General features: G+C 32.7%; 3 protein-coding genes and 1 non-coding gene across 6 annotated transcripts in view; 3 read left to right on the top strand and 1 right to left on the bottom strand.

The window, feature by feature from the left end:
- LOC137835258 (UDP-Glycosyltransferase superfamily protein) overlaps positions 1 to 4,906 on the top strand; it is an 8,643-nt gene extending 3,737 nt beyond the window's left edge. For all 3 annotated transcript variants that reach the window (XR_016520993.1, XM_068643685.1, XM_090302376.1), the window contains exons 7-8: positions 4,154 to 4,320; positions 4,408 to 4,906. Coding sequence is in view for 2 of the 3 variants with exons in the window: in XM_068643685.1 (XP_068499786.1) it covers positions 4,154 to 4,320; positions 4,408 to 4,701 (461 nt within the window). In the remaining variant the exon portion in view is untranslated. The remainder of the gene's footprint in view (positions 1 to 4,153; positions 4,321 to 4,407) is intronic.
- Positions 4,907 to 7,155: 2,249 nt separating this feature from the next.
- On the top strand, positions 7,156 to 9,362 carry LOC137835259 (pathogenesis-related family protein). The gene is made up of 4 exons (XM_068643686.1): positions 7,156 to 7,375; positions 7,457 to 7,589; positions 8,090 to 8,388; positions 8,943 to 9,362. Exons 1-4 carry the CDS (start codon positions 7,256 to 7,258, stop codon positions 9,093 to 9,095), a joined length of 705 nt encoding a protein of 234 aa, XP_068499787.1. The 5' UTR covers positions 7,156 to 7,255; the 3' UTR covers positions 9,096 to 9,362.
- Positions 9,363 to 19,379: 10,017 nt separating this feature from the next.
- TRNAE-CUC (transfer RNA glutamic acid (anticodon CUC)) lies at positions 19,380 to 19,452 on the top strand. The gene has a single exon. It is a non-coding gene; the product is annotated as a tRNA-Glu (tRNA).
- A 651-nt stretch (positions 19,453 to 20,103) lies between these two features.
- On the bottom strand, positions 20,104 to 23,987 carry RABA1B (RAB GTPase homolog A1B). Its single transcript, XM_068643687.2, has 2 exons — positions 23,548 to 23,987; positions 20,104 to 20,793 (listed from the first exon to the last, which is right to left on the bottom strand). Exons 1-2 carry the CDS (start codon positions 23,766 to 23,768, stop codon positions 20,361 to 20,363), a joined length of 654 nt encoding a protein of 217 aa, XP_068499788.1. The 5' UTR covers positions 23,769 to 23,987; the 3' UTR covers positions 20,104 to 20,360.
- Between the last annotated feature and the right edge of the window lie 48,102 nt (positions 23,988 to 72,089).

Below are 72,089 nucleotides of genomic sequence, written 5' to 3'. Positions count from 1 at the left end.
TTTAAACTTTGTCAAACTGGCACAGTCACTGAATATCAAAAGGTGTTTGAAAAACTATGCAATCGGGTTCTGGGCCTTACTCCTGAGATGATTCTAAATTGTTTCATCTTTGACTTCACACTCGAGATTCGAAGGGAAATGGGTGTTCTCCAATCCACGCCCCACCCCCCCCCCCCCCCCCCCCCCCCCCCCTAAAAAAACTTACCTCAACCCAACTCTAAGAGCGTAGAGCTACAATTGTGATGAAAAAAAAAATCTAGGTCACATGCACATCTAGTCATTTTCTCCTCTTGTTGAGTGATGACACCTCTCTAGAATACCCTACAAAAATTTCCTCAAACAGCTCCCTAACCCGAAGACAAACGACCCTACTCATCACCTCTCCTTCCAAGCCTTATGAGCCACACCTTCAGCCCATACTTTTAAATTTGAAGGCCACATTGCTCATCTTCCAATTACTATCCTAATAACACAGACAATTCACATAACATATTGCAACCCCATCTAGCCCTTCACCTCTTTCAACCAGTCATGGTTGGAAATGGAGACCAAATCCAATGTTCTTCCCTTTGTCCTAATGTTTTGGTTTCTATATGAACACGTGATTTCTCCACTCCCTTCTACCTCATTCCAATTGAGGGCGTTGATATGGTCCTTGGAATGGATTGGTTATGCTCTTTTGGATCTTTACAAGCTATTTTCTACCCTCACCTTTCCATCAACCACAATGGTTTCCCAATTACCTTCCACGATACCACCAAACTTCTCCACAAACATGCTTCACCCACCCATATTTGCACCTTTTACACAACAATGTCATAGCTTCTACTCATCTTCTTACCTTCCAACAAAACCCCTCTACTACCCATCCTCCCAACCCTACACACCACCCGGATATTCACACACCTAAACTCATACCACAGTTTTTGCCTTTCCCCATGGATTACCATCTCATCGACCTCATAATCAAGCTCATAAACAAATTATGACCTCCCTTATTCAGGAAATGCTAGAAGAAGGCATCATCCGCCCCAACATTCTAATAAAAAAAGATGGCACTTGGCGTTTTTGCGTGGACTGTAGAGCACTAAACGATATCATAGTGAAGAATTGATTCTATATTCCCACAATTGATGAGTTGTTGGATGAATTAACTGTTGCCAAAGGGTTTACTAAGCTAGATCTCCGCCCAGGGTACCACCAGATATGAGTAGACCAAGATAGCGGTTGGGACTATGTTTTTAGAACATTTGATAGGCATTTTGATTTTCTAGTTATTCCCTTCGGTCTCTCTAATGCGCCCTTCACCTTTCAAGCAGCCATGAATGACCTCTTAAGACCACATCTATGCCACTTTGCCCTAGTGCTTTTTTTGTGACATTCTCATCTATAGCCAATCTATGTCCGAACACATCCAACACCTGACTCTCATTCTCTCAATCTCCAATTGCTAGAAACCCACAAATTCATTATTAAGGAATCTAAATGTGTTTTTGCAACCATCTAGGTTTTTTATTTAGGCCATCTTATTCAAGAAAGCACTGTCACCTCATACCTAGACAAAATACAGGCCATTCTACTTTGGCCCAGGCCCATGTCCCTCACCACATTACGTGCATTTTTGGGCATCATGGGATTCTATAGAAAATTCATTTGCGGATATGCCAGTCACTCACAGATTTATTAAGATTACCAAAGTTTACAAGGAATACAACCGCTCATGAGGCCTTTTTACAATTAAAGGAAATCCTAACTATAGCCCCAATGTTGCATCTTCCGAATTTCTCCATGCCCTTTGTTGAGAAACGAATGCGTTGATTTTAGCCATTCGCACAGTGCTATCTCAACAAGGTCACCCTCTTGCTTTTTTTTAGCAAAAAGCTCTATCCAAATATGCAGACTAGCTTAGTTTATGTCCGAGAAATGCTAGCCATTACAAAAGCAGTTAAAAAATGGTGTCACTACCTCATTGGAGCACATTTCAAAATCATAATAGATCAATTGAGCTTAAAGGGATTACTTACCAATGCATGTTACATGCCAGACCGAGATACCAAGCTTTTAGGATACAGTTTCGAGATCGTTTATCGCTCTAACCGCCACAATCAAGTTGCGGATTTCCTATCTAGGCCACCACCCTCCCTTTTTTCGGTCCTCTCTTCACCGATTTCAACATAATCACAAAGTTACACAAATATTATGAATCAGAAGTGGAACAAGAGGTGCAACAACTAACTTACCTACCTGCCTCGGCATACAGTTTCCAGAAGGTCTTCTATACCATCGCCAACACCCTCTATTTTCCATCCACGGGTACTCTTCGTTCCACAATGCTACAAGAATTCCACGCCACACCATCAGCGGGTCACTTCGGTCTTAAAGCCACCATGGCACGGTTCGCAACGTCTTTCTTCTAGTCAGGAATGTACCGTGACACAACTACTCCAAACAGCGCCTACCCTGTCAGCAAAACAAGCCAAGCAATAAAAAATCTTTAGGATTACTCCAACCAATACCCACACCTGCCAAGCTTTGGGAGGAATTAACCACATTTAATCACACATTTATCTTCATCCTTTGGTCACACCGTCATGTGGGTAGTTTTTTATAGACTATCCAAATCTGCCCATTTCATCGCCCTTCCCATATCCTTCAATGGCACTCAATTAGCTAATCGATTTTCTGTTGAGATTTGCAGGCTACATGGAGTACCAAAATCCATCTTTTCTGATCAGGATCCTCAATTCCTCAATTCATTTTCGGAAAGAACTATTTTACCTATAAGGCACAAAATTAAAATTCAGCATAGCTTACCATCCACAAACCGATGACCAGAAAGTTATCAATTGGAGTTTGGAAGTCTACTTGAGATGTTTTACCAGTAACAACCAAAGAACATGGTACAAATTCTTGCATCATCTTACCACTCCCCATCAAAACTAATCCCTTTTAGGCTCTATACGGACGACCACCACCAACAATACTAGACTACGTTCCAGGAACAGCTACAGAGCCCAACCTCGACACGACGTTAGGCGTACGTACCTATACGCTCCATCAGTTGAAAGCTACCATTTTGAAGACCCAACAACAAATGACACAGCTAATCGATCTTGTCGCCACCACACCATCAACATCGACAACTGGGTTATGCTTCGTCGACAGACGTATCGTCAAACATCTCTTACAGCAAATCCCCACAACAAGCTTTCCAACTACCTTATTCCATAAAACATCATATCAGTGAGATTGCTTACAAACTCAACCTACCACCCTCCTCCTGAATCCACCCGATCTTCCACATATCCTTGCTTAAACCCTACCATGGCCCAAAAACACCCCCTCTTTCCATTATCCTCAAGAAATAGAAGCTCCCTCGTCCACCTTGCTTCCATTACCTACCCACACTCTTCAACCCGCTTCTAACATCAACGACTCATTAAATCGTAAAATCTTCCAACCTCAACTCAGCCACATACACATTCCCACTTAATAACGCCAGTTGTACCACAGCTCCCACCTAAACCCATGCTCTAGAACCTTCCTCCCACATCTCATACAAACAGACCCGAATTGCTTATTCCAAAAGACCCACCCCATGTACCAATTCCAATTACACAAACCCTTCCCACAACCCAAAACATATATTTGAAGTCCAACAATCTATTCCACTAGATGCACTCCCAAATGACCCAACCTACCGACTAGCCACAATCCTTGAGGACAGGGTTGTCCCTCAGGAGGAGGCAATTGATACCGGCTCTAGATCTTCAAGGCCCATTACGCAGAGTTTGCAAATTATATTTAGAAGTTGTAGCTGTCTGTCATCTCTGAGCAAAATCTTTCTGTTATATCTTTCTATTAGTAGAACAACTATTGTTCTATAAGGATTGGCTCATGATAATTCTAGGTTTGTATATGACCTTTCCATGTAATAAGAAAGGCATAGAGTAAACTTTTAAATATTTTCTTAGTTTGTTCATTCCTTCCTCCGCTACTATATTCCCTTATTTTATTTTAAATGTATTTTCTTGTTAAAACCGCAGAGTCTTAAGTTTGAACAAATCATACTTGAGTAATTTATTTCACTTTGAAGCATTTGTGCACATGCATGCAATTTGCGTAACAACCCTATTGTCATAATTGGTGCTAGGTGGCTTTGACAAACGGTTGAAGGAGAATGTGGAGTACATAGAAGAGCTTAAAGATTTAGCAGAAAAGAAAGGAGTCTCTAGTAAAATAAGATTCATCACTTCTTGCCCTACAGATGAAAGAAATGCACTTCTTTCGGAATGCCTGTGTGTTCTTTACACACCAAAGGTATATAAAACCATGCAAATTATTATTCATTATAACTGGTGGAAACTGAATTAAGAAATGAGATTTACAGAAAGATCTTTGATGCAGGATGAGCACTTTGGCATTGTTCCTCTGGAGGCCATGGCAGCCTATAAGCCTGTTATTGCATGCAATAGTGGTGGCCCTGTGGAGTCAATTAAGAATGGTGTAACGGGATTCCTTTGTGATCCTACACCACAAGAGTTTTCTTCAGCAATGGCTAAGCTCCTAAATGATCCTCAGGGGGCAGAAAAAATGGGCAGAGAAGCTAGGAGGCATGTTGATGAGTCATTCTCTACGAAGTCATTTGGCCAGTATCTAAATAGATACCTGGTTGACATTCATCGGGGAAAAGAGGATTGAGTTTAACATTGGACAGCATGGTTTTGCCCTTAAATTGTTAACTAGAATTGGTGACCATTCAACTTGCTGTTCAGATTTTAGTTTGGTTAGTTCACTTTTTGCATGTAAATCTGAATTGAATTACAGAGATGATTACATATTCTGCGGTTTGCACTGTTGGATATTCTGAAGTTTATAATGAATTTTCTTGTGCAAATGTACAAAATTCATTTGCTCTTTAATTTTTTTTTTAGGAAATAATGGGTAATTAATGCATATCAGATTTTCAAGATATCTTGAAAATAGTATTTTCAACTTTCTAGGTTAAATTTCATAGTATTCAAGAAAGATATAATTTCAAGATTTTAGAATGACCATCATTAAATATGTTCAATGGATCAATTATCAAGATTCATTGGTCATGGTTCTCATTAAATTAAGAAGAGATTTCCAATAACTTATTTATTTGTTAAGTCCAAAATAAGAAGATAGTGGCCACTTGGACACTCAGTAAATCATGTGGTGTATATAGGATATCATAGTTATAATTATGTATTAAAGGATTTAATGTGCCTTTCAATCAACAAAAATTCGAAAAATTCAGTTGATATAAAAGTATTTAAATTTAAATTGAAAGAGAAAGTAATAAATACACTTTTTAGGTAAGAAAAAAGTGTCATGATTTGATAACAATGTCTTATTACAATTAATTTCATTAATTTTTTTGCAATTAACGGTAACTTCAAATTGATTGTGTGTACCTCAACTACAGACATAAACTGACAAAATAATTGAAATAATTTCTTTTAATAAGTAATTAATAGAATTAAATATACGTTGAGTTTATTTTTGATAATTTAAATTTAAAATTATTTTTTAGTTTCTGTAATTTGAAAAACAAAATTACTTTAATCATTTTGTTGAAATGACTTCTTTTTAAATACCCTTGAAAGAAATGTTTTGAAATAAAATACGCATATCGTACCATTTTTTATAATAAAAATGCAAAACTAAAATAAATTATCATATAAAGGATTTGTAATGCATTAATCACCTAACTAAACTTTTTAACAACATTTGATAGAGGTATCAAACTTTTTCTAATATTATGTAAACTACTAAAGCTAATTATTTTGAAATTGAAAGGCTAAAAAATAATTTTTATCTAAAATTTAAGAAATAAAATAATATTTAAATAATTCAATTTTGGAGTTAAGTCAATCTCTTATTATGTTGAGATGTATGGAAAGAAAGCGAATAAAAAAAAGTTAATTTAAATAAAAAAGAAAGAAAAAATAGTTATTTTCTTTACTTTTTTTTGTCACTTTTTCTTCAATTAATCGGAAAAGAAAAAAAGCCCTTCCTTTCTCTCCTTTTTTTCTACCAGTCAAACATAATAATAGTAATAATAATAATATTGTTTTTGCTGCTATGTTATTGTTGCTGCTGCTCTGGCCTAATGTTTTATTATAGTTATTTTTGCTGCTGCTACTAGTGTTATTGGTGTTGCTGGCATGCTGTTTTATTATTGTTATTGCTGCTGCTGCTATTGGTGTTGATGCTGCTCTGGCCTGCTGCTAGAGTTATTGGTGGTGGTGGTGCTGCTAGTGTTATTGGTGCTGCTGCTGCTGCACTTGCTGCTGTTACTGGTGTTGGTGTTGCTGCTGCTGTTACTGGTGTTGGTGCTGCTGCTGCTGTATTCTTTTGTTTTCCTTTTTTGTATTTGTTTTATTAGACATTTTCTGTGAGATTCTTGTGTATGTTCAAGTGCACTCGTTCAAATATGTGACATTAAATTTTAAAAGATCATTAATAGGGCATAAAACAAATTGTTATAAATTTTGATTTAGTATATCAAAAAACATAATTATAAAACTTCTTCGTAATATAAAATTGATTATTGATATTTATTACTTTTTTTTAATATTTTAAAATATTTTATATTAAATTTGATGTGGGTTTCCTGCTTTTAAAGTGTACTTGAATTATAGACTCGTCAGAATTTATATATAATATTTTATTTAAAATACTCATATAATCAACGGTATATTAGCTAATAAAAAAGTATTTATGTATAAAAGTAAATATGAATAATTTTGTTTTTGTTATAAGAGATTAATATTATAAAATATATGCCAATTCAATTTGAGTTCTTAATTCTCTTTTAATAATTTCTTTGTTGTCCTACATAATGATAAATCCTAATTTGAGATCTCAAACTTATTTTTAGTGAATCATGGTTTATCTGTTAATTGCTTTCATAAACAACTTCTGTAAAAATTAAACTAATTTGCTCTAATGTTCTCAAATTCATTAATTAGTATAAACAGGAAAGGTGTGACGGGAATGGGATGTGGAAGCAATTAATTATGGAACCTCTAAAAGTTAAATTTATGTTTATAATTGGTCAGATAATCTTAAGATGCCAGAGAAAGTAATATATTTAATAAATACAAGGAAAGAAAACCTTATCTTATTGATTCAAAAGAGGCCATGAAAATGCCTATATAAGAACTCATGATGTAGTCTTATGATACAACTATAGCTGTTGGTTTTCTTGTCATATTAATTTGTCATGGCCAAAGACAGGTACAGATCTTTCTTGCATGATGAACCTGCAAACATCCAGTGGAGACATGGTGGCCCTCCCACTTATGATGCTGTGAACAAGCTTTTTGAACAAGGAAGAACCAAGGTGCAACAACCACCATACCCTCTTACCCATTTCCCCTCTCTCTCTGGAATATGTGTTCAATTTGTATTTGCATGTTTGCAGGAATGGCCAGAAGGATCATTGGAGGAGATAGTGCAAAATGCTATCAAGTCATGGGAGATGGAGCTCTCACACAAGATCCGTTTGCAGGATTTCAAGACAATAAACCCTGAGAAGTTCAAGCTATTTGTGAATGGTATGCACTTAAATATGTGTCAAATTTATTTCCTCTCCATCTTTTCCAATGTTAGGGGTTTTGATTTGATGGACAGATAGATAGATGGAGACTTTGCTTTAGCCCATTAATTATATTTTTTGTACTCTTTTGTAACACTATTTGATTAACTGCTATTCACATGATTAAAGGGGATGAATGAATGGATCAAAATTTCCTATGTATTTTTCACCTTGTACTTCTCATTAGACACCCTACTTCCATAATTCCACAATAAGGATCAAATTTTCCTCCATCCACAAACATGGATAATTAGTTAGTTCTGAAGCAAAAAGACATCTCCATGAGAAAGATCTTGTAACATCTTCATTTGTGTAAAAGTATTTTCTAGTAGGAGACAAGTTTTTCAATGGAATATGTGGTAATAAATGATAGTTGTATCACATAATTACATCAATCTTGTGCTGATTTTTCTGTTAGTAAATTAATTGTATGCTGTCTGCATAATGTTTCATTTGCAGGCAGGGAGGGATTATCTGGAGAGGAAACTCTGAAGCTGGGAAGTTATAATGCTTTGTTGCAAAGTTCTCTGCCAGAAGACCTGAAGCCTTACAAAGCTGATGAAGAGACTTTTGAATCATCTCATGAAGTCTTCAGATCAGCTTTTCCCAGAGGGTTTGCTTGGGAGGTGATAAAAGTTTATAGTGGACCTCCTGAAATTGCTTACAAATTTAGGCACTGGGGGTTCTTTGAAGGCCCTTATAAGGAATATGCCCCTACTGGGAAGATGGTCCAATTCTATGGCTTCGGAACTGTCAAGGTATTACTTTTACTATGTGTTTACATTCAGAAAATGGATTCTTGCCGTTAACTTACCATTGTCTGCTATCTCAAACCTTTTATAAAATATAACATGTTTCTATTTCAACATTAGAAATATAAAAAAACAAACGATGAAAACAAATGTTTCGAAGCAAAATAAATACCAGAATGTTCTGACAAAACTCTTTGGTAGGTTTAGAGAAAAACAAAAGTGTTCATGAACTAGTTTTCATTAGTTTTTAGGACAAAACTTAAATGAAACTAATGAATATTAAAATACACACAAAATTCTGATAGAACTACCGAATACTAAAGTAAATACAAAACTGCAATGAAACTACAAAATTCTAAAGAGAACAATACCTGTCAGCAAACTTAAGTTAAAACAAGTATGAAAACATTCAATCATTTGTGATAAAAACCAAAATTTCTGAGACAAACAAAATATCCCACCTAGTATTGACAGTTACTGATAGAATTATTTCAGTAATGGTCATAAAAAAACATTTTAATTAAGGGTTTATCACAATCATGACTCATGAATCTGCACAGGTGGATGACTCTTTGAAAGTTGAAGAGGTGGAAATTTATTATGACCCAGCTGAGATGCTCGGAGGCCTTATTTCAGGGAAGAACCCAAATCACCCCATGGAGGATGGCACCGAAGCTTCACCACCTTCCCAAGAATGTCCTTTCTCCAAATAGTTGCAATGATTTTAAGTGTAATGTCCATTGATTCAGATATACTTCTTGAATCAATTAATGTGGCAGCTGAGATTTGAAGAAAAATAATAGTACTTTCTGTGATGATGGTCCAGTGAATAAAATTGAAAAAATGTCAAAATGAATTAATTTTCCCCTTTGTTTGAAAGTTATGGCAAATCCATGTGCTATGTTGGAAAGTGATGTGTCTGTTTCACATTACTGATTTTAGAAGAAAATTTATAATATTTTCTATTATTTTTATGTGTACATTGCGGTAAATAAATTTGTGTATATATATGTGTGTAAATAATTAAAAATTAGGTAGAAAAAAAGTAACAATTGAAATGACAAAAAGAGTAATTAATATTGTCATGAATTTAAAAATAACAATTAAATAGAACAAACGATTTTAAAATATATGGTATTTAAAAAAAGAACAAAGGGCGAGTTTCAATCAGAAACCAAAGAAGCTAATGTGGCAGCATTATTGTTGTTGAATGAAAGCAATTGAAATTGTTATACAGTGTTACTAGTTACTTAGACTACACCTACTATTCAGCATAAATTTTATTTCTTTATTGGTGTTATGATTATTTTAACTGTCTTTATGACACCAGTTAATAATGTAAAAATGTTAAATAGAAAAGTAAAACATATGTTTTCTTCATATTACAAAAAAGCCATGCTTATTTTGAAACAATTAAAACATTTCATAGCAGACATTGAATAGTTTTTAACAACCACCGTTTTAGAAATTATGTTCTACAGAGGAACATCACTTTGTGGTTACAATGTAGGCATTTTTCTCATAAAATGAAATTTTTTACAATCAGAGGAACACTTTCTATCATAATCCGGAAATTAGTATTCTGTAATCACCAAATATATGAAAAAGAAGCCTTAGTCAATATTTAAGTGTAAGCAATGCATGAGTTGCATTAAATTAATGCTTTCAGAAAGCCAGGAATGTGAAAATGTGTATGTAGTGGAGTAATCTAAAACTCCTCTAAAGGCCAACACATGAAAATCTATTTACTAATTCTTCAGATACATTAATAATATAAAAATAATGTCCAGTTCCTGCAGTGATAGTAGTGACACAAGTGAAGGCTAGCAAGCCTTTCCAATGAGCCGCAGAAAAGTTGGGAGAATATTAGTACATACCTCATGCTCTCAATAACCAGCTTTGCATTTTGAAAAAACATTTTTCTACCACGAAATGCATTTGTTTTTGCTGGTTGACTCTAATGACAAGCTCTAGTTTCGTCTGTCTCTTTACGAGTCCTCCTATCTCTTGTTGTTCTGAAACGTAGTTCTGTTGAAACAGAGGGACCCCTACCTGTTGATTGTACTCCGACGATCAAGTCAGTACAAGGCTTATACGAATTTAAGAAGTAGTAAGTTTCAGTCTTAGAAACAACGTACCTTTACCTGGGGTCTCAAGCCCCTTTTATAGCTTACCTCTTGTAACAATTTTCTCTCACGAGAATCTAATCTCAACTGAAAGCATACTCAGGAGCAACCCATTCTATTTAGGTGCGCCTTCTCCAAAGGTGCTACAACATAACAGAATCTTATCTCCAAGGAGTGCATAAAATAATAACAAAACAACCACCTGCCAACAAGGTACCAACTCATGTGCCAACATCAGGGGAACATTCTGCTCACATGGGCACCCTACTCATTGTGCAACATTATCTTTCGCTATACATGCAACTTAACCATTACGTGCCCTAATACCCATGCATTTAGGTTAAAAGAAAACATTTACTTGACTTATACACCACATGTACTAAATGTACCCCTAGGTTCACAAATACCCTTTATTGGTAGCCTTATGCTTACCTATAAAAGTTTATTTCAATTATGCCAAGACATGTTTACTAACCAAATTGTGCCTAACCACATGGCCCAACAACCGAGTTGACCTGCCTACGCCATGCACCGAGATCCGACCCCCGAGCACTAAGCCACGAGCACTATGTCCTGTACAACATTCAATAAAACACTTGATACAAGCATAAATTAATAAATGTATTGCTTATCTATAAATAATACAAATAAAACTCACTCACAGGGTAACAAATGACTCGTATCATTCACACGAAATTTCACTAAAAAAAATTCAAAAAAAAGTTTACCAAATGTAGAAAAACTGAAGGAAGGAACCAATCAAACGCTGGCAAATGGCGTAACCACATGAAGCCACGTACCGCTCATATAAACACCCATTCCTCCCACTCTCTTCATTCCTCTTTTCCTAAACCCTAACCCTCTGCATTCCCTCCAAAAATCTCTCACGTTTCTCTCCTTTGTTATGCTTATGTTTCACAAATTTGGCAACTGCACCATCTGCTTTCATCTCTTACCACCACTGCAAATCTCTTCTTTTTGATATTTTTGACTTGGCGCAATTTTTGAATTTTGAAATTGCAACGCCATGGGTTTTTGAGTTTATATAGGTTTTGATAATCAAAGATCCATTCATTCTCATTTCTTCTTTTCATTTTCTGAAGAACGGGTTATTATTTATCATTTCTTTTCTACATTGCTTGCTTTTATTTTTTCTGCCGATTCTCTTCATCTGTTTGTTACGTTTTTTCGCAACATTAATTTTGATTTTTTTGGGTTTTTTTTTTATCAAAGTTCCTTACTTTGATCTTTTCTACCAATTATTTTCATCTCTTTATTGGTTTGTTTGCTCCATTGTTCTTGATATTGTTGTTTCTGTGTTTGTCACGTTTTTCGCAACATAAAAATGATTTTTTTTTGTTTTCTTATCAAAGTTGCTTGCTTTTGATGTTTTTGTTGACTCTCTTCATCTCTTTTATGCTTTCTTTGCCCCACTGATCTTAATATTATTGCTTTTTCTGTTTGTTACGTTTATTCGCAACATAAAAATGATTTATTTTGGGTTTTCTTATCAAAGTTTCTTGCTTTTGATGTTTCTGTTGATTCTCTTCATCTCTTTTACGGTTTCTGTGATCCATTGTTCTTGATATTGTTGCTTATGTGTTTGTTACGTTGTTTCACAACATAAAAATGATTTTTTTTTTGTTTTCTGATCAAAGTTGCTTGCTTTTGATGTTTCTATCGATTCTTTTCATCTCTTTTACGGTTTCTTTGCTCCACTGATCTTGATATTGTTGCTTCTTTGTTTGTTATGTTTTTTCGCAACATAAAAATGACTTATTTTGGGTTCTCTTACCAAAGTTTCTTACTTTTGATGTTTCTATTGATTCTCTTCATCTCTTTTACGGTTTCTTTGCTCCATTGTTCTTGATATTGTTGCTTTTGTGTTTATCACATTGTTTCACAACATAAAAATGTTTTTTTTTTGTTTTCTTATCAAAGTTGCTTGCTTTTGATGTTTCTGTCGATTCTCTTCGTCTCTTTTACGGTTTCTTTGCTTCACTATTCTTGATATTTTTGCTTCTCTGTTTGTTATGTTTTTTCGCAATTCAAATTTCAAATCTGAATTTAATTTTGATAAAGTTTGGAGCCTTTTTTTTTAGTATTTTTATGTGATAGATGTTCTTCATCCTGGAATATTGCTCTTTCTTCTTGGACTGCTCTTTCTTTTTTCTGTGCACACAAGATTGAAAAATGCAAATGTATATGGTTCTTCATCTGCTTTCTGAAGTATAACGTAAAATAACTGAAAACTTATTTTGATTTATTCTGTGCAGGCACGATTTGAAGATAAAAAGGTTTTTGCTACCATGTACTGCAACACAAATTACAGTCATGTTTGATTTGGAGATATGAAGATGTTCTCTAAAGTAGGGGTGACAAAGTGGGGTGGGTCGCGCAGGCTGGCCTGCGACCCGCTGATAAAACGTGGGGCGGGTTGCTTATTTCAACCCGTTGGCCTGCTTAGGCCCGCCCCGTATAACCCGCAGCCTGCGCATGCTAAGTGTGGGGCGGGACGGGTTGGCCCGCATAACTTTAAAATATAGAAATTCTTTTATGCACCTCCACATTTTCTTCATGTAGTCTCATATTTCACATTTCGAAAATTTTAATAACATCTTACTATGCATGTCTCGTGAAAATAATATTATGAGACCATTTATCTAATGTATCTAAATAAAAAAATTCAAATTTTTTATTCAAATAATTATTTTTTAAAAAAATATATCTTATGTAGGCTGACCCACAGACTCGCGGGCCAACCCTTATGCTGGGCGGGTTAGAAAAACCAACCTGCAGATTCTATGCGAGACAGGCCAACCCGACCTGCTTTTTTCGGGCCAAGTGCGGGACGGGCCAGCCCGCCATCTCTACTCTAAAGACATCAATATGTGGATTCAGTCATGTATGTTGCGCACATTAATGAAGTATTAGTATTATCTGAATTTGTAGCATGGATTGTAATTTGTGTTGGTAATAATATCATAATTGTTGTGAGTGCACATAAATTGTTGTATTAGTATCATGAAAAGTTGTAGGAAATTGTTAGCAAATGATGTAATTTTAATCTCAATAAACCTCTTCTGTACTCATATTAAGAAAATCTATAAAAATTGAAAGATTCATCATAGATCTTCTTAATGCAATTGTGTGTGATTCTCATTAAAATAGACTAATATGAAATTGAGAAATGATATAAGGATAAATACAAAAACTTAAATTATTTTATTTCCTACTTAAATAAAAATCTAAAATAAAAAAAATTATGAGTTTTTAAAATCCTAAATAAATATAAGTCCCAAAAAATTTAATTTCATTCTTAACAAAAATGTAAAATCAATAAAATTCTTAAATTATTTAATGTCATTCTTAAATAAAAATCCAAATTAATTAAATTTCAATGTTTTAAAAAAAATTTCTAAATAAATACAAATTCTAAATTATTTTATTTCCTACATAAATAATAAGTTATAAATAAATACAAATTCTTAAATTATTCAAAATTTTAAACAAATATAAATCCTAAATTACTTAATGTCATATTTATATAAAATATCTTAAATAAATAAAATTCTTAAATTATTTAAAATAATAATAAATACTAATTCTAAATTATTTAATTTCCCTCTTAAATGAAAATTAGAAATATTTTTTTCTAGAATATCCAAAATCCTAAATAAATACAAATTCTAACTTATTTTATGTCATATATAACTAAAATCTCAAATAAATAAAAATCCTCTCAAATAAATAAAAATCCTAAGTAAATACAAATCTGAAATTATTTTATTTCATAACTATATAGAAATATAAAATAAATAAAATTTATAATATTTTCAAAATCCCAAATAAATAAAAACCCAAACATTTGTAATATCATTTATAAATAAAAATAAAAAGTAATAAAAATCTTAAATTATTCAAAATTCTAAATATATCAATATCCTAAATTATTTAATGTCATTCTTGATAAAACTCTAAAATTAATAAAATTTCTCTATTTCCCAAAATCCTAAACAAATACAAATCCTAAATTGTTTTGTTTTCTACTTAAATAATAATTTAAAAGAAATAAAATTTCTAAATTTTTTAAAATCCTAAATAAATATGAAATCTAAATTATTGAATGTTCTACTTAAATAAAAATCTAAAATAAATCAAATTTCAAAATTATTCAAAATCCTAAATAAATACTTACCTAAATTATTTAATGTCATATTTAAATACAGATTTGAAATAAATGAAATTCATAAATTATTCAAAATCTTAAATAAATACAAATCTAAATAATATAAATTATTTAATGTCCTACTTAAACTAAAAAATTTCAATAAATAAAAATTTTAAATTATTCAAACTTTTAAATAAATATAAATCCTAAATTATTAAATGTTATACTTAAGTAAAAATGTGAAATAAAAAAAAAATTCTAAATTATTCAAAATCCTATATAAATACAAATTCTAACTTATTTTATGTAATACACTTAAATAAAAATCTCAAATAAATAAATTTTCTAAGTTTTTAAAAATCTTAAATTATTTTATGTCCTAAATAAATAAAAATCTAAAATAAATAAAATTTATAAGTTTTTCAAAATCCTAAATTAATAAGAATTCAAAAAAGGTTTAGGACCTTCTCAAATAAAAAATTAAAAGTTAAAAAAATTCCCAAAATTATTAATTTCATTCTTAAACAAAAATCTAAAATTAATAAAATTTCTAAGTTTTTAAAAATCCCAAATTATTGTATTTCCTACTTAAATAATAATATAAAATAAATAAAATTTCTAAAATTTTCAAAATCCTAAATAAATTCAAAAGCTAAATTATTTAATGTTTTACTTAAAAAAATCAGAAATAAATTAAATTCCTAAATTATTCAAAATTACTAAAAAATTGAAACCCTAAAAATTTAATATCATACGTAAATACAATTGTTAAATTATTCAAAATCTGAAATAAATACAATTTTAAAATATTTAATGTCCAACTTAAATAAAATCTGAAATAAAAAAATAAAAAAATTTAGAGCGGGATGGAAAGATTTTGATTATTCTTGAAAAATTTATTTATTTACTTGTATTATTTATGTTTATGCATTGTTTATATTAAGTGTAGTAAGTTTAATTTTCTTTTAATTATTAGTATATGGTGATGTTTATTTCTTATTATTAATAGTTGCCTTGTAATTTTTATATTTCTTTTCTTATTTACATGTACATTTATATTTATAATTATAAAAAATTATATTTATTATACAAAATAGTGAAATAAAATGTACAAAATAAATCAAAAAAATTTGAATGAGGATGAAATAATTTATGTATGTTAAATAACTTCAAAGAATGTGATAAAATTGTTTTTGAAAGAGAGGTTAACATACAAAATAATAAAATTTGAGTTATTCACCTTTTAGAATAATTGTTTATCGTTCCTTACTTTTCACAAAAAATTGTATTAATATGTTTAGTTTTTATTTATTTTCATATGCTGATGTTTATTTATTATATATTAATATCTGTTTGTAACTTTTTTATTTATTTTCTTATTTACATTTACATTTACATTTATTTATATATATATATATATATATATATAATTATATAAATTATATTTTTATACAAAATAGTGAAAGAAAACGCGTCAAATAAATAAAAAAAAACTTAGAACGAATGAAAGAATTTTAATTACTTCAAAAAAAGTGATAAGATTGATTTTGAAACCGAGGTTAACATACCAAATAATTAAATTTGAGTGATTCGAGATGAATAATTTTTTTACATAACTGTTTTACTTACTTTCCTCAAAATTTGTGTCAATTTGTTATTATATGGACAATTTAATTATTTATGTTATGCATTGTTTATATTAATTTTAGAATGTTTAGTTTTGTTATTTGTTCGCATATGCTGATATTTATTTATTATATATTAATATTTGTTTGTAAGTTTTTATTTTATTTTTTATTTTAATTTTCATTTAGTAATTTATATATATAATTATATAAATTATATTTTTATACAAAATCGTGAAAGAAAACATGACAAATAAATCAACAAAACTTGGAACGGGATGAAAAAAAACTATGTATGTTAAATGACTTCAAAGATGGTGATAAAATTGTTTTTGAAAAAGAGGTTAACATACAAAATTATGAAATTCGAGTTATTCACCTTTTAGAATGAATTATTTTTTTACATAATTGTTTATTATTTCTTACTTTCCTAAAAAAATTGTCTCAATTTGTTGATACTTGAACAATTTATTTATTTACTTGTATTATTTATGTTTATGCATTGTTCATATTAATTTTAGTATGTTTTAGTTTTTTATTTATTTGCATATGCTAATGTTTATTTCTTATATATTAATATTTGTTATGTAATTTTTTATTTATATATAATTATATAAATTATATTTTTATACAAAATAGTGAAAGAAAACGCGCCAAATAAATCAACAAAGCTTACAGTGGGATGAAAAAAAAATTGTATGTTACTTTGTTCAAAATTTGTCAGTTTGTTGATATTTCAACAATTTATTTATTTACGTGTACTATTTATGTTTATGCATTATTTGTATTAATTTTAGTATTTTTATTTATTTCTTTGTTTATGTTTGATGTTTATTTCTTATATGTAAATTTGGTCCCAATATTTTTTAAAATGATTCAATTTTATCACAACACATGTAATTCAATATGCATTTTGAGTAAACATTGAGGTGAATTATTTTATTTATTTTCTTATTTACATTTACATTTATATATATATATATATATTTAATTATATAAATTATATTTTTATACAAAATTGTGAAAGAAAACGCGCAAAATAAGTCAACAAAACTTAGAGAGAGATAGAAGAATTTATGTATGTTAAATGACTTACAAGAAGACGATAAGATCATTTTAGAAGCATGTTAAAATACCAAATAATGAAATTCGATTTATTCGCATTTTAGGATAAATCATTTTTTTTACAGTTTATTGTTACTTATTTATTTTCTCAAAATTTGTGTCATTTTGTTGATTGTTGAACAATTTATTTATTTACGTATACTATTTATGTTTATGCATTGTTTATATTAATTTTAGTATCTTTATTTTATTTATTTATTCATATATGTTGATGTTTATTTCTTACATATCAATATTTTCTTTGTAATTAATTTATTTATTTTCTTATTTACATTTATATTTATATATATATATATATATTTAATTGTATAAATTATATTTTTATACAAAATAGCGAAAGAAAATACGCCTAATAAATCAATAAAATTTGAGCGGGATCGAAGAACATTTGTATGTTAAATGACTTTAAAGAAGACGATAAAATTGTTTTTGAAGCAAAACTAACATACCAAATAATGAAATTCGAGTTATTCGCCTTTTAGAATAATTTTTTTTAACATAAATGTTTATTATTACTTATTTTCCTCAAAATTTGTGTCAATTTGTTAATAATTGAACAATTTATTTATCTATGTTTATTATTTATGTTTATGCATGATTTAGTATGTTTAATTTTTTTATTTATTCGTATATGCTGATTTTTATTTCTTATATATTAATATTTTTTTTCTAAATTTTTTATTTTTTATTTTTTTTCTTATTTACATTATATATATTTAATTATATAAATTATATTTTTATACAAAATAGTGAAAGAAAACGCGTCAAATAAATCAACAAAACTTGGAGCGGGATAAAAGAATTTATATATGTTAAATGACTTTAAAATAGATGATAAAATTATTTTTTGAATGAAATTTAAGTTATTTATCATAAATATTTTTTTACAGAATTGTTTATTATTATTTACTTTAATGAGCTTTAAAGTAATATAATATATTGTTTATTGTTGATTAAATAATGGAAGATACACATATTACTATATGAATATATATATATATATATATTATTTTATTTTACTTTTATAATAATAGTTTAAATCTTAAGTAAACTGTTATTTTTTTTATCTAATTTTTACTTTAATATTTTATTTATTATTGTATTTAATTTTTTATTTATTGTAAATATATTTATAAGAATGTTGTTAAATTCTATAATTTATTTAATTTATTAATATTGTAATAAATGTAATATTATAGTTTTTGTTATTGTTATTTTTCTTATAAAATACCCGTGTTGTGCACCGGTACAAGTCTAGTTATACTAGATTAGTCATACAAAATCAATATATAAAGTATACTGTTTGTACCTATCAATTATCCTCTATGAAGTTCAGACACTTCTCTTAAGTGTGTGGGTTATCAGACACCGACACTCGTATGACACCTGTAGTACACGTATCTGTGAAGTGTCAAATTCAAGTAGTATTTGTTAGATTTCTGACAATTCTAATATAGTTCTAACACAATTTTAAAAAGAAAAAATATATTAATTTTCTAAAAATTCAAATTTTATTGTATAAATTGTTATTATGATTATAAAAATAAGAAACAAATTCTTGTGAACCAGTCATGAAAAACATCTTTTTCTCTAAAAATTAATTTGAAACATATTTGTGCATATAAATCTTTATTGTCAATTTATATAATTCATAATTATATAAAATATAGATCCATGTCCCCGTATTCTACATTTTAGAAATTTTACGTATCTTCGTATCCATGCCCATGTCGTATCAGTATCCGTGTCAGTGCTAAATAGGTTATCTCTGATGAAGATTGAAATACCAAAAGAAAAGGAAAGGCATTTTGTAGGACAAAAATATGTGGATCATGCAAGGTCATAACTCTCCCAGGGCCCCCTACCTTGCCCTCCCTAACACTGTCTATTGGAAAATCTGATTTATAGTTCATTTGTTATATACTCTAAGCCCGCTGTAATCTTAATAATTCCGTTGTAGTCTAGTTGGTCAGGATATTCGGCTCTCACCCGAAAGACCCGGGTTCAAGTCCCGGCAACGGAATATTTCTTTTTCTATGGAATTGTTTATAAAAATAATATATTTTCTAAAATTGATTTATACACCGCTATAATAACTGTGTAAGAAACATCCTCCAATATTTCTTATGTTTTTCTAACGATCCCAAGTGGCTATACTCTGCAAGCTTTCTTCTAAATATTTCTTAGAATAATGTTTCTAAAATTTGTCAGATACCCAAATCTCTTCATAACCAAAGCGGCGCTCTAACTATATAAATCGCATTTCTCGTCTATAATGATATTTTGGATGAGAGAATAAAAAGGAATAGATATGACGATGATAAAATTAAAGAATATACTTTGTTTAGATATACAGAAGGAAAGAAAAAAGAACGAGTGAAAGAATTTCTCTTCACTCTTTTAAGTGAGGAGAAAAAAAGAGTAAATATAAATAAATTATATAAAAATACTTTGATAATAGCTAAAAGATGTAATTTTTTAATTTAATACTTTGTCCTAAAATTATTTATTACTTTTAAAAGTTGTATATACTTTTTTTCCTGTTTCTGTCGACTGTATTTCTAGTTAACCAAACAAGGTTTTTGAAACTTAGCTCCATCATTATAGTGTGATCTCACCAAGAGTCTGAGTTGTTGAACCATAAGAAGATAATAGTAGGACAGAAAACCTTAAATGAGACAATAGCTTCAATTAATTCTTTGCATGTGAAAACATTTGAAAAACAATAATAACAGCACTACAACAAGACTAGCAATCAACTTTCTTCCACAGCAGCTCCTATTGAAACACCAAACTTAGTTTTTAAGGTTACAGAAAGAGTCTAACATGCTATGACATTAAATATCACTTTTCTTCTAGTTCGTATTTCTCAGAATATTACACGTACAACAGAGCCGATACCAACCAATTCAACAACTATGTTTTCCATCCTCAGCTTGAGCAGCATCCAACTCTCTTCAAAGCAGACACATCATTTTTCAGGTCAATTTTCTCCCCTTTGGCAGGCACAGACGCTGTTCCATTCTCAACACCCTCTACTGCTTTCTTGCTAACAATGCGGTAGATTTGAGTTAGAACTTCAGCAAATGCATTCTCTACATTGGTGGCCTCCAGAGCTGAGGTTTCCATAAAGTAAAGTGATTCTTTCTCAGCATACGACTTCCCATCTTCTGTTGTAACAGCTACCAGGTGGCGAAGGTCTGATTTGTTTCCAACAAGCATCACCACAATGTTGGCGTCTGTGTGATTTCGCAGCTCTTTCAGCCATCTGTCAACATTCTCGAATGTTGCATGGCGAGTAACATCGTACACCAGAAGCGCACCAACTGCGCCACGGTAGTAAGCACTGGTGATGGCACGATACCTACAAAAATAAATAGTGTGAATCAACAAGATGCAAGTTTGTGGGAAGTCAATTTACAAGTTTGGTGAACTTGATACACGTGATTAATCACAACAATGGGTGGTTATGAAGCAACGTAGACCAACGTTCATTGAGGTGATAATGGCAAGAGAACAGAAACCAAGCAGGACACATTTGTGACATTGGTATTCAACTTGAATAAGAATGCAAGACCATACCCAGAATTTGAAAATAGGATAATCCATATTAGACAATTCTTTTATACAAAGATTAAGGTCCATACAAAGTCAGTGATGCATATGAAAAAGACTGAAAAGAGCATATCTTAATTTTCTTTCACTACTATTAATTTAATTTGTATATCATATTTCAAACAAGTACTCATCAAAAGATTAGGGTTGTTCAATAGCAGTAGAACATGAAATAAAATGAAGGCATCTTTTATTTTTACCCCTTCAAGGAATATATTATAGGACAGACTTTCCTGGAAAAATACATAATTTCATCAATATATCAAGTATATATTAATAAATTAAGTGGTACAAGAACTGTTGATCTCTGCCACCTATCCACGGTTTCATATAGAAATATCATTTCAGTCTTTCAGATGCAATGCAACAAAAAGTTTCCAATGCACACTTTCAGTCAATCACAAGGTCTACAGTGATATATGCAGTAAAAATTCAACAATACTTTATTCTTACCAGTATAGGTGGTGCTATAAGGGTTTTGGTTGGGAGGAAGGGGAGAAATGAAGAATCTTTTCAAGGAAATTTTGATGAAGAACGAGCTACAGTTTGTTGAACTATTGAAGGGAAATAATTGACAGTAAATATATGGGCCAAAATATTGACACTACAATATACACTTCCAGGTATGTCTCTGAACTAATTTGGAAATTTTCAAATAGGTCCCTAAACTATTTTTTTTATTGGATCCCTAAACGAAAAAAAGTAGGTCCCCAGAGTTATTTTTTGGCAGCTTGAAACTGCTAGAAAATACAATTTATGGCAGTTTTAAAAGCCCTGGGGACTCAATTAAAAAATTGCAAAATCAAGGAACCTAATTAAAATAATTAGTTAAAGGGCCTGCTTGAAAATTTCCAGAGTTAATGGACCTGCTTAAAAATTTAACCAAATTATTACCATTATTTAATAAGAACAGCAAGGATGACGTTGAGTGATTTAAATATCATTGATGTGTCAGCCTATAAGCTTACAGATATAATTTCCTTGAGTATAAAACAGAACTTGTTTATTTTATAAGACTCATTAACCTCACCAGACTTTCCACAAAATGCAATGATAGCCAACAAGGAGTATGATTAATTACTCAAGTACGTAACCCAAGAAAAGGTCAAAACTCAACTTTTCAAGGGATCTTTCATATAACATGTATTAAATGAAAACTATATAATCAATTCCTATTGGCATATGCTTAATAAAGGCATGCTTGATTTTATTTTGCAAAACCAGGCCAAAGTTCATCTGAGATCACACATGATCAAAGCCCAGACATATATATACATATTTCAAACCCTTCCCAAGCTATAAGGTAGAAATGAGAAAGCTAAAGTTCAACCTATTTACCCATAGAACTAAGATCTAAAAGGAAGAAATTTGCACAATAATCCCAAGGTCAGATCATGAAGAAAATAATACTAAAAATAAAATCGTAGAAAATTTTAAGTTTTGCAGATTCGGAATATCCACTTACAGAGAAATAGAGTATAAATAGTTTAAGTTAACACAGGAGGATCATATTTTATTTTCAATAGCAACACCTGCCATAAAAGACAATAAGATATTTAAACAAATAGTGAAAAGAGGAATTACTGATGCATACACAACAGTAGATAGCCTTTTCTCAAGAAGGAAAACCCGTGCAATGAAGCATTGTTTGTGCATGAGCCATTACAAGACCCAAATGTAGTACAAACTACAATCTAGTCAGATATCAATAAGTTATTAGTCAAGTTCAATTGAATTAAGTGACCATCCTATTCAATGCATTTCAAATTCAAGTGTTACACAAACTTCTATTTTGAGACCATACAAACCACGAGTTTCAATCCCATCCCATCATCCAATTCATTGTTGAAACCCCATTTAACAAATTTGACCATGTCAACACTCACAGACAAGATGCCAAACTCATAAAATAACACAGCAACACATCATCAGGTAATAATCTATTCCCATTTCACACCAACAGCGCATCAAAGAATTGAATCACATGACATCAACAACATCCGATTCACTCCATTTTCTAAACACTACATCGCCTCACTGACGGTCCCACTTCCACCGCCGATCTCAAAAGCACAAAACCCAAACCGACTCCACAAACCAAATCTAGCACAAGCAATAACACTAACTAACCGAATTGGCTGATTCCACAAACACACACTTCACTTACACTTCTAAAATTATAGCGAGCTTCCACACTAGATCACGATCCCCCCAATTATGCAACAAAAACAATATCATACCCTCTTCCCACTTATACTACATGGATCACAAAACAACATTAAACTCAGCTAAGTAAAACAAAAAACAAACCAACAAAAACCCAGTTGAACATACGCAAAATTAGATCCACCCAAATAAACCAACCCTTCAAATAATCACTTTTTTCCCATTACTGTTGACCATTTAAAAGTAGGGTTTTTGACTTGAAACAAGGGTACCCATTAGTGTGTTAAGCATGATCTTGCATTGTGGGAAGGGAAAGGAAAGGGAGAAGGGGCAAAACCTTTCTTGGCCCGCGGTGTCCCAGATCTGGGCCTTGATGACTTTGGAATCGACGTTCAAGGTGCGAGTGGCGAACTCGACGCCAATGGTGGACTTGGACTCCAAGTTAAACTCGTTCTTGGTGAAGCGAGAAAGCAGGTTGGACTTGCCGACGCCGGAGTCTCCGATGAGGACAACCTTGAAGAGGTAGTCGTAGTCGTCGTCGGCTCTGTAACCCGCCATTGGTGGTGTTGCTGCAGCGTGCTCTGTTATCTGCTGTGAATGCGAAAAAAGGGAAGCAAAGGAAAGAAGAGAGGAATGCAAAGAAGGAAAGAAAGAAAAAGCAGAGAATGTGAAAAGAAAACGCTTAAAAAAGCGTCACTCACTCACTCACTCACTCATCAAATCATTTTCTTATTTTCTTTTTTGTCTTTGTTTTGATTCGCACGTACTGGTGAGACTAGTTTGGTGTTTTGGAGATGAATGGTACTCATGTTTTGATTTTTGCTTTTTTTTTGTTAAAGTCATTTAGTTGACACTTTAAATAATTGAGATAAATTATATTGATTTCTCTTGTATACTAGATATATCAATATTAATATCATGTATAGTTATATTGTTAAATTAAAAATAAATATACCTATAATTAAACTTGTTTTATTAAGTAAGATTTTGGGATCAAAAAATAAAAAAATATTTGTTAAATTAAAAAATATATAATAGGACATTTTATAACTTTTATTTATATAAACTTGCGTGGACATGTGGGCAGAAAAATAATTAACATGCATAGTAACATATGCAAAAGGTTTAATATAAACTAATACTTTTATGAATGAAAAAAATACATAACTATAAAGCACACTAAAATGAATGCCGAAGAGAAATTCATTGTAATTTAATTAAGTACACTGGGGATGTAAATAACTTTTATATTCTCCTCTAAACATAAATTATTCTGTATAATAAAATTGTTAACTTTTATAATATCTATTTTGAATATTTATTATAAATTATACATTTTTTATCAATTAATAACCCATATGTTAACGTTTACATAACTTAGCAACCTAATATTATCTTACAATATACACTAAAATAAATCATCAAATAAAAATAAATTTAAAAAAAAATAATAATTAGTTGGTATAGTGACTAAATTAGAAATTATTTTAGAGACTAAAAAATTTTTTATTTTTAAATTTGTTTTTATTATTTCTAAATTGATATCTAACTAGTCATCAAAAATTTTTATTACCAAATTTAAAATTTAAATAATTAGTAATTAAAATTTTGATAGCTAATTTAAAAGCTATTTAACAAAAATAGAAACTAATTTAATTTTTTTTAATTTTTAAAATGGTCTTTTATAACAATTAATTTTTTTAAAAAAAATTAATTTTTATTTCATAATAATTTTGTGATAATCTTTTGTTATTTTGTAACTTTTAGTTGTCATTAATAGATTATTAAAACATAAATAAATAGAACAAAAAATGTTGGTAATGTCTCTCATACAACAACTTCACAGTGAACAAGCATTCAATTTTCATGGCCTTTAGTGTAGCATCAATTTATCATGGAGTAGCTTAAATTATTTAGCTTAAATTAAGGAGGTTTAACTCACTTAATTGAAAGTTAACTAAATTATGTGCGCTATAATATTATAATGCCCGCATTTAATAAAGATGGACAAGCTCATTCTAACATGTGAGATTGTTCTTGTGAGACTAGTATATAAAAAGGGTGTAATTTTCTTTTCTTTTAATTTATCTAAATAATTAAATTTTAAAAATTATATAATGGAAAATTAATTTGGAAGCACGATTTTAAAATAAAAAAAATCGTATTTTCAAACACAATTTTGATTCTGATCAAATATTTCCCTTTGAAGTCCTACTTCAAACCATGTTTTTATTATTTTTTATTTCTTTTATAAAAGTCATGCTTAAAAATGTAATTTTTTTTTAAAATATTGCGCTTAAAAGCATGAGTTTACTATTTTTCTAATTATTTTTTAAAAATAGTGTGTTTTAACATGATTTTTGTTTTCAATTTTTCTTTTTAATTTTTTTTTAAAATCATGCTATAAACACGTTTTTGAGTTTTTTTACTCGTTTTATAAATTATTTTTTATTTAATGTTTGTTTTGTTTTTAACTTAAATGTTCTTTTTTTTTTGAAAAATTTAAAATAAATGTATGGAATGTGGAGACATTGCACATACTCCAATTCAAAACGTGCAAGTACACTTCATCCCACTTCTCAAATTCTCTTTCTGTCTCTTCTTATCGTGAGACTCATCGGCTTATGTTGATCACTCTTTCTTCCACATTTGGTTCCATTTCCTATACTCATATCCCTCTCCATTTCTCCACTCTTATCTTACACTTTTTTTTTTCTTTCTCCATGATCTCACCTTTGTCTTCTCTTGGTTGTTGCATACTTACTTCATCATCATTATTCTTATCTCTTTGCACATCAAAACTTTGTTGACCACCACTTGTGTCATCTTCCTTGTTTTCTCCCACATTCACAATTTGAGGTTTAACATTTTGCTTTTTATTTGAGTTTTTTTTTTCAACTTGTATTGTTCTTACAAAGGTCAGAATCCTTACACATGTTCTTGTAGGTCTTTGGTTTTCGATTTCTCAGTTTTTTCATTTCTCAACCAAGATCCTAATTGAGTGGGTGGATAGTCGGATTAGGGAGTTCTTCTTGAAATATCTACATTTGTCCCTACTTCATTTGTTTGTCGAGAGTGTAGATATATTAGTGGGCGATGTTCTGGATGGTATAATTTCCTTGCGCAAGTGCAAAGACTCGGACGTTGTCTATCTCGGTCGAGATGGTGTGACCAATATTTTTTATATTTGTATTCTTGTTTAATAATGGATGTTCATACCTACTTCCCATTGGATGAGTTTGAGATGGGAGTTTAACGTACTTTAAATGTGGCACCCACTCAGTTACATCCAAACGGTTGGGCGTCAATGCAGGTCTTTTGGTTACTTTGTGAGGCTTTAAGTTTGAGCCCCACACCGAGGACGTTTCTTCATTTTCATGGTACAAGATGGGGAGATCGGGTAGGATGATTATCATTAGTCAGTCAGCTGAGAACGACCTCACTCCCTTCACCTCATTTTACAAGAACTTTAAGGGGAGTTTCTTCAAGGTTGTGATAAGAGGGAAGGGTTGTCTATATTTTTATGATGGTGAGAGTCCCCGATTTCCATTTTATTGAACCAAGAACCCAACACGCTTTCACATGTGGTCGAAGTCAAGATCCTATTCGGCTTCTTCTTCAGGAATACTTGTCCCTTCACAAGTTTATTGATGTTGATGGTATGTCTCTATTTGTCTCGATTTTTTATTTCAAATTTGATATTTGTTGACTTGTTTTTAGTGTAAGGATAGTGGTCGACTTTAGTCTTAATGGCAACAAGAATTACTTCAAGGAGTTAAGGATGCGGTGACAACCGAAGGTTGCTGATAAAGAGACAGGCAAAGGCGTTGCAAAGACTTTGATGCTTCTTACGGTTGTGACACCCTTGGAAACACTCATCCTCCCGTCAATCCAATGAAGAAGCATCGAGATGAGCATGCAAAGGACTATGGCAGGTCATCCAAGCGACATTCAGACTGCTCATCCTCTAGTAAATCACCTAAGTGTTAGAGGGGTTTGGGGGGACCGAGTTCATCTAGTCGGGAGTTACTGCAAGTTTATACCCCTACAATTAAGAGTCTTTTCTTTCGGCCAAGTTGCGCGAGTTGCATGATGCCTTTATGGAACTGTGCTCTCGAACTCTAATCCTCGACAAGCATATGGATTCTAACTTACTGCAGAAGAACAAGAAATTGGCTAAGGTAGATAACTTGTGTTCACAACTAAACGTGTCTACAAACTCTCTCCATTCCGCCCTAGATGCCAACAATGTTATCTCTGCCGAGAATAAATAGTCGGAGGTCGAGTTGACGGTAGCTAGGATTGACTTGCACAGTTGGTGAGAGTAGTGCCTAGAGGTCGAGACCAACGAGAAGGAGTTGGTCACGAGGTTTGAATTGGAAGTTTGGGATATAAAAGGGAGCTTAACCGATATGACCCTTACATATAATGATAACTTGAAACGTCCATCGATTGACTTGGTTCTTCAATGGTGGAGTTGATTGGCAGAAGCAATGAAGAATGGAGGTCAAGGAGGAACTTCTAAGAGCTTTTGAATCCTTAGAGTCTCGTGAGGTGTATGGAGAGTGATAGGTTAGGCTTAAAAACTTGATGACTTTTTACGGCAAGTGATGAGAATCAAATAAAGGAGGCTTTTATTAATGGAGGAAGAGGACATCCACCCTCACATTTGAAGTTCTTCCTTCTAGTCTTCTCAAAATTAAAAGAAGACATAAAATAAAGATGAGGCCCAAGCCCAAAGCCCAAGAAGGCCAAAGCCCAAAGAGCCCAAGTCCATCCCATGAGGGACAAGGCCAAGCTTTGAAATACTCTAGTATAGTTTTAGGAGGTGTGGTTATTAAATAAAGGAGTGTGAAAATGTAAAATAAAGTCACATTGTCCATGTGACTTAGGAGAGTGGTGTAGGTGTAGTTTTTAGGAGGTGTCATAGTAGAAAAAAGGTCACACCTCCCATGTGACTTGTTTTTGGTGGGAATTTCAAATGAGTTTATTTGAATTTTCCCACCTATTTTTCAGCACCTCTAGGCTATAAATAAAGGTGCTTAGCTTGTACAATTGAGATTGGAAATTAGTAATAGAGAAACTCTACTCAATTTGAGAGAGATTTTGTGAGAGCTTGCTTCTCCTTCACCTTGTCTTTTCTTGAGTGCATTTGGTTCTCTCAAGTGGCGGCACTAGCTCACTCATCTTGGAGTCTTCATCCTCTAAGTGGCGTGACCATCAAACCAAAGCATCCATCTCCATAAGTTCTTCTTTCTTTCATCTTCATTATCATACAAAGCATAAACATGTCTTAGTTTCTTTGTTCGGTTCATCTTCCTTCTCTTGCACTTATGTTCGGCTGTTTGCATTTGTTTCTGTTTTGATTCGGTTCTGTAGCTCCAATTCATATTCTGTTCGGTTCTTATGCTTTCTTAAGAGTTTTAATCGGTGCAATTGCATTTTTACACAATTTGTTCGGTTCAATTGGCAATAGATGGCTCCTCCATATGAGTTTGGTGTGAGGTGCAAGTCTTGGTGAGTTCTTGAAACATAGAACCTTGATCCAATTCTATTATAAGTGCCTAAGCTATCTCCAACTCTAGTTGAGTCCATAGAATGTCAAAGAATCATCTCTTCTTTGCTATTGGATTCACATCATGTGGTATCATAAGTTTAAGTGTGTTCTTGTTTAATTGTTGAGTTGTGTAGCACTTTAATTTCAAGAGCTCTTTAATTTCTTGCAATTTTTGGTTCTGTTTTTAGGCTTATTTGAGTTTACTTGCTGTTTTAATTCTTTTGCCTATCATATGTTTGAGTATTTTTCTTTTTGAATCCATACAAGTTTTGTCTTAGTCTTGTTTTTCCATAATTGTCATCACTTCTTGTAGTACTTTTGTTGAATTTGTTGTTTCTTGCTTTAGTGTCATATAATTTTCTGAAATTGATATTGATCCTTTGTGCATTTTCTGTTTTAGAATTGAGTTCATACTTGTATTCTAGACCTATACAAGTTCCTATACATCATTTTCCATTATGTCTTTGCTAGTTCATAATTCTGTTTTTCATTCCTATTAGGATTCCTCTGTTTCTGAAAACGTGCTTACTGTTTTTCCTTATTGCAATTGATTTAATCACTGGAAAATTCTGAAATTCTGGATTTGTGTTATTCAAAGTGTTATAAAAGCATAGAAAAAAGAAGTATTCAAAAATTCAAAGTACACAAAAAATGATAAATAAAATACAAAAAGTGTACAATTCTGCCGAAAAAAATACGGTAATCTGGCAGCGATTTTGAAAAATTTATCTCAATTAATTGGCTTACTGTTTTTAAGTGATTCCAGTGCCATTATTGAGTTAACATCTTGAAGTTTCTGTGGTTTAAATTTCATAATCCAGTTCGATCTATATCATTCCAGTTAAATCAGTGAACATCAAGCACAGTTTGCATAATTTTTTTTTTCCAGTAGCTAATTTTTGTTTTCTTCATCTACTCTAGTGCTTTTCTTTAAGTATTCTTTTGTGTGCCTACTTTCTCATTGAGTTCTTTAATTTTATTGCTTGTCTTTTGTTCATTAATCTTTGAGTTTGTCAAACATCTAGTATTCCTTTTGTTCTAGCCTTTCTTTGCTTATACTTTTTCTTGTTTGTCTTTATTGCTTCTTTGGTTTTGTTGTGGTTTGCCTTGAGATTGGTGTGCCTTGGTTTGACATATTTCATTTGAGGATTCCAAGACCTCAAGATCAGATTGGTGCAGGGACATTATTTCTTTGAGAGTGACCTCTTTTTCTGGCCAATTTCACTTCGGCAATTTTGGGTGCCAAATTAATTTTTTTTGCTAACTTTGTTTCTTAACTTGTTTGTTGTTTTGTGTGTGTTTGCTGTTTTCATTTGCAAATGGCTGGCTATTCAAGTGGTGCATCTTACAAGCAGCACTCTCCTTCCAAAGCTTCGGTCCTTGGTGAATTGCATGAAGCTCAACGCTCCATTAGGCGTTTGGAAGAGAAATTGCAAAAGATGGAGGTGCAACAAGCTAGGCCATCTCACTCTATCAATGATGGGCATCATTCACATAGACCTTCATCAAGAGGTTCTTCAAATGCTTTAGGCCGTGAAGAGGAACATAGAAGAAGGAAGCATCACCATCATTCTCATGAAGAGAGCTATAACCGTGACCAAAGATATCACCAAGTGTTCAACATTGCTTGTAAAAAAGTCCCTAGTTTTAATGGTGATAGTGATCCTAATGTGTATTTAGATTGGGAGGCTAAGGTTGACCATTATTTTCATGTGTATAAGGTCCAAGATGACGATAAACTTAGGGTAGTTTCTTCATCCTTTTTGGGCTATGCCAAAGAATGGTGGCATAAAATTGTAATGGACATTATATATCGCAAGAAACCTCCCGTGGTTTCTTGGAATGCTTTGAAAGAGCGTATGCGCGCGAGGTTTGTTCCTCCTTCTAGGAAGGAACACTTGTTGAAGTTCCAAAGGCTTCCTCAAGGACATAAGATGGTAGATGAATACTTTAAAGATTTTGAAACAACTTTGACTAAAATGAATATACATGCTAATGAAGAGTCAAAGATAAAATGGTTTGTACGTGGTTTGAGAAGAGATATTAGAGAATTTGTAGAATTAAATGAGTACTCTTCTTTAAAGAAAGTGTTTCGCAAAGCCATCAAGGTGGAATCCTATCTTTTGAAAACAACTTTCAAACATACTCATGATGATGATTTCTACAACTCTTCTAGGAAGGATGCCAACAAAATTTCTACTCAAAATTCTCCTTCCAATTTTTCCAAACAAACCTTGTTTCCAAAAAAAGTTTCTACTACAAATCCTTCTACTCCTAAGTCACCTACCAAAACTTCAAATATCAAATGTTTTAAATGTTTAGGTTTTGGGCACATAGCTCTTCATTGTCCACAAAAGCAAATCTTAAAGCTAAACAAGGTAAAACAAGACCTCACTCACCCACCTACCACAAGTAAAAATGAAAAAGACAAAGAAGACCAAGTTGACATGGGTCTTATACTTTCACATCCAAGGTGTTTTCCTTCCTTATCTTTTTCATTACCAAAGGTTCTTACTTCACCACCATCTTGGTTTAAAAATGTTAGGGATGATTTTTCATACCTCCTAATGGTTGTCACCATTTAAGAGGACTTTTTCCAAAAGATATCATCATTCCTAAACAAATTTTTCCAACTTGGTCGTTTTATAGAACCTCTTTTTCTGAAATCCCATTGTTTCCAAATGCTAAGTCATGTTTTCCTTTTTCTTCCACTTTTAATTGTAAGAATAAACTGACTTTGTTATATGCAGGGATTCAGAATTCGTGGACGAATTCTCTGCAACTCGAGGAGTATGATGAGAATCAAATAAAGGAGGCTTTTATTAATGGAGGAAGAGGACATCCACCCTCACATTTGAAGTTCTTCCTTCTAGTCTTCTCAAAATTAAAAGAAGACATAAAATAAAGATGAGGCCCAAGCCCAAAGCCCAAAGAGCCCAAGTCCATCCCATGAGGGGCAAGGCCAAGCTTTGAAATACTCTAGTATAGTTTTAGGAGGTGTGGTTATTAAATAAAGGAGTGTGAAAATGTAAAATAAAGTCACATTGTCCATGTGACTTAGGAGAGTGGTGTAGGTGTAGTTTTTAGGAGGTGTCATAGTAGAAAAAAGGTCACACCTCCCATGTGACTTGTTTTTGGTGGGAATTTCAAATGAGTTTATTTGAATTTTCCCACCTATTTTTCAGCACCTCTAGGCTATAAATAAAGGTGCTTAGCTTGTACAATTGAGATTTGAATTTAGACTAAAGAAACTATACTCATTTTTTGAGAGAGCATTGGAGAGCTTTGTGCCTTCTTCACTAGTCTTATCCTGATGGTTCCATGGTTACCTCAAGTGGCGGCTTGCACACTCATCTAGGAGTCTCCATCCTTCTAGTGGCGTGATCATCCAACCATACATCCATCTTTATGAGCTTTCTCCTCTCCTTCCTTCCTTCTCTTTGATATTCATGTTTTAAGCTTGTGTTCTTGTGTTTTGGTTCAGCTAGTTCATTTTCCAGCAGCTGTTCTTCTTCTTTTTCATGTTTTGGTTCGGTGCTTTTACATTTCCAGCACTCCTTTTCAGCTTTCTTGCCTTTTAATTCATTTTAATCGGTTCAATTATGTTCTTAGCCATTTCTATTCGGTGCATTTGCTTTTCCTCTCATTTTGTTCGGTAATATGTGGAACTTCCATATGAGTTTGGATTTGGTGCTAGTTTTGGTGAGTTCTTGACTTAGAACATTGATCCAATTCTAAGAAAAAGTGCCTAACTATTGTCCAACTCAAGTTGATTCCTAAGAATGTCAAGAATCATTCTAAATTGTGCTAGTGGAATCACATCAGCAAGTGCACCGCGTTTGTCAAAAGTAATAATTGTCCCTAAGGACAGATATCGATCCCACGAGGAACAGTGAATTATCGAGTACAATATTCGCTAAATATAACAACAAAACAATAAAAATAGTTTTGAAGTGATTGTGGTGGCACTGATCAATAAGAAAACAAACAAATAATTAGTTGCTTCAATTGGAAAAATAGGGATTAGGTTTCATCTCTCCCACTCTCTCGTGTATTTTGATTAACATGTTAATATTGAGTTCTTTGATTGAAATTGATGCCCGTAGAAAATTTATTTATATCGATCTCTCGCATATAAAATTCTTAAGAATGTTTCCTAAACATCGATCTCTCGCATACTTATAAAAACAACTTAGAAATCACAATCAGACGTTAATGGCAATTAACATTTCAAGTCTATCTCTAGCACTCAAATATGTTAAGTATTGATGTTTAGGTTTGAACCCTAAAAATACCTCTCAGTCAGATTTAAGATTCTCAAATTGTCATGGAAAGTTAAAAGTAAAACAACAATACCAATAATCAATCAAGAATTGAATATTAATATATAAGATATCACCTCAATACATAAGAATTTGAGCAGATTACTCCCAATCCAAAAGGGTAGAATTAGCCACGCATACTTCTAGCACCTTCCATTCTCCCAATTGGGTTACAATTCACTCTATGGTGTTTTCCTCTCAATCTGGCACACTAGGGTTGAGCTTCTAGCCCTCTATTTATCCTAGTTTTCTAGGGTTAGGTTGCTTCCTGTGTCGCGCTAAAATGCTAAATGTTAAAACATAAAAAAAGCCCAATCTTTCTTTGCATCTTTTTTCATTCTCGAACCTTCTAGCTTTCTTTTTTTGGCTCAAATTATTCTCCTTTACTCTAAATCTTCAATCCTCCCTAGAAATCTGCAATTCACACCAAATTTGGGAATAAAATGCTCTTATTCAAATAAAGCTCATAAAAAATGTAAAAAGGTATAAATTCATAAATTAAGGATTATTTTATAGGTAAATTAGCAATAAATCCTCATAAGTGCCTATATTTTAATATGAAATATTACTGAAAATAGACACTTATCAGAAGTCAAGGAGGAACTTCAAAGAGCTTTTGAATCCTTGAAGTCTCGTGAGGTGTATGGAGAGTGATAGGTTGGGCTTAATCACTTGAAGAAAATGAAAGAGATATCAAACAAGGTGTCTACCCTAGAGAGAGGAGACAAGAAGAGTTTGGCTAGCAAAATTGTCAGCATAACTCATAGCATTTGATCTGAATTTTGATGATTCAAGCACCCCTATTTATATGTATAAGGTCCAACCAAATTTCAAAAGAAATGAAGGAGAAAATGAATTCAAAAGTGGGGCCATTTTCAAGTCACACTTGCCATGTGAAGGCAATGTGACTTATGTGCACCTTCTAGGTTTTCATTGTTAGAAAGTTTGGCCTTAAACGAGAGGGGGGGGGGGGGGGGGGGGGTGAATTGTTTAAAGGGGGTTTTTGCAAAAAAATTAAGCTAGAATGAAATTCTTTGCAAGAAACCAGATTAGGAATTCAGTTAGCCAAGAAACAAAGCTCAAAACAACAAAGCACCATAAAAACAATCGGTTGTTTCTGCGAAACAATCGGTTGTTTATACCAGTAAAATAATAACAACTGAATTTAAAAGAGTTTGAGAGAAGAAAGAGATACACAAACAATTTATACTGGTTCATCTTAAACCAAGAGCTACATCCAGTCCCCAGAATCCACTGGGTAATCCACTAAGCAATCAATTACAGATTACACACAAACACCACCAAAGAAGTGACCTTGATCCCCTCAAGAAACACACTTCCTTTGGCTCAGCACACCCACCAAGAATGTTGATCTTGACAACCTCAAGAGCACACAACCCTTCTTGGCTTTACAACACCAAAATGTACAAAGTATTCAAAACGAATTACACTTGTTACAGAATGAACTGAAATCAATACAAATGTAATCCTATTCCACTCTCTCTTGAGAAAACCAAAGCTCAAAGGTGAAAACTCAAATCTTGAAAGCAATCTCTGAAAAACTCAAATATGTTTTTCTCTTTTTCTTGTTTGTTATAAAACATTAACAAACTATTTATAGCTTTCAAATATTGGTCAAAGCATTTAAAACAGGAGCGCATTCAGTTTGAAAATCATTTAAAGCACACTTAACTAACAAAACAGATTCTGTTAAGATTTTCAAACAAACAACCGATTGATTTCACGAAACAACCGATTGATTTCACGAAACAATCGATTGTTTTGGTTTGACAGCAAGTCAACCAACCAAAACAGTTTTCAACCTTTTCAAAAACACCTAAGTGTAAAACAATCGGTTGTTTCGACAAAACAACATGTTGTTTTTCACTTAGTTTGAAAAACACTTTAAACTTAAAAGATTTGAAAACACCTAAGCTTTAGATTCAACAAAGAGTGGATTACAAAGATAACTACCTAGATCCTACTCTATAAACACAGCATCAACTTCGAGCAACTTCAGCCTTCCATCAAATGCTAGGATTTGGATTCTTCAAAGCTTTTGATCACACTTGCTTCAACAATCTCCCCCTATTTGATGAAGACAAATCCCTAGTTGCTTGTGTTAGACTTGTTTGAATCTGAAGCAGTTCCTGCAAATTTTTTTTTAAGAAATATACAACATCTATGGCAGCAGGTTAGAATAACACATAAATCTTGTGTTTTGCTTAAACAAAACAGCAGAAAAACCAGCAGCCAAAAACCATAAAGCATTAGCAGCAGTAAACAACAAAAACATTAATCACTTAAACAGATAGAGTTTGCAGATTTAAAGACAACACAACATAAAATCTCCCCCTATTTGTCTTCACAAATAGACTATAAGAAGAGATAAAACAGAAATTGTTCCAGATAAAACATAATTTTAAAAGAAATAGCACTTAAACTGTTACAGAGCAAAAACAATCGGTTGTTTCGAGCATTCAACCGATTGTTTTTCTTCAGTCATCCTTGCCATATTGCAGCTCAAAGATCTGGTTTTGAATAACTTCAATCTGTTCATCTAGGGTCAGAAAGCGAGTGTCCATGCTTTGGAATCTGTTGTCAATGCTCTGGAAATTGGTCACACAAAGATCATGGAGATTTCTTTGATTTTTAGCAAAGCCATCAAGTCTATCCACCATGTATCTTTCAAAAGAAGACATAAAAGGAATCTCATCCCTTTGATGTCCTGCACTTGTTCCAACATCAAAGTTAGTTGCAGGTTGTTCTTCATTGTGGATATCCATATCAGCAACTTGATCTTCTTCATCAAAATCAGCAGTTGCAACACTTGATGAACCACCATGATCACCATCTTTGCTCACCCATCTTCCATTTATCTTGGTGAATCTCATCTTGCTTAGTAAACCATTGTTCATTTCTTGTGTTGATTTAACCAACTCAGAGGTCTCATCTTCAAGATTCACTTCAAAATAGAGCAAGAATTTAGAGATTAAAACAACATAGGGATAATGGTAGTCACTTAACCTCATGGATGTTTACATATGTTCTTTGATTATATGAATCCAATTGATCTTGATCTTCTTCATGATGCAGTAGATATAAACAAGATCTTTTTCTGTTAAAACAGAATGGTTGCTCCCCCTTGGAGTTAGGATCCAAGTGACAATGAGAGCTAACACCCTTTCATCTAACTTTAACCCTCCAACAGAACAAGTTCTCACTTGTGCTTGTTGATTCTTCAAGCAGCTTTTGTAGTATTGGACTTTGTTGAAATCTTCCACAACTCCAAGATTACCTTTATTGATTCTAAGACCAGCATATTTCAATCCAGTTACAACAGCCCATACATCATGAGTAATCTCCATGTCTACACCTTTAACATGTGAAACAAGGTTGTTTCCTTCAAACTTTAGGTTTGTGTAGAATATCCGAATCAAATCTGGATATATGTTTCCCTTCATGTCCAAGAATCTTCTTAGCAATTGATCCTTGAGAAGCTTTCTAACATTGTCCAGCTTTTGGCTTTTCAACCAATCAAAGGAGACAACTTTTGGATTGTTGATCACTTTTGTGATTGTCTCAAAGCGATACCTCTCAATAAGCTCATTATCCCCTGAAAACCAGCCCTCAAGCCTCCTTCCGGACCTTACAACCCTTGTTTTGATCCTCTTTGATGTAGGTGGGGTGGACTCCATGATAGTAGAAAAAAGAGGCAAAGGCTCACACACAAGGAGAGAAAGAAATGTTGCAAGAGATGGCTCAATTGGTTGTTTTTCTGAAAGAAAACAGCTGCAACTGTTTTTATAGCAACCCAGATATCTTCTTTGATCCTTCGGTGATTGTGGGTTTCGGTCTACAAGATAAGAGACTGGTCCAAGAACTGCACAAAAAACGTCAGAAAAGGGCAGAAAAACACAGGGTCAACACATGTGTTCTTTGTCTAGACATAAAGCCTTTTGAATTTCCAAGATGTGGAATATATTCCTTTATGACATCTTGTAACTTCCTCCAGAACACAATCAGGCTTTCAAGACTGCTTTATTGACTTAAGATCCTTTCATTATTGAGATCTGCAATAGACAAAATGCATAAAGAAATTAATTCAATTCTTTCACAGTGCTGTCAGAGAAGAAACAATCGGTTGTTTTTTTGCAACATGTTGGCAGATTGTGAATTTCAAGCATAGAATGAGAAAGGTTCAAAAAAGATGTTAATGTTCATTTGAAAAAAAATAAAATTAACATGAATTAGTAACTAAAAAACAAAGGCAAAGTTAAGGAAGGTCTTATCCTTTTATGAAGTCCCTTCAATGAGTCATTGTTTGTGATCAAGAAGCTTCTTTTGACTTTTGAAAAGGCTTGGACTGGTATACACCCTCAATTCAGTTCCAGTCTTAATCCTTTCCTTCCAAGAACCTGATCAGATGACTCAGAGCCTCATGTTCTTCTAGTTTCCCTGCATAAAAATGACTTCAACCAACAAGGTTTTGTCCCCTTACAAATGTGGGTCCATTTGATTTATCTTTATCATTTGAAACCTCACAACCTTTGGGAATCCACTTCATAAAACCTCTGGGAACAAAATATTTCCTTATTTTGCAGAATCTGACAGAATAGCCTCTTTTCATGCAATAAAAGCATGTAACAACCGGTTGTTTCGACTTAACAATCGGTTGTTTTACTGGCTATTTTGAAAATTTCTTTGAAAAATTATCTTGCTTGTTCTGTGGATTAAAACCTAATCCAACTCTTCCAAAAACACAATTTTGAGATGCCAAGACACTCTCAAAGTTGGATTTTCCCTTTGAAAGCTTATCCAGAGTTCTAACAAGATAATGAACTTTCTTTTCAAGATTTTCACAATTTTCACAAACAAGAAAGTTACACACATGAGAAGAGTTTTTGCAATGTTTTTCAAGCTTTTCAAAATCAATTTTTGATTTTTCCAACTCTTCTTCAAGTGTCTTAACCCTCTTTTCAACCCAGCTGTTAAGCCCTTTCAATCGGTTGTTTGAGAGAACCAATCGGTTAACTTCTTCATGAGTTTCTTGAAAAGCTTGAAGCAATTTACTATAATTTTCAACACTTAGGGAAGCACATGAACTTACATTGCTTGAGCTACATGACTCATCATCTCCTTCTGCAATCAAGCATATGTTTGCCTTTTCATTTTCACTTGATGAGGAGCTTGATGAGGAGACTTCATTTTCATCCCAAGCAATATATGCTCTTCTTGATTTTCCCTTCTCCTCCTTGTAGCTTGATTTCTTTTCATTGCCAAATCAGCTTTTATATGCCCTTGTTCACCACAACCAAAGCAAGTATAATTGTTAGAATTGAAATCACTAGTTTTCTTGTTGCCATACCTTTCTTTGTTGGCTTCTTTGTTGCGATTTCTTTTCAAGAATCTACTAAACTTTTTGGACAACAAACTAAAGTTTTCTTCTTCACTTTCATCACTTGACTCTTGCTTGCTTGGCAACTTTCAAGGCAATGCTTCTCACATGTTTGTCTTCACTTTCTTGAACATTGAGTTTATTCATTTCTAACTCATGTTCTCTAAGCTTACCAAACAATGAAGCCGTTGTCAAGGATGTCAAATCTTTTGATTCAGAAATTTTTGTCACCTTAGGTTGCCATGATCCATCAAGACATTTGAGGATCTTGATGTTTAGTTCTTCTTTAACAAAGGTTTTCCCAAGGCTCATAAGGTGGTTGATGATGTAGGTGAACCTTTTTTGTACTTCAGCGATTGACTCACCCTTAAGCATTCTAAACATTACATATTCCTGAATTAGAGTATGCTTTCTAGCTCTCTTCACATCATTGGTTCCTTCATGAGTCACCTCCAAAGTGTTCCACATCTCCTTGGCCGATGAGAATTGAGTAATCCTGAAAAATTCATCCGAAATCAAGGCAGATGTTATGATGTTCTTAGCAATACAATCAAATTTGGTCTTCTTGTTTTCAAAATCAGTCCATTGAGACCAATGTTTTTCAATGGAAGATCCATCTTTTTCAAATTTTGGAATAAAAAGACCATTTTCAATTGCATCCCAAATTCCCTTGTCAAGAGATTCATCAAAGATTTTCATTCTATCTTTCCAGAATTGATAATTCAAACCACAAAAAAGAGGTGGTCGGTTGATTGAAGCACCCTCTCCAAAAGGTAGTTTTTCAACCATTGAAAAAAGATTTTAGGATTAAACTTGAGTATTTTTCAAGTACCTAGCTCTTGATGCCAATTGTTAGAAAGTTTGGCCTTAAACGAGAGGAGGGGGGGTGAATTGTTTAAAGGGGGTTTTCGCAAACTTTTTAAGCTAGAATGAAATTCTTTGCAAGAAACCAGATTAGGAATTCAGTTAGCCAAGAAACAAAGCTCAAAACAGCAAAGCACCAGAATAACAATCGGTTGTTTATACCAGTAAAATAATAACAACTGAATTTAAAAGAGTTTGAGAGAAGAAAGAGATACAAAAACAGTTTATACTGGTTCACTCTTAAACCAAGAGCTACATCCAGTCCCTAGAATCCATTGGGTAATCCACTAAGCACACAAACACCACCAAAGAAATGACCTTGATCCCCTCAAGAAACTCACTTCCTTTGGCTCAGTACACCCACCAAGAATGTTGATCTTGACAACCTCAAGAGCACACAACCCTTCTTGGCTTTACAACACCAAAATGTACAAAGTATTCAAAACGAATTACACTTGTTACAGAATGAACTGAAATCAATACAAATGTAATCCTATTCCACTCTCTCTTGAGAAAACCAAAGCTCAAAGGTGAAAACTCAAATCTTGAAAGCAATCTCTGAAAAACTCAAATATGTTTTTCTCTTTTTCTTGTTTGTTATAAAACATTAACAAACTATTTATAGCTTTCAAATATTGGTCAAAGCATTTAAAACAGGAGCGCATTCAGTTTGAAAATCATTTAAAGCACACTTAACTAACAAAACAAATTCTGTTAAGATTTTCAAACAAACAATCGATTGATTTCACGAAACAATCGATTGTTTTGGTTTGACAACAAGTCAACCAACCAAAACAATTTTCAACCTTTTCAAAAACACCTAAGTGTAAAACAATTGGTTGTCTCGACAAAACAACAGGTTGTTTTTCACTTAGTTTGAAAAACACTTTAAACTTAAAAGATTTGAAAACACCTAAGCTTTAGATTCAACAAAGAGTGGATTACAAAGATAACTACCTAGATCCTACTCTAAAAACACAACATCAACTTCAAGCAACTTCAGCCTTCCATCAAATGCTAGGATTTGAATTCTTCAAAGCTTTTGATCACACTTGCTTCAACATTCATGACCCGCCTAAAGTTTAAGATGAGCCAAAATTGAGCCAAATTAAACCCTAGGTAGGTTTAGAAACCCTAACCTTAACCCTAGTCTACTCAATACTAAATACAAGCCCAAAATCTGCATTACTTGACCTAATTTTGTAGGTCCAATTTATTAATTTCTATTCTATTTTTTACAACTAGGTCATGACTTTAAAATTATATAAGAAAATGGCCCTACTTGGATTAGTTGGGTCTCACTCTTCTTGTATTGTTCTAGCCATTGCCCTAGTAGTTGGTCTTCTGTTAGGGTATCTGCCATCATCCCCTCCCTCTTGAAGATGATTTATTCTCAAATTTGAATATTGTGCCTCATTATATGTGCTACCTACAAAAGGTTTTAAGTAAATCACATTAAAGGTAGCATGTACTCCATAATCCTCAAACAAATCTAACTGATATGCATTATTATTGACAAATGAGTCATAGTTTTGCACAAACAAAATCAAACAATTAGTTGTCAAACACAAATAAAGCACTCTTTTATGTGTATCACTCAGCTAATTTGAGAAAAGGATGAACAAGGTTAAGTTCACTCAAGATGATTGGTTCCAATTTCAAAGAGTCCACACGTGTGTAAAACTTCAAGTGAAAGAGGTCAAAACTCTTATCACTCACTCAAAAAGGACTCAAAACAAAACTTAAAGATATTTGAAGACAAACAAGAAAAAGGTTAAAGAAAGAAAGCTAAACCAAAGTTGAATCAATTGAAGACAAAACTATAAACAAGAGAAATAATAAAAGCACGTTTGAAGACTCAAAGAAACTTACTTAACTTTAACTATGAAGTTTTATGTTCTTAGAAATTGCCAAAGCAAGAAGGATCAGATTCCACAATTATGAAAACAATTTGCCATACAATTAGAATCCTGTCTAGTAATTTGAAATTTGAAATGTGAATGCACTTAATTTGTTTTTGTCTTTGTCTTTATGGATTCAAAATTTCCATATTCTTTTTTTCATGCATAGTTTTGAATCACTTTTCAATTTTCGCAAATAACTTTTATTTTTATAGGGATTCAATTCATATGAACACTTGAATTCTATGTTTGGAATTAATCAACCACTACTCAATAACTTATAAATGATATTAGTTCTTCACAATTAAAATCAAAATAAATAAGCAAAGTGGATTTAAGACTCCTAGACCACTAAGAACAAAATACTCAAGCAAAGGGCTGATGGAGATGAAAGGGCTAAAGGAGAATAAACAAGATGAAAAGGGAAAGGTGGAACATTGGGAACTCTCTCAAAACTCACTCAAAATATCCCAAGCAAGCTCACTTCAGAGGAACTCGCCCAAGGCTCGCCCAGACGAGTTCACTCTGTTAGAATTGTACGCCTTAAACAAGAGGGGGTGATTTTTTTATGAAATATTTTCACAAATATTGAAGGTAAATTGAAAGTCAGTGAAGAATCAATCAATTAGAAAATAGTACAACCAATTAGAAAACTATTTTTAGTTTGATTGCAAAAAATCAACCAGTTGTTCTTTTGAAACAATCGGTTGTTTATACCAGTAGTGTTGAAAATCAAAGAAAAAAAAGTTTTAAGAAGAGTAAGGATAGAGAGATTAACACAAAATGTTTATACTGGTTCACTCTTTACCAAGAGCTACATCCAGTCCTCAACATCCACTGAGAATTCACTAAGTAATCAAACCTTGACTACAAACAACACACGAAGTGATGATTTTGAACCCTTCAAGAACACACACCACCTTTGGCAAATGCCACAGTTTTCAGAACAACCTCTGAAACTGCACAACACCAATTCACACAAAATTTCAATGATTAAGAAAGAAAGGAATGGAATACACCTGGGTATAATCAAAGATTAAAGTACAGAGAATACAGGACAATCCAATTCCACTCGAGAATGATCCAAAGCTCTTTGAAATCTTGAAAAACTGATTTGAATGATTTCTCTTAGTTGATTTTTGACCATGAGCGTAAAATAACTTATTTAAACTCCAACCAGAAGGTCAAAACATTTAATTCAAGAACCAAAATCAGTTTTAATCATTTAAAACAAATTAAAGTCACTTAACAAAATTCTATTAAGGTTTTTAGAAAATCAATTGATTGAATTGGTTTGACAGCAAAGTCAAACAAAATCAAGCTTTTCAAATCCTTTTCAAAATACACTAAGTGTAAAACAACCAGTTAACTCGACATTTCAACAGGTTGAATTTTCACACTCTTTAGAAAACATATATTTTTCAAAAGGATTGGGATTCAATTAACCTTGGATCATCACAAAGAATGGATTAACAAATTCAATTACTCTAGACACACACACAACCAACAACAAGGATCTTCATGCATTCCACTTAGATTTGGAGACATCAAAGCACCTTATTCAACACACTTCAGTAAAGTTGGACCTTTTCTCGTTAAACTTACCCAAGCAAGTAAAAACTCGCTTAGGCAAAAAGTCACTTAGCCCAAGCCCAATTAGGTTAAATATGAGGTGTGATGCATAACCTGGACATCATTGGGAGAATAGAAAGAGATAGAAAATCCTAGAGGAGGCAATCGTCAAGAGAAACACCATGGCTCTTCTTTTCTTGCTTTCCATGCTTGTAATGGCCAACATGAGTGGCTAATTCTTCCCTTTGAGAATGAGAGTAATTTGTTCAAACTCTTATGTATTGAGGTGATATTTATCTATAATATTTCAATTCTTGATTGATGATTGGTGTTGTAGTTTATTCTTAGCTTGAATGGTTCATGATTTTGATCCTTAGATTTGACTGTAAAAGATTTTTAAGAATCTGACTTAAATGATAATGTTTAACATATTTAAATGCTAGGGATAAATTTGAAATGTTAATTGTTTATAACATCTGTTCATAATGATAAAGAGCTTATAAATATACGAGAAATCGATATTTAGGATACTCTTTTAATAACTTTGTATGCGAGGAATCGATATGAATGATTTTTATATTTGCACCAATATCAATCAAGACTGAATATTATAATATTTTGTAAAAATACAGTCGAGTGAGAATGATGAACCCCAATTGAATCACACACATCTTTTACTTTTCTTTATTTATATTCTTACAAATTCTAACAACAAACTTTTACATATTGTTTTCTATTTAGTGAATATTATACTTGAGAATTCAACTGTTCCTTGTGGGTTTGATATCCGTCCTTAGGGACAAATTTATTACTTCTGACACGGTACACTTGCAATAAAATAGTCATCATGTAAAAAAATATATGGTATAGGAAAAAGTGCACGAAAATTTGACAATGTTGTATGAATGTATAAAGATTATATTGATTTTTTTTTATATTCAAGTATTTTAAGAATAATGTATTTGTGTATGTAATTTATTTAGTTATATAATTTGTTTGAATAAATAAATTTTTGTAACCTCAAACTCTAATCCTTTACCGTAATTATAAAAATAAAATAAAACCCCTAAACATTATGACTAGTACTTAAAATTATATGATTGTCTGTGTTAAAATATTTGTGAGCATGGATAACAATAACCATTGGTCTATGTATTTTGAGAATGTCAAGATGTCTAGCACAAATGACATGAATCCCGATGTTGTTGATGTGAATTTCACACTAATTTCACAAATATAAGAGTAAATCAATTTGTGGACGCAAGTAGCAACAATGACAATCCTTTGCATGATTAGATATGGATTGAATGTGTTGTGTGTGTTAACAAAGACAAATAACACTATACCAGAGTTTGTTCCAAAAAAAGAGCGTCATCGACAAGAATTAATGTCGTACTTGGTCCATACTAAAAGATGTCGTGACATTATTCGCATGGGTCTGAATGCATTTATTCATTTATGTCAACAAATAAGAGGAACAAGGATGGTTAAAGATGCATCTCGATCTACAATAGAAGAACAAGTGGCTAAACCTTTACACATCATTGGCCATAATGTCAAAAATCAAAGTGTTTCATTCTGCTTTCATCAGTCCAGGGAAATGGTGTCTCATCACTTTCATAAAGTTTTGAATGCAATATTGATGTTGGAGGGTGAGTTCTTAATTCAACCATTTGTGACCGAGGTTTAACCTTATATCTTAAATAACAATAGATTTTTTTTTCGTATTTTAAGGTATGAATATGAGAAATAGTACTTAAATATTTAATTGATATTGTGTGCAATGCAAGTTATTTATAAATGTGAATTTCTTGTGTATTTGGATTGTTTAGATGCCATAGACGACACTCATATCCGTGTGAAAGTTCGACGAGTTGATGCTCTTTATTTTTATGGAAGAAAAAGACTAGCCAACTCAAAATGTATTTGTTGCTTGTGATTTTGAAATGAAATTCACATATGTTCTTGCTAGGTGGGAAGGAACAACCTCTAATACTAGGATATTGAAGGATGTGTTTGTAAAGGAGGATCCATTGGTCATTTCAGAAGGTTAGTTGAGTGTATTTTGAGTCCAATAAATATTAATTTGGTCACATTACTTATAAGTAATAACTGTTAAGGGATGGTTGTATGCAAATACAACTTATGCCTAATGTTGATTCATACAACCCTGCCCTTAATCTGACACCCCAATCGACACCATCTCAACCATCCCAACTATTAGGTGGTACTTCTTCTTCCAGGGGTTCAAAAGGAAAAGCGCCCATGGTGGACGTCATTGATCTGCAATTGGACAGGCTTAATACAAGGTTTGAAGGATTAACCAATATCATTGGGAGGGGTAGCGATTAGTCAAGATAAGTTATGTCATATTGTTGAGCGACGAGCCATTTCATCTAAGTTTGTCATCATAAAAAAGTAGCTAATGCTACGAAAGAAAATTTACAATATAACAGACGTCATGTTGTTGCAGAAGAAAAACGAAATGTAATATTTCGTGAACACACTCGCACACTCTGCCGGACATCGACTTTCTAGTACTCTGAATTTGATATCTGGGAAATATTAATGGAGATGAACATACAAGATGAAGATATGTTGGATAACTGTTACGACTTCCTGTGTGTTAATCCTAATATAGTGAAGCAAGTCTTTGACTTGCCTCTCGAGCAACGAATGTGAAAGCTCGTGAAGATAATGACTGCAAATCCGTAAACTATGTACAATATTGTTGTATTTTATTGTTCATAGGTTTTTTTTGTTATCAAATCTGGAATGTTATTTATGACACGAATAGTATGCATGTTTTTATTTAAATATGCTTTAATTCAACTCTATTTCAACAAATATGAATGTTCAAGTATTTTATGTTATTATTTCTTATCTATTATATGCTATATGGTTGTTTTTGTTGTTATCATCAAATTTTATGCAAATATTCATTGAGTTCAATTACGAATATTATTTGAGTTTTGTAGAAATGGAGTCTTCATCTACGAAGAGACAATGTAGTCGTCGACAAGGTAAGGGAAAAACCCTTGCTTATTATTCAGTTCTTGATACAACAGTTCCCGGTATAGAGGACGTCCTTAATCATCCTCACTATTTTTGTAATCGAGACTAGATGCTCGAGTTTGGGACGAGCTTTGCTCATATATCAACCGTGGCTCCTAAGGTCATGCATTTCGGGTTCTTTGAATCTGATGTGATTTGATTTTAGATTGACACATTTCCAGAGTTCCTCTATTTTTTATGATTTTTAGATTAACAATTTAAGGTGAGAACCCAAAGAAGATCCCCACTGGAGACGAACTTAACAAAGTGATTAAGTAAGTGTGAAGGTTCACTTCTAGAGAGCAAAGAGAAAAACACAATATGGTGATTATGATGATGAAAGTAAATTGTGGAAATAGAAGGAACATTAGAGGAAGAAAGACAAGTGATAACCAAAATTAAAAGACAAGCATGATATCATAAAGAGGAATGGAATGGATGGCGCAAAAAGAAAGATAAAAAGAGGAAGGGAGGAAGAAAGCTTATGGAAGAAGAAGGGTTGTCACGCCACTTGGAGAAAGGAGGCACTCCAAGATGAGTGGTGAAAGAGTCGCCACTTGAAGTGCTCACACACTCAAGATAAAACCCACTATCAGTTTCTTTACTATTGAAATTCAATGTGTAAATACATGGAGGGAGGCACCCTTTATATAGGAAAAAGTGACTTGGAGATCAAGATGAGATAGGAGTAGAAATGGGAGAGGAGAGGGGTGGCTAGGTCAAGCCTAGGGTAGAAAACCACACCCTTTTTCCTTCTAGAAGGTAGGTTAGCTAAAACCCTAAACCTAGGTGCACTTTGTCATAAAAGATGGGCTTGGCACAAACCCAATTTGCTAAGTACACCCATATTTATGCCATGTAAACCTTATCTAGCTTATTCTTCTATTTGGACCGCCCAAAGTGAGCCCAATTTATTTACATAACTTCTCTTATGTAAAGACAATAAGGAAGAACTTCTGATATTCTGGTTTATATCTGGTTCTTCTTCTGTTGATGCACTCTCGAGGTTTAGTGGAGCCTAACTTTGTATACTAAGATGACTGACCTTTTTGAGAAGTTCTTGATGTGTCCTTAGTCATTTGCTGGTTCTTGTGGTTTATATCATGCCCCCCAGGTCGGAAAGAATTCATCCTCGAATTTAGAACTCTTGTAAATGACATAGTTAGCTTGTTCACAAAGAAGAGAGAAATATTTCTAAATTTAGGATTTGAAACAAACTTATGTTCATGAAGCTTGGGGAGTTCACATGGGTGAATTCTAGATACAGGTCATGTTTGTAGAGAATGTTTAGGTAAGAGCGGATTTGCTTGTGAAAATCCTCTTAGAAGGGAAGAACCTTTAGGAGGTTTTTGAAGATCATCCCTAAACTTCTTTATCAAAGATGTTAAGTATTTATAATTATTTAGGAATGAAAAAGAGAAGGAAGAAGTATACCTAGGAGGCGCATTTATTTTTGTACGAGTCAACAAGATGAGACTCATTTTACTTTCCTCTCCTTTTTTCATTTTCTCTTTTGTTTTTCATTTTTATTTGGTATTTATTTACCTCTTTTACCATGATAGCTATTTTGTTTGGACAATTGGTAGCTATGTGCCCAAAACCTAAACATTTAAAATATTTTGTGCTTGACGTTTTGGTGGGTGACTTAGGGGTAGAAATGGAAGGTTTGTCTTAAAAACTCTATGGTGAGAAGTGGTTTCTTTTGAAAAATTGGAAGGATAATTTTTTGTAGCAATTTTGTTTGTATCCTTCCATGAAGATTTGTATAAGTCATCATTATGAGTATTTTTGAAAGTTGTTTTCTTCAAAATTTGTAATTCCACCTTGATGGCTAGGTGAACCAACTTCTTTAAAAAAGAGTACTCATATAATTCTACAATATCTTGAATTTATCTCTTCAAACCACTCACGAACCTAGCTATCTTTGACTTTTCACTATCATGCATATTAATTTTAGTCAACGTGGTTTCTAAGTCCTTGAAGTATTCATCTACCGTCCTAGATCCTTGATGAAGTCGTTGGAGCTTCAACAAGAGTTCCTTCCTGTAATGAGGAGGAACAAACCGCACACGCATGAATAACTTCAAATCACTCCTAAAGACCATGACTAGCCTTTTGTTTAGCCCAATGTCAATTACAATCTGATGCCACCATTGCATGGCATAATCTAAAAATTCTAGGGAAGCTAACCTAACTTTTTGGTCATCTTCGACCTCATACACATTAAAGATTTGTTCTACTTTAGCTTCCCATCCTAAATATACATTTGGGTCACTATCCCCACTAAAACTAGGTAAATTTACAAAAGGAAAAGAAGTCTTTGGTGTTGATGACTCCTTTCTTCAAAATTGTGCACTCTCTAATCTTAGTTTTCTACTTGACTCCCATAGTGCCCATGAAATTTTGTAATGCGCTTTCTCTAATTAATCTCTCTTGAGTCTCTTTAAGCTGGTGCATTCTTTCTACTAGTTGTCTCATTTCTTCATCTGTGTGGGCCAAGCTTCTCTTGGAATCCTCAAGCTCCCATAAAAGATGTGCCTTTTGAGGAGATTGTGGTTTAGAATATTTCCCTGAAGATAGATGATACATGATGTTGCACAAAGAAAGCAAACAATTAGTGAAAATAACAATTAATGCACTCACTCATGTGTATCACTCGGCTATTTAGTAAGGATGGAAAAAAGGTTAACTTCACTCAAGAAAGGTTTTGCATTTTTTTCCAATGGTCTACACTTGGTAGCATCACTTCAAGTGAAAAAGGTCAAAGATCTTAACACTTGCTCATCAAAGAAAACTCCTAACAAAACTTAAGAAAGATTTGAAGACAAGGAAGAAAATTTTAAAGAAAGAAAGCTAAACTAAATTGGAATTAAGATAATGACAAAACTTAGAGAAGACAAACAAGAAAAGCACTTAGAAAGACTTAAAGACACTTACTTAAACTTTAATTATGAAGGTTTAATGTCCTTAGAAATTGTGAAAGCAAGAAGGATTAAATTCCACAAGTATGAAAATAATTTTCCATATACTTAGAATCCCCTTTAGTAATTTGCAATGTGAAAGTTAAAATGTGAATGCTCTCAATTTGTTTTTGTCTTTGTTTTTATGGATTCAAAATTTCCATATTCTTTTGTTCATGGATATTTGAATTCACTTTTCAATTTTCAGAAAAGATATTGGATTGGGATTCAATTCATATGAACATTTGCATTCTATGTTTGGAATTAAATCAACCACTACTCACACAATTTCTAATTTTTTTTTAGTTCTACACAATTAAAATTAAAATAAGCAGAATGGATTTAAGACTCCTAAAACACTAAGAAGGTAAGACTCAAGCAAATGAGGTAAGGAAAAAAATTGACAAAACAATATTCAAAAGCAGAATTTAAAGTGCTTAATGAATTAAAAGGAAGAATTGTAAATGACAATAATTTTAAGGCGGAATTGAAAGGTGATGAATGTAAAACGAAATTTAAATTGCTGGAAGATAAAAGCAAAATTGAAATGTGCTGAAATTTTAAAGCAAAAAATCAACTAAGAAAAGATAAGCACAATTAAAACCATGCTCTGAATACCACATGATGTGAGTTGATTCTAGATTGGCACATTTTAGAGGTTCCTCTTTTGTTTATGATTTTTGAGATTAACAATTTAAGGTGAGAACCCAAAGAAGATCTCCACTGGACATGAACTTAACCAAGTAGTTAAGTAAGTGTGAATGTTCACTTATAAAGGGTAAAGAGAAAAACACAATATGGTGATTATGATGATGAAATTAAATTACGGAAATGGAAGGAACATAAGATAGAAAGACAAGTGATAACAAAAAATAAAAGACAAGCATGATATCATAAAGAGGAATGGAATGGATGGTGCAAAAAGAAAGATAGAAAGAGGAAGAGATGAAGAAAGCTTATGGAAGAAGAAGGGTTGTCACGCCACTTGGAGCCACCACTTGAAGTGCTCACACACTCAAGATAAGACCCATTATGAGAACTCTCAAGTCTCACAAAAACACTCCTGTAAGGTTTTTTACTATCCAAATTCAATGTGTAAATACATGGAGGGAGACACCCTTTATAAAGGAAGGATTGACTTGGGGAGCAAGATGAGAGAGGGGTAGAGGTGGGAGAGGAGAGGGGTGGCTAGGTCAAGCCTAGGGTAGAAAATTGCACCATTTTCCCTTCTATAAGGTAGGTTAGCTAAAACCCTAAACCTAGGTACACTTTTCATAAAAGATGGGCTTGGCACAAGCCCAATTTGCTAAATACACCCCTATTTATGCTATGTAAACCTAATCTAGCTTATTCTTCTATTTGGACCCCCCAAAGTGAGCCCAATCTATTCCCATAACTTTTCTTGTGTAAAGACAAGAAGGAAGAACTTTTGATATTCTAGTTTATATCTGGTTCTTCTTCTATTGATGCTCTCTCGAGGTTTGGTGGGGTCTGGTTTTGTATAATGAGATGACTTACCTTTTTGTGAAGTGCTTGATGTGTCCTTAGTCATCTGCTGGTTGTTGTGGTTTGTATCAGAATCAGAAAGGTTTGACTTCCAAAATCATTTAGAACATCAAGGACCAAAACAATTTATAATGCTAAGATATTCATGCTTTGACGATATGATCAATGCTTTTTATGCAAATCATAGGATTACAAATGATGGTATCCTTTGGCCAGAGGTCAATTGCAAGAGGATTATTATACAACCTTCAGATTGGATGTCGTTGGCTAAACTGAATTACCAAGGACTTCAATTGAATGTTGCAACCTATCCTAAGCACCTGAACTACTACCGTGACACAACATTTGCAGTCATGTTGAGGTTAGGGATAAAGACTCATAATGTCATAAATGTTGGTGTTCTATCAATGAATGACAAACTACTTCACTACATGTTTGTTCACATTTTGATTTCTCGGCTTAATAATTATTCTTAATTGCAGCACAAAGATATTTTCATCCTATGGACAATAAAGAATAATATTCGGATTAACTGGCCACATTACATAATGCAACACATGATAAAATGTAGGGACAACGACATTCCTCTGTCATATGCCATGTTAATCTCACAGTTCATGACAACATGTGAAATCGATTTATTCCTAGAATTATGTATGAATCTCGGATGGGGTAACAAACACTGAAAAAGTTAAATATCCATAGTACAAACGACAGTGTGGAAGGGATGACTAGGAGGATGACGAAGATGATGATGATGTGGACCCAACCATTCCAGAAGAACATGTTAATGGCAGTGTGCCTCAGGTCCCAAAGCATAATCACTCACAATGTCACCACAAAATTTGAGTGGATTCCAAGCATTGCATGAATCCATCCGGACTATAAAACTCAATATGAACACACGTTTGTTGACAACATGGACACGTTTTGACAACATGAACACATGTTTCGACATGCAAAAACAAATTAAGGACTTTGAGGACTCTTTTAAATGATACATATTTCAATATATCATTGATATCATATTTTGGAACATTATTATTATTATTATTATTATTATTATTATTTATTTCATATTTTAATATTTGTTATGCACAAACTTTATTCATGAACTTTGCTTTAATACATTGCATTAATATTTATTTCATGAATATTTTTTTTTTCTTTATAAAATTATAGCTCCAACACAATATCAGAAATAATATACTCTAACACAATACCGGAAATAATCTTTTAACTGCGTACAACTAAAACTCACAAATAAATAATCAACAATTACAATTTTTTTCTAAATAAAGTTCCTGACAACATAGTCTAAATTTTTTACATTATTTATATTTTTTTTCAAAGTTAACTCTAACCGAATACCGGAAATAATGTTTCAATTACCGAAAATGTTTTAATTAAAAATAATTATAATCTACAAATAAAACAATCAAATTAATTTTTTAATAATTTTTAAATACAAGAAAAAATATGTAAACTTACATTTTTATCAATTAAAAAAATATATAATTTCAATTACACTCATCATGAGTTACAAATTTTCACAAATTTTTTCTACAATTTCTACTCTATTTACTTTAATCCAAACAACTTTCTTTATTCACAATTTTCCATAAAAGCAATATTAGTTGAATAATTTGTCAACCAATATCATGTGGCAAGAAGGACAGAAACTACTGTTGAATTGAAACTGGGTGTTTTTAGCCAATGGATTTAAAATTCTTGTAGTTGACATATCATATCGATTAGAACTTTTCTACCAATTACAACATTGTACAGCTACATAGTAGCAGGAATATTGATTGAGAGTAGGTAGTTGTAGGAGTTACTTTTGAATTTTTAGTTACTAGAATAGTGGACAACACTCACCAGCCATTCTTTCTTTATACTCTTCTATGCTTTATTATAAACTTCAAATTCATTCCTTTCTTTCCCCAACTTTAGGGTAAGAATACTCCAGGATGTGATCTTCACTTATACACTCTATCAATTTCTTTATTTCTTATAATTGTATTTTTCGTTGACCAGAAGCCAAAAACCCTATACCTTCAAAACATTTAAGTATGTTTACGAAACAATATGGTTCAAATTAACTATAATTGTGTACTCACCTATCAAAGTTTTATGTTAATCTTATTGTTTTAAATTTGTTGGATATTCATAGTGATTTGACTAGTAACATAAAATCAAGAAAGGATGTATCATTCTAAGGTAAAGAAAAAGGAAAAATAAAGGCAAATTTTCTTTATATCTCCATACCTTCTCTTTATATTTTCATATATTTTTTTAATTTCAATAGCATTATGCTGAATATGGTGGAAAATGTGGTAATTTCTTTTTTATTTTTAAGTGGTAGTGATTCCTTGTGGTGATAAACGTTAGTGGTTGGGATAAGTTTTGTGTTTCTATTGGTAGTGATTGTGTTTTTGTTTGCTTTTTTTTTTCATTTTTTTGGAAGCCACGAAACCCAAAATAATCCAACAAGGTGAAAAATGAAGTACAAAACTAAAAAAAATAAAAAATCTTCGCACTGAAAAATGTCGAATACAACAAATTTTCTAGTCAACTCTCATCACATGCTCAAATAATGGAATTGTTATCACAAACACTGCGACAGGAGAAAAAAATGAATGGAAGTGTTGTGATTGAAAGAAAGATATGCATATGCAAGTTTAAAAAAATAAGATTATAATTTATTTAGGATTATTTAAAATTTTAAAAAAAGTTAAAACCGATTTTTCATAATTAATATGAAAGTAGTGAAAGGAAAGTATTGAGGTGGAGAGAGAATTTATGAAAAATAATATTCCAATGAAATTATACACAACTCAATATAAATTGAATTATTTAAATTTTTCTATTTTTTTAATATTAGTAATTGAAATGTATTAGATATTTATAAAAAGACATTATCCTCCATTTGTAATATTTTTTTAAAACAACTCTGCTACTACGTTGTGCAAAATCTAGTGCATAATCCAATTCCACAAGATTTGATTGACAAAACAGAAATAAACATTGATACATTACAAAATTTGAATCATGCTTAGCCATTAAGATTAACTAGTTCCAAATTAAGAAAAATCAGTTGCAATAACATAATCAAATTTTGAAAATTTTAAAAACCGAACAGGCTTTTGAAATTGTAAAGATAATAGATTGTTGAATCACTTGCTAAACAATAAAGTCAATAATTTTAAAAGTCCAATCGGTTATTGAATTTGAGATATTACATTGTTCAATAATTGGTTAAACTAGTAGGTTAATAATAATCATATTAGCCGATACACTAAATATTAAAAGTTATAAAAAAATTATATTGAATATATCTAAAGTATTTGCATGTTTATGTTATATACAACTCTTTGGTTAGTAATTGTTATACATCTTATGAATATGGGTTGGTCAACTTTTGAATTCACATTGAATTTTTTGTTTATCGGACTTTGGCATTCCCTTAAAGGCCACATGTACCATGAGCTGGTCTGAATTTTAAAACTATTCTAGAAATTAACTTCGGTTGTTTATTTGTGCACTTCTATAGTTTTTGTGTGTCATCTTATATTTCTTAAAATATCAAAAATATTTTTTATTTTATTAATGTTTTTATTTCAGAATGTGTAATCTAATATAATTTTTGATTTTATAATTTAGAATGAGTTTTTTTTTTATAAAAAAAAATACATTATGAAATTTCGAAATATATATTTAGATTATAGAATTTATAAAGTATTTTATAGATCTAAAAATACCTTCTGTGTAAATAAAAAAATACATTTTCAAAGTTAAGGACAAAATTATCTTTAATGTGACCTGGCCTATGGAGGAGTGCTAGAACAAACTACGGAGTTGGAGGAAGAAACAACCATTGACTTCTCCTCTAGAAGAAAAAGAAATTGTGAAATAGTAGTCACTAATTACACCAATATGTTATAGTGAAGAAAAGGGCATTTAAATAAATTGTTTATTGGTTTTGTTGAAAGAAAAAGGTGTTTGATTGATAAATATCCAACAAGTGATGGTGACCAGGTAGGGGCTAAAAGAATGAGCCTTTCTATTTGGTTACTTAAAGAACTAAATCTCAATTGTCACAAGTCACATACATTACCATTTCTGTGTTTTGATAGGTTAGGTACATGTACCCCATTACCAACATATATGTCTCACTATCAAGTACTTTTCTTTTTCTTGACACAATTATCATACACTTTTCTCAGGTGCAAGTAAACTTCCACAATACATGATATTACAAAAGTCTTGTGTTTAAAAGTAACTAATCTACCTCATTCATCACTTTCCAGTTGCTTGTTAACTTTTTTTTTTCTTGTCTTCTCCTTCACAATCATTCAAGAAGGAATTGCATGACACAAGTCACCAATAATGTTGAATTCCCACTTCAGAAGTGTCGCTGACTTTAGCCACTTCCCCATATATAATGTGTTCTGACCCCTACCTTGCAAGAAGAATATAGTCACACAAATTAAGACAATTATGTGTGTAGTCACAATTTTTTGAAGTGGATAAAAACATATACTCCAAAATCTTTAAAATGTTTGGTAACCCTAGTGTTCTAAACTTATTATTGAGCATTTGACCCGAATCAACTCGAGCATTTATAGTAAAAGGGTCACAATAATTTCTACCAGTTTCCACAGTGTTTTTCTATGGTGGAACTACTAATTTAGCCATCCATTGTTTCGAGTCAAAAAAGGTTGACACATATAATTCATGCACGGAATTAATGTTATTGATGGCTGCTTGAGAATAAGACCACAATGGAATGTCAAAGTGGCTGCCATAATATGAGCTTTCAGCCAATGAACTGTGAAAGAGTGAACTCTTTTTTTTTAGATCAAAATCACATTGCCTTGTGGGAAAGAAGATTTTTCAACTTTACAAGCAACTCACACCAAGGTGTTTGGAGCAAACAAGCAAGAAAATGGATGTCTCAATATCATTTTAACCTAACCCAACTTCTACAGGGAAACTTTAGAACACTTATCATTCTTTTAGTATTATCACCTGACCTGAGTACTATTTAGTCAAAGAGAAATATATCACATTAAACCTTTTATTTTGTCCAAAATATTAATAATGTATGGATCTCACTATTTATTTAATGAACAAATTTTAAGATATTTTAGTTTTCGATAAATTTTAATTGATAGTATAAAATATTCATTACAAATAAATCATTAAATAAGAAATCAATTTTTTTTAAATAATTATTATATTAATTAAAATAATATATAATTCAATCAATATTAATTATTTTTATCTCTAAAATTAATTTTTATTTAATAATTTTCTTATAATGAGTAATACTACTTCTCTTTTCCTAAGTCATTAACTCAGTCAAAATATTAATATAAGTTAAACAATAGCTAAATCCGTGTTAATTAAATAATATAGCGAGTAACATTAGAAAAATATATTTTTTAATTAAATAATCCTTAAAACTATATATATATATATAGTATTACTTATGTATCTAAGTTTTGACAATACAAAACTATATTTTTAATTATGAGAAGTTTACAATTTGAATGAAAAAAGAAATAAAAAATACTTTATATTAAGAATTTTCATTAAAACATGAAGCTTTTCTCGACTATTTTAAGTTTAAACTGATTGTGTGATTGGAACAAACCAAACAATAAGCTGCTCCGTCCATTTTCCAAATGAAAAAAAAAGTTTAAAATCTGATTTTTAAACCATTTCTTACAATAAATTATGTCCAACATATTACTTTTGTATATTTTAAAAATCACAAAAATGTGTCTTTCTCTTCTTATTTACCACACTCATAGGGTTAACCCTCAGGCCTCTCCCATCCTCCTTTTCAAATATTTAAAAACTTCATAAAGAGGAATTAATCAGTGTCACATCAAGTTTTTTTCTCTCATGTTTCTTTTCAGGTTAAAGAAATATTCAAAACAAAGTTTAATGAAACCACACACAAAATGACTACAATATTGTCAAAGTTGCTTTCGTGTCTTTCCCTTCTGTCATGCACAAAAGAACTCAGTAGGAACCTCCAAACCATATAAATAGCATGCACATGCCATTCTTTCAACAACAAAACACAAAGCCACAAAGTTATAAACTCTTTGGTATAAACATTTCCTTACATATCATATCAGTGCTCCAAATGGCTCGCTTGAACCCTGTTATACTCATCACTCTACTTCTTTTGGTATGTCATTCCTCTCTCTTGGATGCCAGAAAGATTCTCAAAATTCAGACACCACAAGTGCTCTCTTTGAAGGGCACCCCTCCTTCAATTGAGGCCACTAGTTATGTCAAGAATAATGGTAGAGGAAAGGTAGTTGATCATTTTGACAATCAAGAAGTGGTTTCAAATCCCAGCCCTGGCGAAGGACACAAGTGAATGAAACTGAATTGATATCTTAGTCCTGTTCATACCCCATCACTGTGCAACTCTACTACTGCATCATTTCACAAAAGACAAAGGGTCATGTTTCTTTGTAACCATAAACTTACCATATTCGCCTTCTTCTTTATGTTACATTTAGTCACATTTGCATTTTCCAATGTAGTAAAAATATATAATACATTTTCATTACTCTTGTTCATATTTCATGGTTAATATTATGCTACAGAGTAGAAGTTTCATATTCTCTGCATCTCTCAATCAAGGAATGTTTTTTTTTTCTGTACCACAATTAAGAATCTGTCTGTATTAAAGGTCACATCTCTCTTTTTATGTTGTCTAATTGCAGCATAAAACAAAATCATAACTGTACACGCTTCGATTAAAGTTTGTCTTAATAAAAAAAAGAAATATGTTTTCACACTCCACAAGTTATTTTGTAACCCACTTTTAGACATGGTTATTAAAAAAAATAAACTTTTATATTTATAAAGAAAAAGAAAGAATAAATGATAAAATAATAAATACAAAGTGGGTGTAAAAATTTATTGGATGTTGTACTGGACAAAGTGCTCGGATGCTCGGTGCACGGGCGTGAGTAGGTTAGTTCGGTTGTTGGGTTCAAAGGGTGGTCACGAGGTAACCCAGTTATATTGGTAAGCCCGTTAGAGGCTAATAAAAATAATATTTTTGTTATATATTAAAATAAGGTTATTAGCAGAATATGTTTTCTAACCTAACATATAAGTGTGCGTGTTTGTTAAGATGCGTAAATATATGCATATAGTTGTTGGTTGAAAAGATAAAGTTGCACCGTGAGTAAGGGTGTCCACGTAAAACAAAATGTTGTTTTCCTGTTGTTAGCACCTGAAGTAGTGCCCTGTTAGTAGATGATTTTTCTGTTATTATTTTATGCTTTCAGTAGAGATAAGATTCTCATGAGAGAAAGTTGTTACAAGAGTAGTTATAAATGGGGCTTGAGTCCCCCAATAAAGTTACGTTGTTTCTGAGACTGAAACTGAATACTTATTTGATTTTAGTAAGCTCTCACTGACTTGATCGTCGTAGTGTGATCAATAGGTAGAACCCCCTTTGTTTCAACGGAGCCACGTCCCAGTGCAATAAGAAGACGTAGAACAGATTCCAGAGGAGACAAATCGGAAATGGAGCTTCTCACTAGAGTCAACCGACGAGAACATTTGGCGCCCACCGTGGGGCCCAATAAATCTGATCTCATCCACAATTGTGTTTGAGTTTTCTGACGTAATGAGGAACACGAGGCAAGCACCACTGGGATCCGAAGTAAGCGATGCCCCACCTTACAACAGCTCATGGACACCGTAAGAGCTCCACAGGAAGCAAACGAGCAATACATGCGAGAGCATGAGCGGATCCAGTAAAAACCTAAAGCCGAGCAGGAGAATCTCATTGCAAAAGCTCGAGCTGAGCAAGTGCTTATGCAATATGATGTGATGGTGGATGTCCTCTTCCTCCATTAATAAAAGCCTCCTTTATTTGATTCTCATCACAATATCAACTGATGGTGAAGATAGATGCTTCGCGAGCAAATAGTGCGAAATTGCGCAAGATCAACGAGGACTTGCACAAGAGTCTACTGTTGAACCAAGTGGTGTTCAAGCTTTGAAGAATCCAAACCCTTTGAAGGATGTTGAAGGCTTGACTGTGCTTGTTGTTGCTGAGCTGTCTTAGTTAGGATCTGGGGTAGTTTGTGTATTGTAATCCATTCTGTGATTGAATCCAAAGCATAGGCATTCTCAATCTTTTTAAAAGAAAAGTGTTTTTCAAACTAAGTGAAAAACAACCGATTGTTTTGTCGAAACAACCGATTGTTTTATACTTAGATGTTTTTAGAAAAGATTGAAAACTGTTTTTCAAATGGTTGAGCTGTTAAAACCAAAACAACTGATTGATTCGAGGAAAAAACCGATTGTTTGTTTTGGTACCATAACAGAAAAACTGTTTTAGCTTTGACTGAGCATTAAATGTTTTTAACTGATTACGCTCCAGTTTTAAATGCTTTGACCAATCTTTGAATGCAATTAATAGTTTGTTAAGATTTGATAACAAACATCTTTGAATAAATTCAGAAAAACAAATTTGAGAAATAAGTTTTTGAACACAAGTTTTTGAGTTTTTCAAAGAATTGAGATTGCTTAGAGATTGAGTTTGATCATATTGTGTGAGATAGGAATTCTGCTTGTATTGATTTCAGATTTACTTCTGTAACAAGTGTAATTCTTGTATTTTGTAAAACATCTGCTTCTGTGTGTTTACTGAGGATTGCTGTGTGTTCTTGAGGGGATCAAGATCAGCATTCTTAGTGTTGGTGTGTTGGCCAAGAGAAGTGTGTGTATTGAGGGGATCAAGGTCACTTTCTTGGTTGTGGTGTAAGTGATCTAGGTGTGATTGCTTAGTGCATTTCCTTAGGGGTTTCTGAGAAGACTGGATGTAGCTCTGAGTTTAGAGTGAACCAGTATAAACATCTGTGTGCAATCTGTCTATCCTTAATCTCTTTAAATTCAGTTTTAATATTTGTTTACTGGTATAAACAACCGATTGTTTCTGCGAAACAACCGATTGTTTTTCTGGTGCTTTTGTTTTTACTTATTGATTTGGCAAACTGGATTTCTTATCAATTGTTTCTTGAGATAATTTCATTCTTGACTTAAAAGTTTGCGAAAACCCTCTTCAAACAATTCAGCCCCCTCTAGTTTAATGCCATCCATTCTAACAATTGGTATCAGAGCTTGGTTCTTGAAAGTTATTCAAGTTGATCCTAAAACTTTTTTTAAATGGCTGATAGACTACCTTTTGGGGAAGGTGCTTCAATCAACAGGTCACCTCTGTTTTTTGGTTTGAACTACCAATTTTGGAAAGTAAGAATGAAAATCTTTATGGAATCACTTGACAAAGGAATTTGGGATGCAATTGAAAATGGTCCTTTTGTCCCAAAGTTTGAAAAAGATGGATCTGTCATTGAAAAGCTTTGGTCTCAATGGACTGATTCAGAAAGCAAAAAGGCCAAATTCGATTGCATTGCCAAAAATATGATAACCTCTGCTTTAAATTCTGATGAGTTTTTCAGGGTCTCTCAATGCAAATCATCAAAGGAAATGTGGGACACCTTGGAAGTAACTCATGAAGGTACAAATGAGGTGAAAAGAGCTAGGAAACATAATCTAATCCAAGAGTATGAGATGTTCAGAATGCTCAAAGGTGAAACAATTGCTGAAGTGCAGAAAAGATTTACGCACATCATCAATCATCTCATGAGCCTTGACAAGACCTTTGAAAAGGAAGAGTTGAACATCAAGATCTTGAAATGTCTTGATAGAGCATGGCAACCCAAGGTAACTGCTATTTCCGAATCTAAAGATCTAACATCCTTGAGTATGGCTTCTTTGTTTGGTAAGCTTAGGGAACATGAGTTAGAGATGAATCGACTCAATGTTCAAGAAAGCGAAAACAAGCACATAAGGAGCATAGCCTTAAAAGCTTCCAAGCACAAAGGAAAACAAAAATCCAGTGATGATAGTGATGAGGAAAACCTTAGCTTGCTATCAAGAAAGTTCAACAAATTCTTGAAGAGGAACCGCAACAAGGACAACAACAAAGATAGGTATGGAAACAAGAAATCAAATGATTTTAATTCCAATAACTATATTTATTTTGGTTGTGGTGAACAAGGTCACATAAAGGCAGATTGTCCAAACAAGAGCAAGGAGAAAAAGCCTAGCTACAAGGAAAAGAAAGGCAAGACAAAGAGAGCCTACATAGCTTGGGACGAAAATGAGGTATCATCATCAAGTGAAGATGAGAAAGCAAACATCTGTTTGGTTGCTGAAAATGATGATGAATCCTGCAACTCAAGTGAGGCAAGTTCATGTGCTTCTCTAAATGAACAAAATTATAGTGAATTGTTTGAAGCTTTTCAAGAAACTCGTGATGAAGCTAATCGATTGGTTCTTTCAAACAACCGATTGAAAGAACTTAACAGCTGGCTGAAAAAGAGAGTGAAATCACTTGAAGATGAGATTGAAAAATCTAAAAATGATTTCAAAAATCTGGAAAATCATTTCAAAAATTCTTCTTGCAAGTGTGACACTCTCATTTGCGAAAATTGTGAAAAGCTTGAGAAAAAGGTTCATTTAATAAGGGTGTTCTACACAAATCTCAAGTTTGAGGGAAACAACCTAGTTTCTCATGTAAAAGGTGTAGAAATGGAGATAACCCATGAGGTATGGGCTGTTGTTGCTGGTCTTAAGTTCTCTGGTCTCAGAATCAACAAGGGTAACCTTGGAGTAGTGGAGGATTTCAACAAAATCTAATACTACAAGAGTTGCTTGAAGAACCAAAATGCTCAAGTTGGGACTTGCTCGGTTGGAGGCCTAAAGCTTGATGAAAGGTTGCTAGCCCTCATTGTGACTTGGATTCTAACTCCAAGGGGGAGCAATCATTCAGTGCTTACTGAGGAAGATCTGGTATACATCTTCTGCATCATGAAGAAGTTCAAAATCAATTGGATCCACATCATCAAAGAGCACATGCAAAAGGCTACGAGGTTAAGTGACTATCACTATCCATATGCTGTTATGGTATCTAAATTTCTACTCTATTTTGAAGTGAATCTAGAAGATGAAACATCTGAGTTGGTCAAGTCAACTCAAGAGTTGAACAATGGATCACTTAGCAAAATGGGTTTTACCAAAGTAGGTGGCAAATGGATTAACAAAGATGGTGACTTTGGAGCCTCATCTAGTGTTGCTGCTGGTCATGAACAAGATGAACCTGCTGGTATGGATTTTCAACGTGAAGATCTACCTGAAGAACATCAAGATGCTGGACCAAGTGTTGGTGCTGGGAATCAAGAAGAAAGGATGCAAACCATGTATCCTTTTGAGAGACTCATGGTTAATAGACTTGATAGCTTTGCGGAGAATCAAAGAAATCTCCATGATCTTTGTGTCAACAATTTCCAGAGGATTGACAACAGGTTTGACAGCATGGATGCACGCTTCATGACTCTAGATGAACAGATCGAAGCTGTCCAGAACCAAATCTTTGATCTTCAGTTTGCTGATGATGATGAATGAAGAAAAACAACTGGTTGATGTATCGAAACAACCGATTGTTTTTGGTGGTTATATCTGTTTTTCAATTTTCTTTCTTTCTGTTGTTGCTGCTTTAATTCTGATGTAATCAAAACAATTATCTTGTTTTATCTCTTCTTTTTGTCTAGTTGTGAAGACAAATAGGGGAGATTTATGTTGTTTGTGTGTTTGATTTCAGTTTTTATGTTTTTCTGCAAAACAGTTTGCTATATTTGGATGTTGTTTACTCTGATATTATGCTCTGAATTTCTGTATTTGTTTTTGTGCTAACCAAATATCAGAAGTTCTATGTTTTGCTTAAAACTGTATCTTGCAGTAACTGCTTCAGATTCAATCAGGTACAACACAAGCATCAGGGATTTGTCTTCATCAAATAGGGGGAGATTGTTGAACCAAGTGGTGTTCAAGCTTTGAAGAATCCAAACACTTTGAAGGATGTTGAAGGCTTGACTGTGCTTGCTGTTGTTGAGCTGTCTTAGTTAGGATCTGGGGTAGTTTGTGTATTGTAATCCACTCTGTGATTGAATCCAAAGCATAGGCATTCTCAATCTTTTTAAAAGAAAAGTGTTTTTCAAACTAAGTGAAAAACAACCGATTGTTTTGTCGAAACAACCGATTGTTTTATACTTAGATGTTTTTAGAAAAGATTGAAAATTGTTTTTCAAATGGTTGAGCTGTTAAAACCAAAACAACTGATTGATTCGAGGAAAAAACCGATTGTTTGTTTTGGTACCATAACAGAAAAACTGTTTTAGCTTTGACTGAGCATTAAATGTTTTTAACTGATTACGCTCCAGTTTTAAATGCTTTGACAAATCTTTGAATGCAATTAATAGTTTGTTAAGATTTGATAACAAACATCTTTGAATAAATTCAGAAAAACAGATTTGAGAAATAAGTTTTTGAACACAAGTTTTTGAGTTTTTCAAAGAACTGAGATTGCTTAGAGATTGAGTTTGATCATAGTGTGTGAGATAGGAATTCTGCTTGTATTGATTTCAGATTTACTTCTGTAACAAGTGTAATTCTTGTATTCTATAAAACATCTGCTTCTGTGTGTTTGTTGAGGATTGTTGTGTGTTCTTGAGGGGATCAAGATCAACATTCTTAGTGTTGGTGTGTTGGCCAAGAGAAGTGTGTGTATTGAGGGGATCAAGGTCACTTTCTTGGTTGTGGTGTAAGTGATCTAGGTGTGATTGCTTAGTGGATTTCCTCAGGGGTTTTTGAGAATACTGGATGTAGCTCTGGGTTTAGAGTCAACCCGTATAAACATCTGTGTGCAATCTCTCTATCCTTAATCTCTTTACATTCAGTTTTAATATTTGTTTACTGGTATAAACAACCGATTGTTTCTGCGAAACAACCGATTGTTTTTCTGGTGCTGTTGTTTTTACTTATTGATTTGGCAAACTGGATTTCTTATCAATTGTTTCTTGAGATAATTTAATTCTTGATTTAAAAGTTTGCAAAAACCCTCTTTAAACAATTCACCCCCCTCTAGTTTAAAGTCATCCATTCCAACATGTACAACAACATGATCAACGCTCCACAAGGGAGCGATATTTGAATGTGCCCATGAAAGCTCGTCCGAAGCCATTCTCGCAGGCGATCATGAATGAGCTTGTGCCACCATACTACATCACGCCCAAGATGATTTTCACGAGGATAAAAGACCTTGGAAATCATCTCACGGCGTTCAATGCCCAAATGATTATTTTTGGGGGTACAAATGTTATCTATTGCAAGATGTTCATGGGTACATTCACAGACACAACCCTGCAGTGATTTAGTGGGCTTCCTGATAGCCACATCACCTCTTTCGAACATTTTTCCGAGCTGTTCAGGGAACAGTTCTCTGTCAACCATGTCAAACCTCCAATTTTATATGACCTTTTCAGTGTGAGACAAAGGGAAGGGGAGTCTCTGAAAAACTACATAAATAGATTTTGGGTGCTTACAGTGAAGCTCCAGACCTTTAACGAGATCGTGATGGTCAACGCCTTCGAACAAGGAATCATGGTAGGACCATTTAACGACTCATTGATCAGGAATCTGGCAGAGACATTCTCCGAAATATGATGACGGGTTGTTGCCTATATCAGTGCGGAGGAGGCCATCCCACGAAGCACGACAACTCGTTCTCAAGGCAACCGAAGCCTAAGGAGAGCGGTCGAGCCCGACCTTTGAGGGTTAACGAAACCTCAACCGAGAAGAGAGAGGACTTGAGGTACACACCATACGCAACCATGATAAACGAGCCCAAGTCAAAGTCCAGGGTCTACAAACAAATGTGTATGTGGTGGCAGCTATTTTCATAAAAAGTGGTGTTTTTAACCGCCGCATTATACGTCTGTGGCGGTACCGCGTACCGCTAGAATTCTTACCGCCACAAAGTTTAATGTGGCGGTCAATTGAGAACCGTTGCAGCAGACGCCATATTATGCATTGTATAAAGTGACAGTTTTAAGCGTGTAATTTGCGTCAATTATAAATGTCGTAATTTTAAAATTGGGTAAACCAATTCTAACGTAAATAGTGGCAGTTTTAACCGCCACTTAATACAATATAGTATGACATTTATAAAACCCTTTATAATTGTCATAATTCGAATATTAAATATTTAATTTAATTTTTAATATTTATAATAATTTATTTAATTCTATTTTATAATTTGATTTCATAATATTATTTAATTCCATATTATAATTAAATTTCAGTACACAGTTAAATTTCATAATATAATTAAATTATAATATACACAAATTTCAAATATAATTTATAATTAAAAGATAACTTCATTCATTCATTGAGAGAACAAAGTTGATAATATTAAACTAATCCAAACAACAAGTAAATTAAATTGTCAAAATATTAATGATTCCATATTTGAACATATTATAAGTGAAGTCCTAGTCCTAATTTGTCTTGCTGCCTCCACTTGATCTTATAATATTTTATTTTGGTGATGGAGCACCACTTTCAACATCCGATATCTGAAATAAATAAAAAATACACCAAAGTAAATGCACAATATTTTTAAATATGAGAACATATTCCTCAAAATTCTTCAAGCTCCATACAAAAATATGCATTCTATTATATGAAGGTAATAAAATTAAATTAAGGCAGCTAATAAAAATCAACAATTTACCTTTAGATTCATGAGAAGTACAACTGTCTAAATAATAAAGCAATAACCAAATTAATAGATCAATAATATACGTATTTAGATTCATTTTCAATTAATAGATTATTTTCAATTTTTAGTTTTCAACTTCTACCTAATTCATATGATCTTTAGAATTAAATATTGAAAAAAATTGAATGGATATAGAAAAAGTTCTTTAGAATTAAATAAATAAAAAATAGTTGTTATTTATTTTCAATATTTATAAAATAAACAAAGACAACAATATTATAATAAAAATATAATGTTTAAGTTAATCACAATTTCAATTAATTTTTAAAAAGGAAAAATTAAATGCTTAAGTATTATTTAAAGAAATTAAATAAAATATTAATACATTTAAACCTTGTTATGTTATTTTATAGCAATTAATGTATATTTGAATAACAATGAATAAATGTGTTCGGTTATTCGATTTTTAGTAACAGTATTATTACAGGAGATATTCATAACTATTGTTATTATAATAAGAAATATTAACTTTATTTTCAAGTATTTAAAAAGTTAAAATTCAATTTAGTCAATTTAGAAAAAAATAAGAAAATATTAAATATGACTTAATTTTTACTCTACCACAGGTAAAGATTTGAAAAAAAAATGATAAATAAGAGAAAGATGTGGAGAGAGTAATTAAGCATAACAAATAAAATATATAAAGTATTTTTATCAAATATATGAAAGAAAAGCTTAACAAAAGTGATATTCCATTATAGATCATTCATGCCTTGAAGCATCATTGAAAAAATAGCAACCGATTATCCTTATATTACACATAATTGAATAATTGGAATATTTCAAAGTGAAGTTAAGTACAAATTCTTGACAAAATTACAAATGCAAATATATGACCAAATACCCATTGAAAGAGATGTCAGAATATAACTAAGTCCATCAAAAGAATAAAACACTGAGATATGGTCAATTGGTACATGATATATAAGACTAGAAAGCTTCAAGCATCTTGATATTTCCACTTTTTCTAATGCAACAAAGTATTATCAGTTCATGCTAACCTAGTAAGGCAATAAAGAAATCTGAATGCTTGGCCATCTCTGCCTTCCTTTGATGCATATCAGCTACCGCCTTTACTTCTCCCACTGTTTCACCAGTTAGCTGCAGAAGGAACCATTGCACAGGGGATGGAGCAGATAAAAAGATCAACAAAGTAAAGAGAAAAGGAACAGCTAAGCAATTATGAGAGTTGAAGGATTGTTTATTTCATGCTTTACCTAGCTATACATACATCAATAATTTATAATCCAAGGAATTGAAACTAAAAACCAAAACCAAAACCAACAGAAAGAAAACCTGTTCACAGTGGGAAACAAGAAACACTTACTTTTTTCTTTTCTGTGTCAGGGAAACAAGAAACATAAGGAGAAAAAAAACAAAGAGATAGATTGACAGACTCATACATTATGTGTTGGAAAAAGAAAATATAATTGAAAAGAAAAAGATAAAGAAATGATGATCATGCAATGTCATGGTCCCTTAGGAGAATTGGGAAACTAATTGAGTTAAAAGCAGCAGCCTCTAACTCCAGTATGTCATGCTCATTATTCATCACTGGACTGGAATAAAATCATAATCAACAAAGGTGTCATTTGCCAACCTTTTGAATAGATTTTTTAAATATTTCTCATCTCACACTTGAATTTTTCAAAATAAATAATTGACCAATGCATTTATCTCCACTGCAGCGAATGAATTCAACCTGCGTCGTACCTCCATAAATTCGCTTCTGTCACGATTTACTTAGATCAAATGAATTAGTTCTTTCACCGGATCAATTTTCCCCAAATTTATTTCGCTGCAACCCAACATACTTTGCGAGCGTAAAAGTGAGTCCAACAAAATTTGTGATAACATAACCTAATCCAAATCAATTGATATATCTACTTGCAATGTCCCCGTAATTTCACTAGAAATACTTAATAAAGAAAAAAAAATGAGAAATAGTGACTACAAAAGGATTAAATTACAAAATAGTATACAAAAAAATCATGGAATAGAATTCGGGAACCTGTAGGCCTTTGAATTTGAGGTAAACTTCAGAACTTGGTTCACTCTACAAAGCAAAAGCACATAAAACATGTAATTTCGTAAGGAGTGTGCGTTGCACAATCAATGAACAAGAATCAGAGTACGATTTCGAACAATTTCAACTTATAACGATTTCGAACAATAGATTCCCAAGACAGAGGTTTAGGGTGCGCGAGCACAAACCTGAAACAACCTTGTGCAGAGGCTTTAATGGTGGACAAAGGAATGAGCGTTAGGGTTTCGTTAAGGTGAGAAGAACAACCTTGCGCGGAGACGGCAATGGCGGAAAAAGGAGTGAGCGTTAGGGTTTTGTGAAGTTCAGAGGAAGTGATGGAAGAAGCCACAGCACCCAAAAGAGCGTCTAGGACCAACCTTGCATAGAGGGCACCCACAAGAAGCATCTAGGCCACACAAGAAGCGTATAGGCCACACAAGAAGCGTATAGGCCACACAAGAAGCGTCTAGGCCACACAAGAAGTGTCTAAGAGAGTTGACATCCAAGAATGTTGACGTCCAAGAAGGCCCAACAAAGTGTAGCTTAGTCTTAATTGTGGTGTAAATAGCATAGCCTTGTGAACCTTTGTTTAAATTATGCAAATTAGGATTAAGAAAGGGTTAACCTAGATTAGTTACGGTTTTCTAGAACCTACCGCTAATCTACTGTAGCCATGTGAAGGTTAGGAGGCCATGTGCTCCCATGTGCCATGTGCTCCATGTGCTCCATCAGGAAGGGTTAGTGAAGGTCGCATGAGGGTTTCGTGAAGTTTGCGTAAGGGTTGTCAAGGTCGTGTTAGCAGACAAAGAGGGAAGAGAGGGGGAAGACACTGATTTCCAAAGAGTGGGAGGCAACACTGGTTTCCAAAACACAAAATGAGTTTCCAACAAGTTTTAAAAAAATAAAAAATAAAAATAAAGAGGAATGATGTAAGAGGGAAAGCAAACGCGGGAATTTTATTTTGAATGATAATTGTGGCAGTTAAAAATGACATATTCTAAAGGATCATTGTGGCGGTTACTAAAATGTCGTATTATACGGAAAATTGTGGCGGTTATTATATTAAAACCGCCACTTTATACATAATCGAGTCAGCATTCTGACCCAAGTTCCTGTTGAATCAAGTGCGATCAATAGCTTTGAAGAATCCAAATCCTAGCGTTTTATGGAAGGCTGAAGTTGTTGTTGTGTTTTAGAGTAGGATCTGGGGTAGTGTATCTTTATAATCCACTCTTTGTTGAATCTAAAGCTTAAGTGTTTTCAAATCTTTTAAGTTTAAAGTGTTTTTCAAACTAAGTGAAAACAACCTGTTGTTTTGTTGAAACAACTGATTGTTTTATACTTAGGTGTTTTTGAAAAGATTGAAAACTGTTTTGGTTGGTTGACTTGTTGTCAAACCAAAACAACTGATTGATTCGCACTTTCAATCGATTGTTTGTTTGAAAATCCTAACAGAAACAGTTTTGTTAGTTAAGTGAGCTTTAAATGATTTTATAATTGAATACGCTCCTGCTTTAAATGCTTTGACCATTCTTTGAATGCTATAAATAGTTTGTTTAAGTTTTATAACAAACAACAAGAAAGGAGCTTCTTTTCACCTTTGAGCTTTGGTTTATCAAGAGAGAGTGGAATAGGATTACATCTGTATTGATTTCAGTTCATTCTGTAACAAGTGTAATTCGTTCTGAATACTTTGTACATTCTGGTGTTGTAAAGCCAAGAAGGGTTGTATGCTCTTGAGGTTGTCAAGATCAACATTCTTGGTGTGTGTGCTGAGCCAAAGGAAGTGTGTTTCTTGAGGGGATCAAGGTCACTTCTTTGGTGGTGTGTGTATGTAATATAGTTTTGATTACTTAGTGGATTCCCAGTGGTTTAAGAGTGAACCAGTATAAATTTTTTGTGCATCTCTTTCTTTCTTAAACTCTTTAAATTCAGTTGTTGTTATTTTTACTGGTATAAACACCGATTGTTTCTTCGAAACAATCGATTGTTTTTCTGGTCCTTTACTGTTTTGAGCTTTGTTTCTTGGCTAACTGAATTCCTAATCTAGTTTCTTGCAAAGAATTTCATTCTAGCTTAAAAAGTTTGTGAAAACCCCCTTTAAACAATTCATCCTCCCTCTCGTTTAAGGCCATACATTTTAACAATTGGCATCAAGAGCTTGGTAATTGAAAAATACTCAAGTTAGATCCTAAAACCTTTTTTCAATGGCTAAAAAACTACCTTTTGGAGAGGATGCTTCAATCAACAGACCACCTCTATTCTGTGGTTTGAATTATCAATTCTGGAAAGATAGAATGAAAATATTTGTTGAATCTCTTGACAAGGGAATTTGGGATGCAATTGAAAATGGCCCTTTTATTCCAAAATTTGAAAAAGATGGATCTTCCATTGAAAAACATTGGTCTCAATGGACTGATTCTGAAAACAAGAATGCCAAATTTGATTGTATTGCTAAGAACATCATAACATCTGCCTTGAATTCGGATGAATTTTTCAGGATTTCTCAATGCTCATCGGCCAAGGAGATGTGGGACACTTTGGAGGTGACTCATGAAGGAACCAATGATGTGAAGAGAGCTAGAAAGCATACTCTTATTCAGGAATATGAAATGTTTATAATGCTTAAGGGTGAGTCAATCGCTGAAGTACAAAAGAGGTTCACCCACATCATCAACCACCTTATGAGCCTTGGGAAAACCTTTGATAAAGAAGAACTAAACATCAAGATCCTCAAGTGTCTTGATAGATCATGGCAACCTAAGGTAACAACAATTTCTGAATCAAAAGATTTGACATCCTTGACAACGGCTTCATTGTTTGGTAAGCTTAGAGAACATGAGTTAGAAATGAATAGACTCAATGTTAAAGAAAGTGAAGACAAGCATGTGAGGAGCATTGCCTTGAAAACTGCCAAGCACAAAAGAGTCAAGTGATGAAAGTGAAGAAGAAAACCTTAGTTTGTTGTCCAAGAAGTTTAGTAGGTTCTTGAAGAGAAATCACAACAAAGAATCCAACAAAGAAAGGTATGGCAACAAGAAAACTAGTGATTTCAATTCTAACAATTATACTTGCTTTGGTTGTGGTGAACAAGGGCACATAAAAGCTGATTGCCCAAACAAAGAAAGCAATGAAAAGAAATCAAGCTACAAGGAGAAAAAGGGAAAATCAAGAAAAGCATATATTGCTTGGGATGAAAATGAAGTCTCATCATCAAGCTCCTCATCAAGTGAAGATGAAAAGGCAAACATATGCTTGATTGTAGAAGGAGATGATGAATCATGTAGCTCAAGCAATGTAATTTCATATGCTTCCCTAAGTGCTAAAAACTATATTAAATTGCTTCAAGCTTTTCAAGAAACTCATGAAGAAGCTAACCGATTGGTTCTCTCAAACAATCGTTTAAAAGGGCTTAACAACTGGCTTGAAAAGAGGGTTAAGACACTTGAAGAAGAGCTGGAAATATCAAAAATTGATTTTGAAAAACATTGCAAAAACTCTTCTCATGTGTGTGACTCTCTTGTTTATGAAAATTGTGAAAATCTTGAAAAGAAAGTACATTATCTTGTTAGAACTGTGGATAAGTTTTCAAAGGGAAAATCCGACTTTGAGAATGTCTTGGCATCTCAAAATTGTGTTTTTGGAAGAGCTGGATTATGTTTTAATCCACAGAACAAGCAAGATAATTTTTCAAAGAAATTTTCAAAACTGCTAGTAAAACAACCGATTGTTAAGTCAAAACAACCGGTTGTTACATGCTTTTATTGCATAAAAAGAGGTCATTCTGTCAGATTTTGTAAAATAAGGAAATATGTTGTTCCTAGTGGTTTCATGAAGTGGATTCTCAAATGTTGTGAGGTTTCAAATGATGAATGTAAACCAAATGGAACCACATTTGTAAGGGGACCAAACCTTGTTGCTTGAATTCATTTTGATGCAGGGCAACTATAAGAACATGAGGCTCTGAGTCATCTGATCAGGTTCTTGGAAGGAAAGGATTAAAACTAGATCTGAATTAAGGGTGTGTACCAGTTCAAGTCTTTTCAAAAGTCAAAAGAAGCTCCTTGATCACAAACAAATGACTCATTGAAGGGACTTTATAAAAGGATAAGACCTTCCTTATCTTTACCTTTGTTTTTAATTACAAATTCATGTTTAATTCTCTTTCTCAAATGATCATTTACATCTATCTTGAAGCTTTCTCTGTTTATGCTCAAAATTTCAAATTATGTTTTATTGTTGCAGAAAAACAATTGATTGTTTCCTCGAAACAACTGATTGTTTCTTCTCTGGCAGCACTGTGAAAGAATTGAATTAATGCCTTTATTCTTTCTGTCTATTGCAGATCTCAATTATGAAAGGATCCTAAGTCAATAAAGCTGTCTTGAAAGCCTGATTGTGTTCTAGAGGAAGTTACAACATGTCATAAAGGAATATATTCCATATCTTGAAAATGCAAGAGCCTTTATGACTAGTCAAAGATCACATGTGATGACCATGTGGTTTTCTGCTCTTTTCTGAGGTTTTCTGTGCAGGTCTTGGTCCAGTCTTTTCTTCTTAAAGACTGAAACCCACTAATACCAATTGATCACTGTAGGGTTTTGTTATGCTATAAAATCTGGTGCAACAGTTCTCTTTTACAAAAACAACCTATTGAGCCATCTCTTGCAACATCTCTTGCTCTCTTTGTGTGTGAACTTTTGCCTCTCTTTTTTTTCTTCTGCTATCATGGAGTCCACTCCACCTACATCAAAGAGGATCAAAACAAGGGTTGTACGGTCTGGAGGGAGGCTTGAGGGCTGGTTTTCAGGGGATAATGAGCTCATTGAGAGATATCGTTTTGAGACAAGAACAAAGGTGATCAACAACCCAAAAGTTGTCTCCTTTGATTGGCTGAAAAGCCAAAAGCTGGACAATGTGAGGAAGCTTCTCAAGGATCAGTTGCTGAGAAGATTCTTGGAGATGAAGGGAAACATTTACCCAGA

The sequence above is a fragment of the Phaseolus vulgaris genome, chromosome 5 (assembly GCF_051622355.1).
Source record: "Phaseolus vulgaris cultivar YP4 chromosome 5, ASM5162235v1, whole genome shotgun sequence".
NCBI lineage: Eukaryota > Viridiplantae > Streptophyta > Magnoliopsida > Fabales > Fabaceae > Phaseolus > Phaseolus vulgaris.
This window is presented reverse-complemented; position numbering and strand designations above follow the sequence as displayed.

Bases quoted from the DNA above. Each gene is read 5' to 3' on its own strand.
- LOC137835259 (XM_068643686.1), top strand. From the start codon at position 7,256: ATGGCCAAAGACAGGTACAGATCTTTCTTGCATGATGAACCTGCAAAC. The intron at 7,376-7,456 runs GTGCAACAACCA...GCATGTTTGCAG, and splicing joins TTGAACAAGGAAGAACCAAG to GAATGGCCAGAAGGATCATT. The intron at 8,389-8,942 runs GTATTACTTTTA...GAATCTGCACAG, and splicing joins ATGGCTTCGGAACTGTCAAG to GTGGATGACTCTTTGAAAGT.
- RABA1B (XM_068643687.2), bottom strand. From the start codon at position 23,768: ATGGCGGGTTACAGAGCCGACGACGACTACGACTACCTCTTCAAGGTT. The intron at 20,794-23,547 runs GTTTTGCCCCTT...TTATTTTTGTAG, and splicing joins GACACCGCGGGCCAAGAAAG to GTATCGTGCCATCACCAGTG.